Source organism: Tubulanus polymorphus, chromosome 5 (genome assembly GCF_964204645.1).
Source record: "Tubulanus polymorphus chromosome 5, tnTubPoly1.2, whole genome shotgun sequence".
NCBI lineage: Eukaryota > Metazoa > Nemertea > Palaeonemertea > Tubulaniformes > Tubulanidae > Tubulanus > Tubulanus polymorphus.
Genome location: NC_134029.1, coordinates 8562023 through 8634111, shown reverse-complemented (window position 1 = coordinate 8634111; position 72089 = coordinate 8562023). Strand labels below are relative to the sequence as shown.

Genomic DNA, 72089 nt, shown 5'->3' with positions numbered 1-72089 from the left:
TTCGATCGTATCCTTTATCAAATATCTTTTTATACTTAGAAATTCTAACATTTTGACCAACTTTAAATTTAGGTTCACCAAAATCATCTACAAGAAATGCTCCATATAAATTATTCCAAACAATTTCAGCATTTTCAGGTTTTCTAGCATCAATAGGTTTCATTCCAATAGAAGAATGATAAGAATTATTATATCCTTCTATCAATTTTGGTAAAACATCAATCGATTTAAAAGTATTATTTGCTGTAAAATATTTCCACATTCTTGTTCTTAATGTTCTATTAAATCGTTCAACAACTGCTGCTTTTTTATCCGATTTTGTTGAAAAATATTCAATATTATGATTATCTAAGAGTTCATGAACAAGTGAATTATCAAACTCTTTTCCATCATCAAATTGTATTTTTTCTGGTTTTAGTTTATCATCCGAAAGAAATTTTCTTAAAACATTTGATGTTTGTACAGCATCTTTTCTATAAAGTGGGAAGCTCCATACATAACGACTAAAAATTTCAATTATATTCAATAACCACCAATAATCATCATTATCTTTCTTAACATTTTTCATATCAATTAAATCTCCTTGCCACTGTTGATCTACATAACTTACCATAGTTTTACGAGTTTTATATTTTCTAACAATTTTTTTATGTGTTGCGTATGTTGGTTGTTCTAACATAAATTCATTTATATCTTTATATTTAACTAAATTTTGTGGGATTATCTTATCTAATTTATCTTGTTTTACTTGACGCCATATATTTTTGGTAGAAGAATAAGCAACCGAACTCTCAGGGTTGTAATATAAATTTATTAGATATTGTTCTTTAGTATTAGGAGTTTTTTTACCGCCCATTTATATATCGTTAATTTTAACTTTATATTTCTAATATTGAATACTACCTAATTGTAAATTTACAATATTTAATTGTGCGTCAGATATAATATATATGTGCATTTTAAAATTTAAGCTTCCTTTTTTCTTTTTCATGAATAATTGTATTCCATTTTTTGTGTTCTGTAGTTTTTTCCCAGAACCATGTAATGAATTATCCTCTGTTGTTCTAAAATCTAACCATAGTGCGTATTTATTGCCGGTATAATAATCAATTTGATTAATATTACAATTTTCAAATGATTTTACTTTTTCATTCATAAAATGTTTTCTAATTTCTGGCCATTGATCAATCATTCTCATTCCTTGACAAAATATTTTATTTGCTATTCCTTCGATAGTTATTTCTACTTTTGTTATTTCAGGATTATAATAATTATCAACCTTTATTGCGCCATTAGAATATGTTGCAATGGTAAAAAATATTAATATACCTTTAATAGATCTTCTTGGGAAGTTAATATTCTCATTAATTATTTCATCATTTGCATTGATAGTTACAGTTTTAAATTTATCAATATAATCATATAATAATGAAAATCCTTGATTGTATTGAGTTTGAATTGTGCTAGCAATATTTTCATTAGTTACTGTGTCATATTCTAAACATATATTTGATAATTTATAACCCATATCTTTAACAACGCTAGATAATACAATTTCATTTACAGGAGCAAATGTTATCTCAAATATAATACCTTCTTGAATTACATATTTATATAAAGGTGCATTATTATTTATCAATTCAAAGTCTAATGGAATTTTATATTTGCTTCCATAAATCTTTTTAATCAGATTATCTACAGCATTAGTTACTACTGCATTATTGGCTTCAGATCTTAATTTATTATGGTTTTCCGATTGAATACCCTGAAATATTATATTATTTCTATTTTCTTTAGTTAACCATAAATCTTTATAATGCATAAATAAATTATAATCATCTAATGAGAAAACTGTTTCTGGACCAATCTTTATAGTTAATTTTTTAATCAAATATCTCCCAACATTATCAACAACATAATTATTATCATGACCAATTACTTTTATATCAGCTGATAAATAAATACTATTTGGAACATAAAAAGTATTTTGTGTTAATCGAGGAATTCTAACATATAAAGTTTCATCGGGATTAATATTTGAAGGATTATGAGTAATTATATGATGTGATCTTTCTGCTTTAATAGCATTAGATATTCTAGAAATCTTAGAAGGACTTATATAACTCCCACTCATTTATTTAACAAAAAAATTAATTATTTATTTTTTATTATTTTTTCTTGATATCTTTTTGATATCATATTCACTAACCCAAAAATAATAGCACTTACAACTGTAATTAAAAATAAAATAATATGTTCAGCAGCAAAGTTAAGAATATTCCCAGCAGATTTCAATATAAAACCAACAATTGATGCAATAATTCCTGGTAATGCTGCAGCAGATTTTTTAGATAGTTCCAATAAATATTTTGCTAATTTCTTTAAACCATCTTTAACTTTATCTTGTATAGAATTATTATCTGGAGGTTTATCTGGTTTATTGGGAGTAGGAGTAGATTTTAAAGCATTTGATATTGCTAAACCAATTGTTGTAAATAACATAGTTACAGCTGTTAGAATTGAAAGAATTGTTATTCCTTCAAACTTAAATAATAATTTTATTCTATCTTTCAATGATATTTTAGAATCTGGTTTTATTAGATATCTTTTAAAAACATCTTTTAATCTATTAATATTATAATCATATGATTTTAATAATAATCTAATTTCTTCTTTTTGTAATTCTATGTTATATTCTAAATCATCTTTTTCTTTTTCTAAACGTAATTCTTTTTGCCTATATTCTATTTCATCAATTACTTGATGATCTAAATCAGACTTTATTTTTTCTATTTCTTTATTTTTATCAGTTAATTCTTTTTCTAAAGTTCTAATCTTAAAATCTCTTATACTTTTATCATGCGCAATTTTATCAGATGCAAGTCTTATACTAATAATTTCTCTAATTGCTTTATCAGAAAATATATCTAAATCTTCTAATTCTTGATCTGTTGCATCAAGTAATCCATTCGGTAAAAGTTTTTCAATTGGAACTTTATTTGATTTAAGTTTACTAGTTTTGGAAGTTATATTCTGTTCAGAAGTTGTTTCTGTTTCTGATTTCTTTTTGATTATTTCAAATAATTCATTAATTCTTTGTTTGAATACGTCTATATCATTATCAGTTAATTCTTGTTTTATAACATCAGTTATTACATTACTATTACTAATTCTTTTAATTCTATCTGGATCTAATTTTCTCAAAGTTAATTTTGTTATTATTTTTTTTTATAAGTGATATCAATATAATAATCATCTTTCAAACGATAATAACATTTACCATTATCTAGAAATTTTAATTGATCTGCTAAAAGTCCAACGTCTTCATCATTTATGTTAAGTTTAGATTTTTCAATTAAATCTTCTAATTTAGGTATTTTGTTTAAATTATCTAAATCTTGTTTTACTAAATCTGGGTTTCAATTTTCAGGATTTAATTGTGATTCTGCATTTTTAATATAATCAGGCATATTTAAATTATTATTATATCCTGGCTCATTACCGTCATTAAAACTTGTTTCACTAAAATCAGGTTGTTGTTCATCAGTTATGCCAGGTTCATCAAAAGGATCCATTCCAATATCTTCTCCACCTTCTACATCCATTTATATAATAAAAAAATTAAAATTCAAAATATAATATTCCTCCTATAACAATTCCTATACAAGTTAAAGCTAATTTAGTATTTTCATGTAATTTATTATCATTATCAGTTTTTATTATATCATGTTGAATATTATCAGTTTTAATATTTTCTGTAGTATTGTAATCTTTTATTTTGGAATCATTATCCAATTTAATATTCTTAGTTTTAGTTTCTGTTGATTGAATATGTTTTTTATTTTTTTCACCTTCCATTAATTTTGGAGCAGTAATAATCTTTTTATTTATATCATCTAATCCAATTGAATTATTTATTGTTGCAGTTTTAATTAGATTATTATAACCAATTATTTTTCCCATCTTTAATACTAAATCATTAGAAATAATTAATAGATTAGGGCCTATACAATAATTTAGTCTTACGTGAGATTTATCTAAATAATTTTGATATCTTACAATGTTTTCTGGAATCGATCTATTTTTATCATTATGAATGGAATCTTCAAATAAAACTTTGAATTGTTTTTGCGCATCAAATGAAGTACTATTATTTCCAACTATTGGTGATCTTGTTTCAACTTGCGCACCTAAAATACATATCAAATAAGTTCTAATTGATTGATTTATTCTTTGTATTCCAGGTTTTGTGAATCCTTCACTATAAGATTCAATAAAATAAACCCAACCATTATTATTATCAATTTTATAATTATGATAAGCTCTAATTCTATGCATATAATCAATTCTTTTTATTTCAAACTCTTCACCAACACCTTGCAATTTACCATGCGCTTTAAAATCGAAATTAATATTTATAAAATTCATTACATATTTTATAAAACTTAGATAGATTAATATTATTATCCAATTCTTTAAAATATTTTGATCCAGGTAAAGGGCATTCAAATTCATTTAATATAATTCTAATTTGAAAGTATACATGAAATCTAAATATTGTATGAATGAATTTTAAATCAGAATATTTCAAATTCTTATCTAAGTTATTCAAGTGATCATGCCAACTTACACCACAACCAGCTGTTGCACAATGAACAGCAACATTTAATTGATTCTGCCAATATTTCATATTAGATTTTACTTTATATATATTATATTCATCTCGAGTAAAAGTAACTTCATATGTATTAAATATATTTTCCATTTTAGAAATAAAATAGTTTGTTTCAGTAACATAAATTTCTAAATTAATCAATGAAGGTAAAACTAAATTTTTATATATTATCATGTTACTAAAATCTATTGCTGGAGTATTATATTTATAATATTCATGTGATTTATTATATCGGAAAGCTTTTGGAAACCCCATTTATATAATAAAAAAATTAATAATTAACTAATTCTTTTAATAATTTATCTTGTTCTTCAACTGTTATATGACCTTTTAAACTTATTATATAATCTAGTGTATTCTTTAATTTATTAATTTCTTTTATATTAGTTTTAATTTTTTCTTTATTACTTTTTATATTTAATTTTGAACTTATACCAGTTAAAACACTTGAACTTAATCCTGATACACCAATTGATATAGCTAAAGGTGTAAATGGACTGAATATTGCTAGAAATGTTATTACAGAACTAATTGTAACCGAACCACTTATAATCAAATAATATATAATTTTACTTTTTAAATATTTTTTCTTTTTTATCTTTAAGTCACTTTCAAATTCTAATATTTGTTTTTCTAAATATATTTATAATTTAGTTTTATTTATATCATGAGGAATAATATCAATACTATCAACTTTATCTTCCATTTATTTAGAAAAAAAATTACTAATTAGTAAATTTATATGCTACAAATATAACAATAACAGTTCCACCTAAAATCCATATTATTTCATATTTCTGTTGTTCTTTACTTGGGGTATAACAATCTGATAATTTAGGTTTGTATAGATGTAATTTTTCTTTATTTGTTACCGCGTTATATAAACTCATTGCATCATCAACTGATTGAAAATCTCTATGTGAAATCTTCTGATCATATAATTCCTTGTTAATATAATCCATATAGTTTTGTCTTTTTTCTCTATATTCTTCTGCTGCTTTATTGTATTTCTATAATGCTAAGTTATGTCTTTTTTGTTCTGTTAATGATCCATTTTTATCAATATGCTTAAATAAATATCCACCACCAGTAAATGCTAAAGCGTTAACAATTGCCGATCCTATAATAGTTATAATTGCAGAAGCCATTTATTTAACAAAAAAATTATGTATTTATATGGGAGGAATATATTTTTGTTTTTCTAAATAATCAATAGTTAAATTAGATAAAGTAACTGCAAATGTTAATTTTAAGATATCATTTATATCAAATCTATCAACATTAACACTTCCCATTTTAAATACTTTTTTAAATACCATTGAATAACCAACAGTTCCAACTGATAGTAAGGTGCCATTATATAATCCAGTTATTATCCACTTATTATCACTCATTTATTAATCAAAAAAATTACTATCTTCAAAATATTTAGTTAACTTATTTATGATTAAATCAACATTTATTTCATTACTAGTTTCATTTGTATATATTTCAATTATTATTCTTTTAATATCATCGATGATAAAATCTTCATCTAATTCATAAAATCTTAAAGATTCTCTAATTAAATTAGTAATCTTTTCTACATTAAAAGTTTCTTTATCTATTGTTTTTTCATACTTAAATGTTGTTTCATTAGAAAATGCAATATTTTTAATATGTGTAATTACATCATTAATGTTAAATTTCATTTCTTTCTCACGTTTAAAATCAAATCCAAAACATATACTCGGTCCAACAGTTATATTCATTTATATAATGAAAAAATTACTCTTTACATCTTATAACTAATTCATATATCACAGGAAAGTTATTCAAATCAATTAAATATCCATTATGATTTCTTATTTCTAATTTGAAATTATTGAAATGTGGAATACAAGGTTTAAAATCACATTCAGCTAAATTATAATTTATTTGCGTTCCAAATTGTTTAACATTCTTTAATGGTAAAATATTTAATATACTAGAATTACAAATTGTATCTTTAGTTGCCTCAAATGTTTTTGTAGGATCAATTAAATTGCAATAAATATAAAAATGTGTAAAAGGTATTATATTTGAATTACCGTTTACGTTTCCTGTAACAATTTTTGGTTTAATTCCTAACAGTTTAGCTAAAGGTTTCTCTACCATAAATGCGTGTTTACTTTCATCATTTAATTTTATTATAATTCTATCAGAACTATCCTTTTTTATAAATCTAATTGAAAATTTATATTCACTTTCACCTTCAAGATATAATCGTGCTTTCCGATTAATTTCTTGGGCTAATGTTTCTAAATTATATAAACCTGGGTTTAAATATAGAGGAAACAATTCATTTTTACTTTTTTCAAAAACTAAAAAGACTCTATGATCAAAACTTTTATCCGATATATTGTAAAATGAGTTACATAAACTTATATTAACTAATTTTAAATCAACACAATTCTTAAATTCTCTATCTAATTGAACTAGTAAATTATGTGATTTATAATTTGTAAGTTTTCTAGAATCAACAAATATTCTGTATTCTTTTAATTCTACCATTATTTATAACATAAAAAAATTACCACTCATCACCACAAGTAATTTTTTTCCCTAATAAATAATGGATGAGAAGATAGCATGTGAAATTTGTGGTGAACTTCTAAGAAAAAGTAATATGGCTCGACATATGAAAAAACATGAAGAAAATTATAAACCCCCTAAACTAAACTGCCCAAAATGTAATAAATTATTCTCAAGAAATTATGTTAAAAACATTCAGAGAAGTGTAAAATTAATGGCGCAACGGCTAATGTTGATAGTAATGAAAGTAATAGTAATTCTGTTGAAGTTGAACCTGAAATTATTTGGAAAAGACCTTTCTTATTCTATGATAAGGATAATATAAAAGATCATTTCTGTGAGCCTTGTCGAATAAGATATAACCCTGAAAATATAGAAGATTGGGAGAATCATCAATTTCGTAAAGCACATATAGATAAAATTTCTAATAAATTTGAAACTGAATTCAATGAAAGAAAAAATAATATATTAGAAAAAATAAAATATGAGAAAACGTTGCCAGATAATGAAGAAACAGTTGAAAAGTTAGAAAAACAATATAATCAATTAACAAGAAAAACATATTATTGTAAATATTGTAAATTGATTATTACAACAAGTAATTCAAATCTACATAATAGAACAATAAAACATAAAGAAAACGTAAGAAAATACCAAGAGCTTAATGAAGATCTATTACCAATAAATTATAAACGATAATGTCCACAATGTAATTACGCGACCTTAAGACAAGAAGGTACTGTGTTATTTTGTGTTGATTGTGGATGGCAAAAGAATTTATGGAGTGAAGAAAAAACTAGAAATTTTTTCATAGATCCAAAATTAAATTATCTAGATGAAATTTTTAAAATATTTTCTATAGAAGATCATACACCAGAATATATGCAATGGCATGAAAAAATGAAAATAATAGAAAATAAAAATGGTGAAATAACTAAAAAAGATATCATAAAAACAATTATTCCGTCAACATTTAACACAAAACAAAAGAAAATGTGTTTATATTTATTATTTAACGATTATTATGAAAAACCTAAATTAACAGAAGAAGATATGGAAAATATAAAAAAAATATTTAAACAAATATTAATGTATCATTTGGAAAATAGAATAACAGATTCAATAAATTATGAATTCTTTTTAAATAAGATTGTAAATTATTTAAACATCGATATTATAATTCCATTTGATGAATTAACGAACAAAAAGAAACAAAGAGAGCGAGATGAAATGTGGTACAAGATAGCACTATATTTAAATGAGAAAAATGAAATGGAAGAACCTAAACAAATTATACAAGAACAATTAAATGAAAATGAAGAAGCCAATAGTGATTTCGAGTATGATGATATTGATTTTATGTTTTAATGGCCATAAGGTAATGTTTTTATACCATCATCTAAAATATGCCTTTTATCATCAAATGGATTCAAACTAGTTTTTTTAACTTCATTAATGTACATCTCGTGATCTTCTGATCTTAAACAATTCATTTTGTGTTTCATTACAATTGATTTATATAAACACTTTATATAATCTTGAAATTCTATATGTTTATCAACCACATGTTTTGTTATTCCTTTTAACTTTTTAGCTTCATGATCTTTTGTTCTGTAACTATACATTTTACTTCTTATCCCAACAAATTCAATCATTTCATCACCCCCTAATTCATCTTTAAATTTACCAGGAATCTGTTTATTATCATTGCTAAATAGTTCATGATCTTTGGGATAAGTGCTAAAATCAAAATGATGTTTTAATGTTTTTAAGTCTTTTGTTATGTCATTTGTCTTGATTTTTAGTATGTAGGCGTCGGTATTTTTTTGGATTAATGGGAACCCAGAATTGAATGTTCCATCATCTGTTGATAAATCATAAACATAGTCAGTTGGGTTATATATTTCAAATAAATCTTTAACTTCTTCTGTTAACTCATTTTCTACATGTCTTAAATTAAAGCAATTTGGTTTAGATTTAATCAATCCAATATTCATATTAAATCCTAATGAACTGCATAATATATTCAATCCTGATATAGCAACTTTTCCTTTTTGAGCTAAAGATATTGTTTTGCGGTTTTTGAAACTTTTTGAACCATCTGCAGCATAGAATCCAATGAAGAACCATTTTCTTAAATTATTTTTTGCATTTAATAAATAATCTGGTACTATCTTATCTTTTGTTGAAGTATTACTTTTAACTATTGCATGAATATAGAATTCATCATTATATTTTATAGCAAAATCTTTAGGATTATTTACAAGTATTCTATAAACTGCTGTTGATTTCATAACATCCATGATTTTAAATGTTTTATTTGGATAAACTTCTTCACAGAATTTCTTTATTCTTTCTAATAATTTTAAGTCTTGATTGCATAAATACCAGCAATATTGAGTGCGATTAACATAATTATACACACCTGCTGAACCATCACCCATGAAAAATCCTTTGATAAAATATTCTTTTCTTTCTAATGTTTCGGGTTCTATGTTATAAATATTATCAATTATTTCATCAAATGACATATGATTCATTCTTTGGAAAAATCTTTTATGTAATAATTCATCTCCAATTTTTATATCAGTTGGTTTTATTTCATCGCCATTTCGTTTAATTAAACTATGATCTTCTGTAACATCTACAAACCCTAATTTAGTTCTAACTCTATAGATTTTCTTATTTGTTTTATGCCTAATAATATTCTTTAATTTTTTCCATCCATTTCTTGTCCAAACATCCATTAATCCATTTATTTGTATTAATTCTTTTTCACCATATGAAATATAACATTAATTTTGTTTTGGAATTATTTCTGAAATTCTTCTTACCAATATTTTATTATTACATTTTAATAATATTGGGGTGTCAGCTGTTACAGAATCAAAATATAATATTTCAATATGCTTTTCCCCAAAAAGTGGTTGTAAAACATTATAATAAAAATCATACATTAATAGTTTTGATACTTCTAAAACTGTTGAACCAATAAATATAGGTTTATTAAATTTCATTGACGTTCTTTTTAATTTAACTGCTGCTAAATAATCTTCAAATCTTTTATTTCCTAAATGTTTAGGACTTGATTGTAAATGTCTTAATCGTTCAGAATTATTTACTAATTCAATATCATTTCTATTTCTAATATTTTCACATGTTTTTCCATAAAAACTATTATTCATTAATTTGAAGAAATCTTTTTCAAAATCTGTTTTTGATATGGTTCTCTGTTGAGTATTAAAATCTATATATTTTTCTAACCACTTCGATTGATTAAATTCAATATATCTATGTACTTTCTTTAATTTCATTCCTTGTTTTAGATAAAATTTTAACATTCTATAATGAACAATATAATTGTATTTATTATTTTGAGTAAGTATTAATTTTTCTGTAAAAACATGATCTTTCGGTTTTATTTTCTTCTGGTATTCACTTAAATTACTATCATCTTCAGTTAAATGTTCTGGGCAATAAGGTAAGTTTCTTGTTTTAAACTTTATATTTTCAGGATATTCTAAATCAACTACAAAGAAATAACCAATTGGTGCTTCATCTTCTAAACTCATAGTTGCGCTTTCCCAATTAGTTTTATCATCATTTTCAACTTCTGTTAATATAAAATTTTTGTATGGTTGAGGCTGCATCATTGCCCAACCATATAAATTATTGGCGTCAATATATAATAATTTATATTCATCATTTGCTTTAAAATACCTATCTCCCATAACACCACTAATTCCACCTCTAATTGATTTTTCAAATAATAAAACCATATCTGGTTCTTTTAATAAATCTAATTCTACATTTGTATATTTTAAACCACATTGCCAGGTTAAACCAGGACTAGAGTAGCAATAACAAGGATCAACATTAAAATGATTCAAATTGACTTCTCTAAATTTTTCAAATATGTCAGCCAATATCATAACATCTGATTTTAAATATAAATCAACTAATTCACCATGATTTTTCATCCTTAAATGGTTCCAAATATTTAATGTTCTATTAAACACTTCGTCTTTCACATACTCCTCTTTTAATTGATCATAAAATTGATCTTTTAATAATTCTGTTACATTAAAATCATTGTGTGTTTTATAAAATGAATAAGGAATTGCACCTTTATATCTCAATAATTTAAAATCTTGGTCATTTGGATAATAATATCGAGTTATAACAAAATCATTATCAACTAAACTTTTTGATAAATTATCTAATGAACTTGCTAGAAATCTATAAGAATCTAAAAATCTAATGCAACCAAATTGAAATGAAATATAATTTTCAGATGTTTTAGCTAATAGTTTAAAATCATATTTTCTTACATTTACACCATTCATAGCATTATATTCTTCTATTTCTTGATTAATTGTGCCAAATTTCTTTGATAATTGTTTTATAAATAGATGGGTATCATAGCCTGATAAATTATGAAATAATATTGGTACGAAATTAACTTTCTTAGCTTGTAAATTGCAATCTTCATGAGCAGCTCCACGATATTTTGAATTTAAATGATCATGATCTCTAACTTTTTTATCAAATGAATAAAAAGGTTTTTCACAATAACAACAATGAGTTGCATAATTAAAATCAATTTCATTTTCTTTTGTCATAAATATTCTTTTATTTTTGTTTGATAATTTTGCAAAATCACTTTCTAATTCAATCATTTTGTTACAAAAATCATTAACTACATCTTCACCTCTAAAAGAAATATATTGACTTTCATATAAACCGGGATAATTTGATTTTATATAAATTCTATAAGCAGCAGCTCTTTGATGAACTTTTTTAATTGTATTTATAATTGGCGGATCTTGTGTTGTGTCTTCATTTAATTCATTTCCTTTATCCATTGATTTTAATAATTGCTTTTTGTTATATATTTCTTTTCTATCTTGATCAGTTAATTCTTTATTCAACGATTCAAAATCCCCATAAATTACAAATGGAACAATATTTTTAAATTTATGATTAGTAAATTTCAATTTATAATCTTTTTCTGTTGGCATTATTAATTTGCAAAAATCTTTATTATCACATAATTCTTTATGTTTTAATAATGTATTCTCAGTCATAAATTTAGATAAACATTTTCTACATAGATAAATTTTATTATGGTGATCACTTTCTGTTCTAAAGAATAAATCAATTTGTTTTAACCACATATAATGTTCATTTTCATCTTTTTTGTAATATAACAAATCTATAGCATTTTCATCATCATAATATTCTGTTAAATATAAAGCTTCCAATGTATAATCTTTAATATTTTCACCTTTTGTCTTTGGTAATTGCATTAATTCGAATACATTTATTTTTAAATTATTAACTTTTTCTATTTTAGGAATCATTTTTATAGTTACTGGATATTGATCAATTTTATATAATGTTTCATATTTCCGGTAATTTGTTATTCTAAAACTATGCGTCATATCTTCTGTTGGGTGTAAACAACTAATAATTGACCATAGAAAACATTTATTATCTTCATTTTGAACATTTTATTACTTTTTGATGTTTTATTTCTTTTTGTATTATAAACATTTAAATCTAAATATATAATTTCATTCAATGTTAAGCCAGAACCCTCAAAATATCTTTCTTCAATATGACGTTTAAATTCATTAAATATTTTTTCTAACTTCTCTTTATTTGTGTTTTTGAAATTATTTCTTCAGAGAGTGTTTGAATATTATAATTCATTTTTTCTTCTGACTTTATAAAACTTACTTTCCCAGAGATACTAATTTTTGGATATTCAACATCTGTTATCAAATCTAGTATTTTTTCTATTATTTCATTTAATTTACTATAATCTTCTATTGTTGTACCTTTAAAAAATCTAAATATAATAGCTGCAGGACCAATTTTACTATGTAATGTTTCTAAAATTTCAATTGTATCTTTTATTTCTAGTGAATCAATATAATTTCTAACATTTTCCATGTAAGGTTTATTTGAAATGGATTAAGTTTTTGAATTTGGTTTTTTTACTTTTTGAGGTTTATCATCAAAATAATCTTTTCCTAAAACATTATTACTCAAATTTTGATGGTGTTTTTGTGATTCGAGATGTCTATTATAATTCCTTTTTACTATAAATTCATTACAAACTTCACATTTTATTTCATCCACATTCATATTTTCTAATCTTTCTTTTCTTTCATTGGAATTTTCTGGAGTTTCAAAATCTATTACATTTTTTATATGATTTGCAGTTTTTTCATGTCGTGTTTTATTAGATGTATCAACGTATTTTTTACAACATGTGCAATAATATTGATTTTTATTAACATTATTGTTTTCTGGCTGGTGTTCATTCTCCCCCATTTATTAGGAAAAAAAATTACTTGTGGTGATGAGTGGTGTCTCGTCCTCTCGTCCTCTGGTATGAAAGCCTACTTTTCCTATTACTACTGTACAGCTTTAATGTTGTTTTTTGGCATCTGTAAGCTGTTAGAATTATTCGTACGAAGAAAAGTTATATCTACATAAATGTTTACTGACAATGTCGATTATTCAATACAAATATTTTACTCGTTGTTCCATTAATCAGTGCACTGGACACGAATGATGGACACGGACTTGGACTTTTATTAGGTAAAAAAAAAGAACAGTTGAAATAGTAGAGTTTGTTAGTCCTATAAAGTATAATCCCGACAGTGATTCTTGTAGCCATTCGATTGATTTTGACGTCGAGACGCGAACGAGCATCGAGAAAAACTATGTCTGCAAATACTCGCACTTCAAACAGCAACAGTGACCGTATAACTCAACACACCATTGATCTTGATATCATTGCCAGCATGTCTCTAAGAAGAATGTACGTACTTTTCTGATAGCAAGTCTCTTCAGAAAATGTTCATACTTTGTGGACCAGATATAAAAAATTTCGCGATATTCTGATGCAAAATATCATATTATAGTAATATCACCCCCTCTAAATATGCTACTTACTTGATTTTATATACAGTCTACCCCGATAAACCGCCCTCCCATTTGCCACCACCCCCGCCTACCGCCAGGTTTTCTCAATGTTCATCTCTAATACAAATACATAGTAAACCACCCCGATCTTGGAGTAATCATTTGACAAGCCCCGATATACCGCCATACTCGTCGATTTATACCGCCAAAATCGTTCTGCACCGATGTGGTCGGTAAACCAGCGGTAGACTGAAATGAGCATATCTCGGAGCGTTTTTCAATTAAAGGTAGCTCAACAATTTTAATGGCCAATTCGTAGGCCGAAGGGTCTTTCAAAATGTACCGTAGTACGGATGGGGGAGGGGTGGTCAGTATAATAGGCGCGCCAAAACAAAGAGGATTTCGTTTTGGCGCGGTTAAATCCATTTTGGCGCCCCGCCAAAAAAGGATTCAACCACAGTAAAATTATTTTTCAATTTGGCGCGTTGATCCTGTGTATAATTTGCATGAATTTTCATATATAGAATTATTTTACGTGGTTGAAAGTTCGTTTTAGCGGGAGCGCGTAAACGGAATTATTCTTTGTTTTGGCGCACAAAAACGAACTTTCAGAGAAAATTTGACGTTTTTTTCGTTTTGGCGTTCTTGCGTTCTGGAGCCCTGATTTGCATACCAGAAATTTTCGCTATGATCCTTATCAGCCACCGGTTCCGCAGCTTGCTCGCAACAAAGGAGCGAAAACCTTGAATGTGTCTTTTTCTTTTAATTGCAAGTGTGACATGGGCACACTATATAGAACTTTATTTGAGGTCGGTACAGATTTTCCAAGTATTCCATCGTCTATCGCTTTTTTCTAGCTCCGCTGTGACCAAAGGTGAGGTAGGGTATGGGGTGAGCCGTCCGTCCGGCGTCAATTTTTATTTGAGTCATATTTTCTCTGTATTCTAACAGTTTTTTATCAACTTTTTGGTGGTGCCACCAGGGGTGGGGGAAGGGGGGCGTTTTGTAAAAAGTGATATGCGAATTTGTGTCACGCCATACTCTGTAACTATCTAAGGTTTACGAGACTCAGGAGTTATTTTCTGGACATTCCCCAAGTATTTGCTATCTAAGGAATTTTCGTCCCGATTAACGGTGTCGCCACCAGGTATTCCCTCGAGAACAATCGTACAAACGCCATTGTAGTTTCAACTTTCATTCACGGATGAGTCGAGCCGTATTTTCTTCCTAATTTTGAATTTCTTTTAATCAGGGTGGCCACTTTCTACAAAATTGACAAATTCCCTGAGTTTTCCCGATTTGTTCATGTTAAGCATGAAACTCAAAATTCCGAGTGGATCCGAGGAATTTCATTGGTTAAATGTTACAGTTCATTCATTTTTCATGAATCAAATAGTGGTAAAAAACGCGTCAACCCCAGATGAAAGACGAAACACTTAATATACACAAAACTATACACGAGGTTTATTAGTTCCTCCAGAAGTTGAAAATAACCGAAAGTGGACTTTACAATAAAAACAAACTAGGATATGGTTTAAACGTTCTTGGTAAAGATTTCACAAGGTGTTACACGGACATATCGAAAATGAACGGATTTCTCGACTCAATAATTGCCAGAGTCAAACTTAAGCGGGAACTATGATGTCGGCAACTGGTAACATAAAAGGAGATCAGCAAACCGAGAGGTAACGTTACTAATAGCTGAATTAACCCTGTTGATCCCACAATAATTCCAATTCAGGTCATTCCTCGATTTAATCAACAACTCTGATCTTTTCCTTCACGGCTAGGGACTTTTCTATCAAATTCCGCATTTGCGGGCTTTATGAAATTGGTGGTGCTAGACGGAATGACGTGTTCTATATATATGCGCAGTACACCAGCGAAAATGATAAAGTATTGTGTAAAAGATTATCATCCAGACAAAAAAAAAACGCGAACGACACGAAAATTGATTTAAGCATGTTAAAAATATAATTGGCCGTGCGTCAATATTTACGACTGAAATTGAATATTCTTGCGAAATAGAGTGAATAATTCATTTAGTAAGTAAGAAATTTAGAATTCTACATCATTAATTGATTGGACTTGAAGATCCGTGGACAACGGGGCAGAATTTGAATCGTGAAGGAATTTCATTCATTGTATCGTGTTGTTTGCTATGGAGCAACAACTGGGAGCGCTTTTGATAGCGTCGCTGATCGTCTGTCAAGTTCGCATAGCACGCGCCGATCGCACAGACTCTATCAAGGAATCGTCTGTGATGGTAAGTTCACCTTGCAACAACACGTGGTACCCCGTCGATTCTACGTCCGGTTACATCGTTTCACCGAATTATCCCTCGTTAACGCGTGGTGTTGAATGTCGCTGGTTCATCAACAGCTCTTTACCGGGAACTATTCACGTCCACGTTTACTACGACATCGAGCCGTCAATATTCTGTAATGGTGACTACCTTCTCGTTTACGAGCCTGATAACAGACTCTGCGGTGATGGAAAACATGAGATCGGCCGTAACGATTCGATCTCGTTGATATTTAGGAGTTACGTCGATAGTGCGCGAGGTAGTCGGGTGTATATGATATATCGTTATGAACGAAGCCGATTCAGAATCAGTCACGACTGCAACGAAATAAGTTGTAGTTTAAATAAACTACAATCATCAACTGGGTATAAATTCCACATCAAAATACGTAAGTGCCAGTTGTTTGTGGAATGGATCGGAATATCACACGGTCATGCGATGAATCTCACATTTATTCGGGTAATATTAAAACCACATCCTGCAAGTCAGTCAGTGACCATTAAAATCTACGACGGGTGGAACACCAACAGTGAACCTATAGCAATTATACGAGAACAAACCGGACATCCACCTTCGTCGTTCTATACTAAAACAAATAAAGCAGTCATCTCTTCGCTTCATTGGAATCCGTTAATTCGCTTCAGACTATTAGCAGAAATCTACAAAATATCAGATTGGAACGTCTCTAATCCGTTGATTCAGATCTCTAATAACGAGTCGGGGGTGCTCATTCCCGATGAAAACAGTTTACACGTAATAACTCGATCAAACCACTTACACTGTTGGTCTATCGCAGTGCAGGTGTTACAGTACGTCGTCTTCAACTGGACACGTGATCTCGTCACGTCCGGTGACGTCATTGGTGTATATAAACTAGAAGGGCTGCGTTTTGTAAGGGCTGATATTTTACTCGGTTGCAACAACCTAGAATCACTGAGTGTCAAATCTGACGGCTTTCTCGCCGTAGTGTGCGTCTTAATGAATGGGGAACAATCAATGTCACGAATAGAAATTAACTTTGAATTGAAATCACTAACGATAGAAGATGTACACGTCACTAATCATCGGGTGAGTATTAAATTCTAAACTACCAATGAAGCTGACTAATCAAATCATATTCCAATAATATAAACTGATCCATAGACATTATTTTCATAGATGCGAGATGGAATATCATGGCTTCCTTTTCGCTGGATTTTCCCGTCATCAAAGAAGAAAGAATTGATCTACCAAATAAACACATTACTGTTCAAATGGAAAGTTGATATTCATGATGAGAATATGGACCTGACAGTTTTATCAGAGAACTGTGAGCGGGCTGGATTTTACATATTTGATGGTGGTAATTTCACGGCTAGACGCTACGGTCCGTATTGCCCTCGTTTACGGGTATACGACCGTAACGTCGTCAGTCTGATTACATCCGGTGGATATGTTACTGTAGTAGGATACGCTTATAACTGGGATGTTCTGTCGTCAACAGTCGATGAGAAACCAACTCTCGAATTTCGCTCTACTGACTGTGACTGGTATGATGTAAAGCAGGTAGAACGTCAGATCGTTATGACGTCACACTGTCTCGTGATAACACCCGAAAACCGACGCCTTCCTCCCAGAAAAATTCATATATTATCAGGACACGAATATCGAATTGACAGTTGTTTTCGTGATTTGTTACGACTTTGTCCTCGAAGATTAAGATTGATTAGTAAACTTTTAAATGAAAGCATCGTTTTAAGCACGGTATTCATGGGCAGTTGGAGTGCGTTTCGGTGGACACCACTCACTATCAAACTGCGTCATAAATGTTTAGGACCGAAAAAGCCTGTTGACACGTTACGGTCAACAATAGGGAGACAAGCTTACTCGTTGGACGACGAATGCGGACTGGTCGAATCGCCGAACTACCCGACATGGGCAGGACGTACGTCGGTATCTTTATACTATAGATTTACAAACGCCCGACAAAGGAACATATTTCGATATTACAGATTTATCATCAAATCTATAGAATCGATAAGCTGCACCGCAAACATCTTTGTGGAAACAAGCCCGATACTTTTCATTCAAGAGATATCCTGGGCGAACATTCGAACCCATCGTCGTATTGCAATATGTGGGAATATGGCAACGATAGGACTTGTATTTCATAGTTTAATTAGTAATCAGTTTTATTTCGAAATCAAAGACATAATAGCAACATTTCAGATACAATACGTTTTGCGCCATTCGTTTGCGATGGAGTATTCAAATAATGGTGCTCACTGTCAACAAGGATTTTTAGATTCGGGAATTTCCTGCGTGAAAAATATCAGAGATGAGCGTCTGAATTGGGAGAATGCTGAATTGTACTGTAGACAAAAGCATGCGGGACATCTACTCAGTATCAACTCAGAACAGGAAATGGTTTCCATTAAAACATTATTCGCTACAAAGCTTCTTAAACAAGCATATTCGCAGAAAGCGCTCATTGTAATGATTGGATTAAAACTCCAGGTAAATTTGTAAACAGTTTTTCTTTTTTTAAATGTTCCCAACGTTAATTTGCTATTATTTTATATTTCTAGCCTAGATCTGGTTATTACACGTGGACTGATGGGAAACCATTGAGCTACACAGAGTGGTATAAACCTACAAATAACGATACGATACCAGAGGTTATTCAAGGATTGATATCTCCTTTAAGAAAACAACCGATAAAAGACATCAATATGCCATGTACAGCGATGATACTAAATAATCCCCGAGGATCAGCGAACTGGGTTCGATTCCCTTGCGGAATTGAAGAGGTTCACACGAGTTTCATTTGTGAAACAGAAATAATCGACATAGTGAATTGGAAGAATGCAATTGGAAACACAGCAGTTGAAACATCGAATTCAACAAATAACAACACATTTTTGCTTCGTGAAAATACATTTCTCGATAATGTTTTCAATGACTCGAGCTGTACGATTGGTTGGGTAAGCATAAATCGACAATGCTATCAAATCCTGACAGACTGGAACAATCATCGAGGTTTAGATACGAAATCTGCGACAAAGATGTGTCATGGTATCCGTGGTGAAATAGGCACTGCCATAACCTCTCACACAGAAAACGTTACAATGAACTTGATAAGAACATTTCACATTCAACATCAGTATAGCTCTATACTAATGATGACTTCTAATGACAGACTGCTTGTTATAATCCCAGTAATGAATAGAGATGATATTACTCATATTCAATCAATTAAATGGATGACGAAAGAGTTTGATAATGCTACAGATACAGCGCATTCTGTTTTGTGTTCATATAATGTCACCGATGAAGAGTTAGCTTCTATAAGCGGTTGTAAATCGTGGCAGTTTAAATGTAACGATGAAAGATGTATCAGCGACCATCGCGTATGTGATACGAGAGACGACTGTCAACACGGCGAAGATGAACTCAATTGTTCAGATATAAATTTACACAGTCATTTTCAATGCTATGAAGGTCATGTGATATCAATCAGTGGTTTGTGTGATTTCATTCAAAATTGTCTGGATGGTTCAGATGAAAACTCGTGTTTCCATCCCCCATGTTTGCCCGGGCAATTTCGCTGTATCAGTGGTCAATGTGTTAATAGGTCTAACAGATGTGATGGTGTAGTTAACTGTAAAGATGGTTCCGATGAAACAAAATGCACCGCTTTACTGTGTCAGGGGTTCCTGTGTAATAGTGGAGACTGTATCAGTTCTCAGTTCTATCAGGATGGTGTCGTGGATTGTAGTGGAAGCCTTGAAGAAGACGAATTAGTAACAACTACTGACGTGACAGTGAATCCTACGATACATTGTAATGATGAGAACCACTGTTCGCTTAACTTCACAAATCTCTGTGCGGGATCTGATGAACAAAGATGTTCTTTCAATTCTCCTCATTGCTATTCGAGACGTCACAGATGTATTCTAGATAGAATGACAAATGGTTACCCAGTTTGTAGAAATCTAGAGCACGTATTGAGATGTGAAGAATTTGAATGTCCAGCTGGAACTGTAAAATGCCCAGCATCGTACTGCATACCAATCAGACAGGTGTGCGATGGTCAATCAGATTGTCCCAATTCAGAAGACGAACAAAACTGCAAGATATTTTCATGTCCGGGAATGTTTAAATGTGGCCAGGAACATCGGTGTATTCCACAATCTGAAGTTTGCGATGGCGTCGTAAATTGTCAATATACGACTGATGATGAGGACTTCTGTAGCGTCACGTGTCCGAGGGGCTGTAAATGTCAAGGTCATTTAATTGATTGCAGAAATACCGGTTTAACAGATATTACTGACCTCTTCTCGGCATCAGTTCGTGTTTTAATCTTGTCTATCAATCAAATTCATTTCAACCAGTCGACATTTCATATACTTTATTATCTCTACGTTCTCGACATTTCCTCAAATGAATTGTCTTATATCGTACCCCAGTCGTTCTCAAACCTGCATAACCTACACTCATTAGACCTTTCATACAATAACATAACATCATTATCCGCGAATACATTCACCGGTTTGTATAATTTGAAAGAGTTATCCATCACTGGAAATCCGCTGAGATATTTGGAAGGAGGCAGTTTTTTAGGTTTGAGTTCGCTTCGAGGACTCGATCTTCACGGACTTTCTCTGTTCGTTTTAGCTGAATACGTTTTCCAAGGTCTCTTCTCATTACAGACTTTGAATATCAGCGGTAACAAAATCTTGTATATTTCAATGTACGCTTTTTCTGAGTTGAATGAACTTGGAATCCTTGATATCACCTACAATTCGAAAACGATTTCTGTCGACAGAAATGTTTTCGACAATCTGACATCATTAGTTTCCTTAACGTCTGATGCTTACATGTTTTGCTGCATGGCTCCGAATGTTGATCACTGCCTTCCAGAAGCTGATCAATTTTCCACCTGTTCCGATCTGATGGGTAACACAGTCCTCCGAGCTATCATCTGGGTTATTTCTGCATTCACGTTCATTTTGAATAACATCGTTATCTTATTTCGTTTTCGATCAATTCGACTTTCATCCTCCGAAAATCGAAACACATCCTCTGACATCATTATTATCAACGTCGCGATTTGTGATTTTATGATGTCGATCTATCTGTTTTTGATCGCGGGAGCAGATTACGTTCACAAAGGAGTTTATTTCCTAAATTCAGAAACTTGGACGCACAGCTCATTGTGTAGTTTCGCTGGAGTTACGGTGACCCTATCCTGCGAAGGCTCGTTGACTTTTTTATGCATTCTTACGCGTCATAGATTCTCAAATATCGTTAATCCATTTTCTGGAAGTCCGATTACATCTCCGAGATATGTGTCCATTATTTGCTCGCTCATTTGGATAATCATAGGATCTTTTACATTAGTGCCACTTGTACTATCGTCTTATTTCGGGAACAATTTTTACGGTACTACGGGAGTTTGTTTGCCTGTGAATTTGATTTCCATTGATGTCGATGCCTGGCAATATTCATTCGCTATTTTTACCGTGTTTAACTCGGTCATACTGACTACGATAATGGCGACCTATGCGCAAATGTATAGACTCGTATCTGGAAGCAGGTCTGGTTCGGGAAGAGCTGATCCTACCGAATTGATTTTGGCACGCAGGAGTTTGGTGATAAATCTCTGTAATCTATTTTGCTGGCTGCCGATAATAACCGTTCAGATTTGCGTGGTATTACGGGTAAAAATACCGAATCAAGTGGCGGCTTGGCTGGCGGTTCTTTTCTTACCGATCAACTCGTCCCTCAATCCCCTTCTTTACACCATATTGACTATCGATATGAAATCGGTTCGAGCAAAAGCTAAACGCAAGCAAAATATTAGAAGATAGATAACATGCTGCAGGGGAAGGAGAGATGATCAAGCAACAATCCAAACAGCGGTAACGGGTTTTCTGCATTCATGATTCTGTTTCTCTGGAGCAAAAATCGGTTGTCCGAATCGTAGTCCTTAGTCCTATCCTATTATCAAGTTATAACTTTATTCTCCTGACTATATAATGCTGAAAATATAATGCAGAAAATCTTCAAAATAATATTGGCTTAAAAATCGATACTTCACTTTTCATCTAAAAATATAGTTATCCAAGTATACTTGCCTAGTTTTATACGTTGGCTTCTTTTCACGATTTAGCAATTTAACGTGATATCTGGACGTTTCTAGATAGAAATGGTGCGCTAATTCTTCCTAAATTCTAAGTGTTGTGGATATGGATTGCTAATATACCTGGATCGCCTAAGTTACATTTCTCACAAAATCGTTCGTTTCATGCAAGATTAAAATGTTCCTTTTCAACAGGAAGCTTGATTGTTGAGTTTTGTTCGTATTCGTCGTGATTAATTGGCAGCTCAGTAAGATACGTGATCTTCAGTTTAAAGTTTTTCCCAATCAATCTGTGTAGTTTTAAAATTTTTTTCTATTCCCATATTTTTCTACCCCAAGTTTGGATGAACTGATAATGGGGAGTCAGTCTGTTTGTCCTGGATTTAGGTTAAGCCAAATATAATGGCATAGCTATAAATGTACTGGCAAAATGAAATATCAAATTTACCCGCAAACTTACAATTTTACCCATCAAAACTGAACATCAAAATGACCCGTCAATTCTAAGATGCTCGTCAAAACATCATTTAAAGGACTACTGAACAATATGAAATCTGTAACAAAATCCCTCATGCTGATTACAAACCGTTTCACGTAAATCTGATCATTCATTTATCACTACGTCATTTTCAGCATTACTATCTTCGGTTTCGGCATAAATTCACTGTATTTTATATGTATTATCAAATGTTCAAACAACACCGGCATATTCATTTTCTCATGTTTGCCTGTTGCGGACATGTTTATCTGTGTGTGTCATACATAGATCGTATTTCACTTACAGCTTCGGCTGTACTGTCACACACTATCACTGGACGTAACTGCTGAAATAAACCACGCTGTAAGCGCTTGTACGCCAAGAACATTAGACTCCCAATTATCAGTGATTTGATAGCTACGCATATACGGTCAACCCCCGGCGGCGATCAGCGGGGGTGGCGGTATAAGGGAGGGCGGTAATTGGGGGTTGACTGTACAGCTTTAGTGTTGTTTGTTGGCATCTGAAAGCTGTTAGAATTATTCGTACGAAGAAAAGTTATATCTGCATAACTTTTTACTGACAATGTCGATGATTCAATACAAATATTTTACTCGTTGTTCCATTAATCAGTGCACTGGACACGAAAGATGGACACGGACTTGGACTTTTATTACGTAAAAAAAAGTTGAAATAGTAGAGTTTGTTAGTCCTATAAAATATAATCCCGACAGTGATTCTTGTAACCATTCGATTGATTTTGACGTCGAGACGCGAAGGAGCAGCGAGAAAAACTATGTCTGCAAATACTCGCACTTCAAACAGCAACAGTGACCGTATAACTCAACACACTATTGATCTTGAAATCAGTGCCAGCATGTCTCTAAGAAGAATGTACGTACTTTTCTGATAGCAGGTCTCTTCAGAAAATGTTTATACTTTGTGGACGGGATATCCAAATTTATGCCATACACTGATGCATAATATCATATTACAGTAATATCGACCCCTCTAAATATGCTACTTACTTTTATTTTATATACAGTCTACCCCGATATACTACCCTCCCCGCCTACCGCCAGGTTTTCTCAATGTACATCTCAAATACAAATACATAGTAAACCACCCCGATCTTGGAGTAATCATTTGACAAGCCCCGATATACCGCCATACTCGTCGATACATACCGCCAAAATCGTTCTGCACCGATGTGGTCGGTAAACCAGCGGTAGACTGAAATGAGCATATCTCGGAGCGTTTTTCAATTAAAGGTAGCTCAACAATTTTAATGGCCAATTCGTAGGCCGAAGGGTCTTTCAAAATGTACCGTAGTACAGATGGGGGAGGGGGTGGTCAGTAAAATAACAAGATGAGGGGTCTAAAGAATGGCAAAATTGACCGAAAGGGTGATTTGACAGCGTACCCAATCGACGTCCCCATATACAAATCCAGCAGCTTAAACTGTATATATCCATTGTAATGTGATCTGCAGTTTTTGCCTCGTGATTATAATCATCATCGTGAAGAGAATCAACAATCCGCTCTTAAACCAGCTAAAAAACTTCAACACAAAAACATAGGTTTTCGCAATTTTATTAACAGCAATTTTTTCATTCGATAAAATGTGATAAATCAATGAAGAACAAGATTTTACTTCTAAAGCCAGGATCGAGAGAACTATGCACATGCGCACGACTATTATACACATGTGACTAATACTAGTTGATATCGATTTTACGCGTGTGAGAACCATCAAATATAACTCGGTCCAGGGACACCATGCCCACTTGGGGAGTGGTTTCAAATGCTCAACAATCTAACAATTTCTATTTTTTATCTAGCCCCCATCAAATGACCTTGAAAAAAATCCAATGACCTTGAAACTCGGCATTATCATAGAACATGTCAGCAGCTACAACTTTGAAATTAATTGTAGTTACAAAATATGCCTAGTAACCGATATTATATGGAAATACTAAGTTATTATACTATTCAATGCTCCCTGGTGACCATATGCGAAGGCCAATGACCTTGAAACTCACCATTATCATAGAACATGTCATGAGCTACAACTTTGCAATGGATCATGGTAACAAAATATGCCTAGGTACCAATATAATAAGGAAAATGAGAACTTCTATGAAATTTAATAAACCAATTTCTACTAAGTTATTCTACTTTTCACAGCCCCCTAGTGACCATATACAATAACTTATGTCCTACTCACCACAATCATAGACTATATCATGAGCTACAACTTTCCAATTGATTGTGGTAACAAAATATGCATAGGTACAAATATAATATAGAAATACTAAGTTATTGTATTGTTCAACGCCCCCTGGTGGCCATATACAAAAACCAATTACCTTGAAACTCACCACAATTATAGACCATATCATGCGCTGCAACTTTCCAATTGATTGTGGTAACAAAATATGCTTAAGTATCAATATAAAGTGGAAAAACATTTCTCCACCTACGAATGAGTACTCATGACACCACGATGGCCACCAATTTCATCATAATTGCCTGATCATTTATACCTATGCAAAGAATACCATCATAAATTGCAATAAAAATGGCAAACCATTAGGAAGCTACAGGACATTTTTGGGCAAAATAAGGTCACAGGACAGCCATCTTGAGTCTGATCGACCCAATTTTTCTCAGGCTGATGGGCCGTGGGAGATACAAATATATACGAACAATCAAGGTAATTAATTGATAAAAGCGTCTTCAAAATTTCCCTTGAAAACTTCAAAAATATGTTAAAAGTGCTGATTTTGGCAAATAACAATGGCTGCCAGTTGGCCATCTTGAATCTGAGAGGGGCAGTTTTTGGGCTGAAGATATGTCTCGGGTAGATACATGTATAAACCAAATATCAAGACATTACCTTCAAAGCGTATTCAAAACTTCCTTAAATAACTGGATTCCGTCAACAGACGGACGAACGACTGACGAAAAGTGAACGCAATAGCCCGCTGGGACTAAAGTCCCAAGTGGGCTAAAAACAACAGACAATCTGCGAGCATTAAATGACCTGTGGTACACAACAAACAAACCAGAGCAGTTACTACTATAATACAGCTATCTATCTGCAGCAAGGAAACAGCCCCGCCCAACTTCAGTGGACACGATCACTATTCCAAAATTCGATTATTATTTGGCATTTGTAGCGAGTCCATATCAGTTGAAAAATCGAATGAAGTGCAGATCCTCACGCATAGTCACGGCAGTCCAAAAACAGTTGATGCGCGACCAACACAGCGGGTGGGTCCTCTGGCTGCAGATGCCGGCACACACGAGATGCGAGACAAATGATAATCTTCCGAAGATTCATACTTTCATCACTTTCTTAACATATGATTTTTTCGATTCCAACATGCAAGCCAAAACACGGTAAGAAAATATATCTACGTTTATAAGCGAGCAGGAGCACTGTCCAAACTCACGTGTGCTCATTAGTTATATACAGATTGATGTACACGAATAATCAGGTTTACTCTAGAGGAAGAGCCAGTGTTGACACGACAATGAATGTGCCCTACAGCTTAAAGTGGCTTCGTATCACTACACTACTACGAAGTGGCTTCCACTCCATTTCAATAAAGCGTCCAAGATGACGAGTCCGTCGATTACTTGTTCAAAAATTATGAGCCCAGTTCGATGGCAATTACTCTGCTAAAACATTCGAATCACAATTCTAATATATACAGTTATCTTGTTAAAGCAAGCCACAGAGCTAACACCCCCCTCTAATGACAAATTCATGATGTCTTACACGTAGTTATATTATACACAGATGAAAGTTGATGACTATATACATTAACACTAATAACAACGCGTTAAACACATAGGCAGCAGACAGGCTATTAAACGTCATCCCATCGTTTCAAAAAGTTTTACACCCCAATGACCCTTCTTAGACGTCAGCATTCGCAGCCGCCACGACTAAGTTCTTCAGCCCAGCCTCAAGAAGTCTAACGAATCGAAGCCTCCGAACGAACGACACAAAATCCGCAGGCCCCTTCGCGTTTAAAGCGTTGTTACTATTGCGATAATGACAAGAGATAAGATACACGTATGATGACGTTTATAAATTACAATAATATAGCGCGAATAAACTTAACAAATATCAGTATATATAAATTACTTAAATTCTGTTTCGGTGAGATGCGACGTGATTTAGAGCCGATTACAACAGAACGTCATTACTACGACAAACTTCAATCGAGGGACCGCGAATATCTATCATTAGCTATCGATAATCCGTATGTACGGTACAAAATTCGTCCTGTTTGCGTCATGAATTGTCGCATCTAAGTTCATTGAAGCGAAGTTCCATTGTACCAGCCGATAAAAATTTCGCACGTCCAATACCGATGATTTCTGAATGGTGGATAACAATCATTGACCTTTCTACCCAAAAGAGCCGTCAAATACGAATTTATAATTACGATCTACGGATCCAGAGTGGCTCTCAACACAGGCAACACCAATTTCAAGTCTGTGCATACGTGTTGAATCTAGTTATGACAGGTTATATGGTCCGGTTTCTCTCGTTTTCGATATCGTTCGTACATTAAGTGATAAAGCCGTTCTAATCCCTGCGTATAGATTTTCGTGTTGAATAGAGGACTCGTGATTCGAGCCGTGAACACCTTCGCTCGCATTTTCTTTAAACTGAAACGTGGAAATAATGCGAAACATTTACAAACCAGGTAATTTGTTAAGTTTCACGAAAATTTTGCTCGAATGACAACTAGTCTCAAGAAGGTGAATCCTCCAATTTTACCAGGGTGGCCATTTTCCGCCCATCCCCCAAGTATTCCTTTTTCATAAGAAAAGAAATTCCTAGGTTTAACATAGTACAATTCATTCACTTATCATAGAACTAGGTTTAACATGTTACTATTGATTCACTTAACGTAGGACTATGTACTGATAAGGAAACATGTGGTCAATAGCATTGTCTGAATCCCGAAGAGTTTTCCAGGTTTTTGGTGAAATTTGTCAAATTCCCCACAGTTTTTCCAGATTTTTTCTAAATTTTTCTGGTTTCAGGTCAATGGCCACCCAGTTTACAAACATCTTAAGATAGGAGTGACTTACTAATCCAAATCGGTGCCAAGTTTAACGGCAATATCTTCATATTGTTGTCTGTTTTCGGCGACTAATTCCGGACAGCCGAGCGTGTATAACTGAGAAGACGCCACCCGAGATGCCAATGTCTCATCTATCATTCAAAACGAAAAACAAAATAAGTCAGTAACAATATGGCAGTATGCTGAATATAAATGCAATTAACTCAAACATGCCGAAACTGGGTCCATTGATTATGACTTTTTAATTGGCTATAGAATTAAAGTTGTCTGGTCTTGAACCAAAGGCTAAACCGTCTCTGCAGATACGATAACATCAGCGCACATACCTGGCATAGTAACCATCGGAGTTCCAGCCCACAGTACGTCCATACCGGTCGTATGACCGTTACACAGAGGTGTATCGAGGCAGACATCGGCCAGTTGCCCGCGGCGAACATGCTCCTCCTAAAACGTTGCAAGAAAAAAGATTTTTAAGATAACACTAATACCTAGAGGAGACATGATTAAACAGTAGACTCAGCTCAAGTTGGATCTGATGAATGAATGAATGATTTATTTACTTATAATATGTACAAGATTGTTAACATAATTTCCTTGGAAATAATTTCATAGATGAATAGGTACATGTATATGAAGGACAACCTCTGATCAAGTCGCACGAATATTTCAACTTGGGACATTTGTGGAAGATATCAATCTGACACTACATGCGAAATACAGTAGACTCCGCATGGAGGCAGATCCGAATAACTGGATATAACCGTTCAACTCGGAAATATTTTTTTGAAATACTTTTTGTGACACTTTATATGAAATACATAATCTAACTCGGCCATCACTCGAGTCTAACGAAACTTCACCATCCAGAAAGATCCAACCCCGACGTAGTGCACCGTCACGAGAAGTAGGGAAATTAAAGGAGCTCGAACGCGCTGAAAAGGCGAAACGATGAGTGATCCGAGTATATTCTCTACGGAAGACAAACAAACCTACCTTCGGAGCAACCGGAGAGAAGATGATCTTCTTTGAGCTGAGACCGAACGACTGAGCGGCAGCAAGCACATTCGGTTCGCCAACTTGTGGAAAGCGCAGCAGCCACAGCACGCTGTTCGGCACGCGTTTCAGTATATTGCACCACATCTCCAACGTGGCCGGGTCAATTTTATACAACTGATTGAAGTTGCAGTAAACAACTGCGTTCTCGGGCAATGAGTACTGAGCTCTCGAGCTGATGATCAAGTTAGTCGGCACCTCTTCGCCGGTCGCCGATTTGTTGTTCGTCTAAAAAAAAGGTATAAAACAACGATTTAAAACACTCTCATGGGCCAATATTTCTTGAAGAACGTTGAGGCATTTGTTGCAGCTAGTGCTCCCTTTGAGTGTTAGTGCATTTAAACGTATGTAATACAGCTCTATGGCAGACATGCCAACATTGAGTTTGACTATGTCTGAATAATTCTGAATTTTGCCAGTAACATATAGGAGTTTCTCAACATCCCACAATAACACAGCTTGTGGTGTATTGTGCTTGACAAGAAATGATGTAAAAAGAGTTTCCAAACAAATCACATCGAAATTCTTGAGAGAAATTTTAAGGTATGAATAGCCGTCATTAGGCCCAAACGTATCAATTACGTCAGGACGTCCCAATTGACAATGACAGCGAAAGAGAATGCTCGATGGAATTCAAACCTTAAGCGACTAGACTTCACACTAACAGACACAGAAGGGACTTAATAAAATTTTATTACGCGCACTGCTTGCAATAATTATTACTGGTATCAAAAACAACCGTGCTAATACCCTGAACATTGTTAAGTCAACCAGCCGATGTTAAGAAAAGACCAGTGAGCATTGCAGTTGAAGCGGCTAGTTTACAACGCCAGCCGATAAGGAAGCATATCATTCCAATTGCCAGAACGCAAATAATCAAAACACAGATTAAGAATCTTCGGCTATCATGTAGTGGCAATGATGGAAGAACAGGAACCAGAACTACGAGATACCTTGTAGCAGGCAGCATACGTGTTTAATAATGAAAGCTGACACCAGTTGCTCAAAGCTGGGTTCGAGATAACTGGTGGATAAATACCATAGTAACAATGAACTTTTAATGGTCAACTATCCACTGGTTAACTGTAACTAACTTTTGAGCAACTGGCCCATGGGTTTTTTCTGGATCAGTTTAATTAAGACCACGATGAGCTAAAAACTAGTCTTAGTCGTTACCGGTCAATTGGGCTCGGGTAGTAGATCATAAGAGCTAGGCGTGCTGTATGATTAACTAATGCTTACCTGATTAGTAGTAAGTCCATTCTGAAGCAATAGTTCATCTATCTGTAATGTTGCCTGTCCGGTAGTGATCATGTTGTTCACCGATTCCATACTAGGCAACTCAATGACGGGCGTCACAACCTCGGGTGGATTACCGTCTTTGTCATTCTTCACAGTCGGACCAGTCAAACACGGCTGCCTGATCTCCTACAAATCGACACAGCATGAAAAGTTTAAATCAAAGTTCTAAACGTTGCAGAGATGAGATGCATGAATTGGAAAATCAGTTATCACCATCAGATTTTTTAAAGATGTAAAACAAAAATGTTTATTATTGATACCTAGTATATGCATTATTCAAAGGGTTCTGTCAGGATGCACTGTAGTTAGGTCATCCATATTGGCATGTCAGAAAAACAATTGACCCTGTGAATTTTGGCGTTGAATTCATAATTGAGTATAATTCTTTGTATCTAATAAGTTCTAATAATCATTTATAAGATGTGCACTACGTCATCAATATATCAAGGCTGGACTGGTTTCAAAATGGTTAAACTTTGTGCAAACTGTTTCCCTCAGAATCCTAATTTGCCACATCGTATTTTCAGGCATATGCTTGAAAAACATCATAGGGAATCATTTGTAAGTATTTAGCCAAATATGAAAATTAAGCTACTTAAAAATGACCTTGGGTCAGCCTGGTTCACATGAAAATATGGAGTGGAGTTATCAAAACATTTTTTTCCAAGTCCCTCAGAATCCTAGTTTGCCACATAATCTATTCAGGCATATGCTTGTAGACATCATAGGGAGACAGAACTGAGTGGAAAAAAATGGAATGATACAATAATACCTAATGAATTAAAATCCTTTTCAAGCGGTTGAAAAAAATATCCCTCAGAATCCTAGTTTGCCACATTATTTATTAAGGCATATGCTTGAAAGACATCATAGGGAATTCTCTAGATAAAATATCAATAATCCTAGCCAAACCAATAAATCAATAAGCAAAGTGGATCTGAAAAGATTCGCAAGAGTTTATAAAAAAATTTCTTTGTAAGATTTATGTCCCTCAGAATCCTAGTTCGCCACATTATCTATTCAGGCATATGCTTGTAAAACATCATAGAGACACAAATAACTGAGCAACAAAAGTAGAACTTCATGATGATTCCTACATGTATCAAATCTTTTTAGTGATTGAACAAGAGTCCCCAGGGGCACTATGGCCAGCCTGTCAGCTTTTCATAAATATGGCAAATGATGCATTCTGTGAGTTATATTTGTCAAAATACACTGGGCCCAGCTCAGAGTCAATACCCGCTATAATTTACACAATACAATCGTGTGATAAAAATAATCCTCCAAAAATCAAGTCAACTCAAGATTTCACTGAAATTGATCTTGAAATACAATTTTAGATCTTAAAATTAAACCAGGAAGTAAAACGGTAGACGATACCGCGGGTTCACGTGGACACCTGCTGATCTCTGCGGCATAGCCAATCACAGAGGAGTCTTTGCTTTCTGATTGGCTTTTTAAAACAGATATTTTTGCGTTCAGATTTTCGCGAAAAAGCTCATATAAATTCTATTGAGGCCCTTTTTCAAAATTCAGCTTCATAGGCGTTGGAGAATGGATAATGCTCTAATGAATGATTTGTATGAATATATGCTCAGTCAAAGAGCCTTTGCTCTGGAAACCATGTCATTTAAATTCGCTCTATTTGTATAGTAATAGGCTCAGCCTACGGCTGGCCTAAAAATGTTCCTCAGAATCCTAGTTTGCCACATTATCTATTCAGGCATATGCTTGTAGACATCATAGGAGATACAAATAACAGAGCGAAAAAAAGTTGAACTTCACAATGATTCCTAAATGTATCAAATCTTTTATGTCATTGAAATATGTCCCTCAGAATCCTAGTTTGCCACATTAATCTATTCAGGCATATGCTTGTAAACATCATAGAGACACAAATAACTGTCCAGTCAGCGCTTAATTATCTGCCGCTGGAGGTTGTTGTACGACTGAACATTATTTTAATCGACAATGAACTAACTTCTGTAGCAAAAGGGCAATACAGTGGAACAATGAACTCGGATAAAGTGATTCATCGGATATAACGAATATTGAATTTCGTCCCAAGTAAGACTATTTGATTAATTTCATACTGGATATAACTAACTATCCGTTATAACGAACAGATTTTCTGGTCCCGTGAAGTTCGCCGTTACGTTCCACCGTATTACGTCGAAACTTCGGCTGAAAACTGACCTTCACTAATTTCGTTTTGGAAAGAAGTCCCTTCATATCAACGGTGTTGACGACGTAGATGTTGTCCTGGTCGGGGCTGTGCCCGGCGCTCTCCTTCTTGATGACCGCCTTCGTCAACATGTGCGGGAACATGTGCATGTGATCGCCGATGAAGAACGTGTGCGCCATGTAGGCGAGTTTCTCCGAGTATTGACTGGCGAGCTCGATCGGCGACGTCACGCGATCGGTGACGATGTAGTCCATGAACGACGCGCCGCTCGTGCCCGGGTAGCCGAGCCACATCACCTGTATTGGCGCCGGTCTCAACGCGAACAGCTCGTTGCGCGCGCCCTTCGTGTAGCCGTTCATGTTGACGAGAATGTCGATTCCGTCGGCAAATATGCGGTCAGCAGCTTTACCATTGCACGGTATCTGGAATTAGAGGAAAAACGTTATCGAACCGTGTGAACAATTTAATTTCCTCGATAGGGGATAAGTAATCCAGATCCGGGTTCCTCAAAAAAATAGTTACTATTTCAATCACTGATACACACGCTACAAAACATTTTTGTTATTACATAACTTGTGATTGACGTTTTCTAAATAATTTACAAGCCAGCGATAAACAGGAGCCATAAAGTTTTGATTCACACACGCATGACAATTGCCTCAGAAAGCGTAATGTTGGCATCATTATAAACTCAATAGAACTGGCGCTTAGAATTCATCATAGGCACTCTTAAGAATTGCAATCCGACACCCATCAACCTAATACATCTCAATATTTGCCTCCAGTGAAAAAGACGCTACGCCCCCTGGAAAATGAGACTCTACTTACTCTCGACAAATCGACAAAATGTTCTGCTTCCGAAGAAATCTTAGCTCGGAATGACGTATTATCATCAGCGCTCAATCCATAACAGAAGATCTGAAAGCAACGGTCCATTTAAATATAGAATCTTAACACGGATTGTAGCCTTCAGGGCAACTAGAATTCCAGCAGCTCTCGAGGAGAAAAAAATTTCATGTCAAGCGAAATTGAATAAATTCAAACAAACCACCCCTACATATAATCGGAAATATTTACAAACATTTTCAAACCTACCTCAACGTTGGCTTTATCGTGCATTCCTGGAATGCTCTGCATAAGGTGTGAAGTCGGATGATTGCCGAAATCCGAACTGATGTAGCCGATTCTCAAACGTCGAGTCAATGGTTTCTCATCGAGAGGGTGCTGGTACGCAGGTTTATGTAATACGCTTATCTACGATAAACAGAATGAATATATTGATCAGCGCGAGCAGGGCAGATGAAATCATTTTTAGGATTTTCTTCTATTTTAATTATCAGATACTACAGTAGAACTCACTTATCCGGATTTTCATTAAAATCGAAGGAAATATTTGGTTCGATTAACCGGGAACTATGTAAACCTATATTCATAATTCGGATTTTCCTTAATTTGGAGAAATCTGGGCAGTCTCTAGTCATCCCAATTAAGTGAGTTCTACACTGCATCGCAATTTTGCCTTGAAGAGACACTTAATTTGGAATATCCGATAAAACTAATCATTTTTCATTTAAACTTCGACCTCAAACGAGTTTTAGCAATAAAACTGTATACCTGGTATACAGTTTGGTCCAAAGTAGATTTTGTGTAACAAAGTTAGATAATCATGGTTTCGTTGACTAAATCAAATGCCAAGTATGATATCAATATGATTATGTTTTTTTTTTAAATATCTGTTAATGGTATGGAAAATCTCACACCAATTCACACAGTTTCTTATCAGTTTTTCATCAGAAAATTGCCTCAGAAAGCGTAATGTTGGCATCATTATCTACTCAATAGAACTGGCGCTTGGAAATCATCATAGGCATTCAGTAAAATCTAGGCAATGATGCCAATATGAAATGTGTTGTTTTTTATCCGTTAGGTATAGAAAGTCTTGCACCGGGTCACAAAGTTTCTTTGCATAAAGTTCATCGCAAAAATTGCCTCAGAAAGCGTAATGTTGGCATCATTATCTACTCAATAGAACTGGCGCTTAGAACTCATCATAGGCACTCGGCGTAACTTAAGCAACGTTCTGCGGAATTTTACCTACCTTTTCGAGGCACAGGTTAGCGTGACGTTCGGCGATGGCTTTGCGTTGCGCGTGCGACAACGGGTACAGCATGCTGTGATGTGGATGAACAGACGGCAGACGATTCTTATCGAGTTGATCTTGAACGATTCGCACGAGACGTTTCAACCGACGATCGTATTCCGTCCAATCGCAAACAATCTACGAATAGAAATTCCGTTTCAATTTTCTTTTTCAAATCAAGAGGAGGCACATTAACTAATCGTTGGTTCTACGTTGACTAAAATTTGATTTTGGGACTGGATCTCCAGGCTCTCAACTAAGAATATCGCCATTGATATTAGCCTTGCAAAAGATTAAGATTTGACTTCTAGTCGCTTGGTGGAATACACAAGCAAAATCTTCTAATCGCTAATCATGAAATAGGGACATTTTTCTCCTATTTTCGACAGATGGATTCATCTTGACCTATAATCATACAATTCAATCGCATTCCCGATTACTCATTCTCGCGTACGCAAGCTTCCCTCAGAATCCGGTAAAGTTTGGCCACATGGCGTTTCAGATGCGAATAAGAATTTCCTCATAGGGAGCTTTTACGTACAGTCACACGCAAATATTTTGAAGTTAAGTATTCCACCAAACTAAGTTTGAGTAACAGCTTTTACCGGCCAGTTTTAAATGACCGCAATAAGATGAACAAATTAAGATGCTAACGATTTTTGTTTGCTTAGCGCATGATTTCCGCGTATTTAGTGCTGCCCTTACAAACCCGAAACAAAACAGCGGGTGTGAAATTATTCTAACATATACCAGTGAGATCAGAGCGAAAATCTATAAAATCTCGCCATCTTCCCTCAGAATCCGGTAAAGTTTGTCCGCACAACATTTTGGATGCGAATTACAATTTCCTCACAGGGAACTTCGGTGATTATCAGAAATTTTCGTAAACGTAAATCGATACAAAAATACTGCCGTGCATTAAAATTAATAATTTCCCTCAGAATCCGGTAAATTTTGTCCACACAACATTTTGGATGCGAATTACAATATGTCTTCACAGGGAACTTCGGTGATAAATAGAAATTTTCGTAAATGTAAATCGATACAAAAATACTGTCGTGCATTAAAATTAATAATTTCCCTCAGAATCCGGTAAATTTTGTCTGCATTACTTTTCAGATGCGAATAAGATTTTCTTCATAAGGAACTTTTTAACTCCGCACAAAAACCAAAATTCTGCTGCTGCTTTATATTTTACCTGTTGACAATGAGCCAAATTGCAATAGGCATCCGGGAAATCGGGCTTCAATTTCAGCGCTGTCCGGTACGAGGCTATAGCCTCTGGAAGATTGCCAGAATCCTGAAAGAAATCATCGAAATGTCATTTCGTCGCAATCCAAATACCAAACAATCATTTACAATGATTAACTCAGTTCAATTAAGCAATGTGAAATCTAAATAATCAACTACATGACTAGTAGTTAACTTTAGTTAACTATAAGGTACTTTGAGCCACGATCAAAAATGTATGCAATATTCAGCTTTGTTTCTCATTTCCAAGGAAGTAGCCAATTTCATTTCAAGGTTCATAGAATTAAGGCTGAGGCATAAGCACTGACCTTTTGATAGTAAAGCACTCACATACTAAAGCGCAAGTGACACTCCTTATCATTTAAGGCCCCGGCCTCGTCCTACGCAATAATATTGGCATAACACATGGTCCAAAAAAATAATTTGGGACACTTAAAGTCATAAATTAGCACTTTGAAAGCAATTTTGTGAAAAGTAAGCTTTTTTCTATTAGCTGTTCTACGTAATCTATGAACCCTGATATGTTACATCGTTCCCCTAATGGATGCATTGCATGAAGTACTTTACAAATGGTCAATAATAAGATTTTTGTTGCGCACACAAGTATTTTACCTTATGAATTGAAGCCAGATTGCTGTGGGCGTCGGCGAACGCCGGGTTGATTTGAATAGCGCGCGTGTAACACTGCAGCGCGCCTTGAATATCCTGCATCTCTTTCAACGTGTTGCCCATATTCGAATACGCGTCCGCGAACGTCGGCGAAATACGAATAGCCTCTTTATAATGCAACAACGCGTCGTTCAGTTTTCCCTGCTGTTGCAGAACGCTCGCCAAGTTCGAGTGCGCCACGGCAAATTCCGGATACACCTTAAAAATAACCGATTTAATCTTAAAATACATCCGCGTATTGTTCGCGTTAACAAGCATTGTGAGTTGTGTGAGTGTCCGAGTGTATATAAGCCGTATAATGATATGAAAAGTAATCAGAAATTTCCCTCAGAAAATCCTTTATACCAACATAGCACATTCAGTCTTATGCTCATCATCACTGGGAAGAAACGGTTTCAGGACATTATCAAATCGTGCGAAACAATGATCATTACAGGGGACAAAACATCCTAACCTCGAGCGCTTTCATGTAAAGCCTTACAGCCTCTTCGGTGTAGCCTTGTTCGCGTTTGATATTGGCGAGGTTGTTCAACGAATCAGCGTGTGTCGGACACAAAGACAAAGCCGTATTGTAACAATCTTCGGCTTCTTGAACCTGAAATAGCATCATAAAAATACTAATTGTACAATAGAGTCCATTACTGGCTACATTGGCTACAAAGAAAATCATAATTGACGCCCTTGATCATATAACGGTAGGCTCCCCTTGCCTCAAAGATTTCATGGGACCAATAGCTTTTCGCCCGATGTTATGATAGATTTGTTAATTGCATGAATCGGAGAGAGAGGGGGACAATATGCTCCATTGCAAGTGGAAACTATAGAATCATTCACAGGGTGGCCACTTAAGTTTGAATGACATGCATGTTATTTTCCCTGACATGATCTGCTAAGAATCCGATCAGTAAAGAATAAGAAATATCCACGAGAAACAGCTGTCGAGACTTACTTTGACTTTCTCTTTCAGGGCATTAGCCAGATTACAATACGCATCGGGGAAATTAGGCTGTAATTCAATGGCTCGTCGATATGTATCAATAGCTAAATCAATCAATCTGAAAACATACCACAATAGATTGAATACAAAACATTTTTCGTAAGATGAAAAATCGACGGAAAAAATATTTCAACCATTTACGAATTACAAATGCTAGATTTGAATCTCACGCTACGGTGGAATCTCACGATGACGAACTCAGATACAACGATTCATCGAATATGACAACTATAGAATTTCGTCCAAAGAAAATAATTATTTTCATACTGGATATAACGAACTATTGGTTATAACGAACATAGTTTCTGGTCCTGTGAAGTTTGCTGTAACGAGGTTCCACTGCGTATTTGATCGGGACATAATACTAGCGCTACCTCAAAACAGCTAGTTTCATGTGATGAATCGCTGGTTTACCCATGATATCACGTACAAGACTTGTCGTCGTGTTACAGAAAACACTCACCCCTGTTCATAGTAAACGCAGGCCAGATTACCATGTACAACCGCATGATTTTGACTCAAGTTTAACGCACGCAAGTAAGCCGCAACAGCCCTAGAGAAAAAGAGGTTTTTTAGACGACGATACATTAGCAAGCTCGTTGCAACATCATACTCAAAAACAATAAATCTAAACAGAATAATTAGATATCTTCTGGCGAGACCCTGCCCTCAAGACATTTGATACTTTTTTTTATCATAATTCGTCCATTTTTTTCATTTTGTATGCCTACCAGAGACACTTTTATCGAAAATTAACTTCAACTTAACAAATGGACCGCAAACATCAAATGGATATTTCAATGCATTAAGCAGCTACTTAAAGGCTAGCTTGGCCCACACAGAACGCTACTTTTCTTTCTTCATTTTATCCTTCTTGTTGAAAATTGTAAATTTCTATGTTTGGCTTTTTTCTCTCCTTTTATCTCTGTATATAGCCTGTCATGCTTTCCATGAAAAAAATTTGAACTTGAGAACATTCACAATTGTGAGTGCCTCCAGGGTAGGTTGATTGTAGGGCGGGCTGCCGATAGATACTGCCGTAGGTTTTATCTATTAACGACAATCCTTCCCTATAACGACGAAAGAAACATTTACCTATCGAAGATGCGCGCTTCTTTCAGAACATTTCCAAGATTGATATAAGCGTCCAAGAAGTTCGGATCCAGCGCGACCGCTTTTTCGAAGTGATGAATAGCCAGCCAGATCTCGCCTTGACTGTTGAACACGCATCCGAGGTTGCTCCACGCGACGGCGAAGTTCGGCTGCGTCTCAATCGCTTTCAAATAACACGCCTACAGATGATGACGACGACAACAACGCACATTCCGAACGCGGGTACGAACGAATGACATTAGAACAAAAGGAAGAAGAGAAAAGAAAAAGAGAAAAAGACACAGGTGAATATTCCCGCAAAAAAAAAAAACTGCTGTCGATTAAGAGATCATCATCGCTGGCATGCAAGCTGCGCTAACGCTGCGACCGCGCTTTGATTCGGGCCAAGATTACTTCATCATTCCCCAACAGGCAAACTTTTGAAAATCTTGGAAAATCCATAAGAAATGTGACACTAGAAGTTGTTTTTTCGTCTTTTTTTTTGTGTACACTCGATCGCGGAGTACTTTGCATAGCTCGAATCGACGACTACAATCCATTAAGTTCGAACCAAAAGGATTCAAATCAAATTTCAAAAATAACCTCCAACACTAACGTCTAAGCTAGGCAAAGTAAAGGAACATGCGCACAAAACAAACCCAGACCCATCGTAAAACCCCCCCAAAAGAAAGAGAATCAATTTTCGCAACTTTTTCAACTCCTAGCGTAAAATTTCTTCGGACATTTCCACGACAAAAAGCATTTCTTGAACGCAGATTCATATCAAACGCATTGTGTGTATGCTAAATAGAGAAATGTAAACCAAAACTAACAAAACAGAAACTTCTGAAAAACGATAACTGAACAGTGGTTCAAAAGTAGCTTAATGATGACGGCTTGCTTGTGGGGAAACGCTGCGACCGCGCTGCGAACTAGGTATTGCGCTGCAAGAAAACGCTGCAAAGGCATCAATGTTTTTTTTTTGCTTAACCTACGATGTTACTGAAATGCGAAACTTAAAATTTCGAATACATATTCGTGATTATTCTTCCAAAAATTGTCCATCTATAATGTTAATAATCGAAATAATTTTCATTTTCATTCAATCGTTAGATTTAGGACACAATTAAATAATACTACTACGACTTATTACTGCAAGCGAGACTTATTCGCCATCTTTTACTCGAAAACAGAACTAATCACAGAATATTATACGATGATTGTTACCCTTTTGTTTAATATCAGGGGAGCTAGCCAAACGAACATCCGCAACTGCAACTGGCCTTTACCTGACGGCGGCGCCAGCTTTAAATTCCCGGAACGTAGGACCACGAGGCCGGCAGGCAAGGAGAGCACATATTGACATACAATTAAGAGGTCAAGGTCATTACCAGATTACTACGGAGCGGTCGATCTCGTCGAGTGAGGCTCTTCACGACGCAGGAACACAACAATGGTCGTCACTGTGGCGACTCGGCTATTGTAAGTGATACGGAGAAAAAAATAGAGAAATGATTAGCGATCGTCTGTAGATATATAAATACGTAGCAGTCAACAACACGAACAGAAAACGAGCTGGGAAAAAATATCAGTTCCATCTAAAAGGAAAGTCTGCACGGAAGAACATCAGGAGTAGATCCACGAAATTTCAATACAGACCGTAACTTTTAGACATATAATAATATATCGCCCGCAGATGAGAGTAAACAATAACATCATCACCATCGTCGTGAAAAAGCGAGCCGTGTGCAAAATGTATTTCGTTTATGATACAGCTGTTCGCCATTGAATATACTTTCGATTCATTGCTACAAATTATCAGTCGTTATTCATTTAGCTTTCGCATGAACTCTATAGTAAATTGCATTATGTACCAATACTTTTACTTTTTCCAAACTCATTTCAAATACCTTGACAATTCCGAACAGGGTGGCCACTATCCCCAATTTATAAACATTCATGAGTTTCCCCTGATTTTTACATGTTGTAATGGAAAATTTCTTGATCAAAATAACATAGAAACATAGATCAAATTCCCAGATCTTTCGGCAAAATTTATCAAATTCCCTACAGGTCTATGCGGCCACCATGCTGAAACTAATGAAGAAACTTGTTTCGGTAGCATTGCCGTAGAAAGCATATTTAAAAGCGTTCCTGTGGTTTTCATATGGCAGCCGCCGAGTCAAGTCGCGTAGATATCGTCACGTTTTTAACAAGACGCGCGCGCAGTTCTGGACAACGAGAAATGGTCTGGACGAGTTATGAAAGTAACCAACAACGCGTGCGCATAACGCCTCCATGTCAGACAGCCAACGAAACAAGATAAATGGCGTGAGACTGAACTTCATAGTCATCCATAATTTAGCTTAATACCAATCACCAAAATATCCCTATAATAACTAAGATAACGAACAGGCAGCTAATTATGGAAACAGTAAGGAAATTATCGCGATTATCTTGTCCTCGTCAAGCGGTCATACATCGAGGCGAATATCCGAGGAATTTCCTTGAGGCGAAGAAAATTCGTCGTCAGCGAGAAAAAAGAGAGCTAGCTAGCGCGAGGGAGAGGAACAAGTCCTGGAAAACAGAACTCGAGTTAAAAATTGTTTATTATATTATCGTAATAATAATAAGTTCCACCGTCTGACGATGAGTATCTGCAATTTATAAAATATATCAGCGACGATACCTCCGCGACTGGTCACCGCGTAATATCCATACACAACCCGGGTTTGGAGGCCCAAAAAAATTAACATCGTTACCACAAAAAAAATACGAGATACAAAATCCTGCACGGAAGCAACCTTTCTCACGGAAAACTCATCATCATCCTCATCATACATACCATCTGTTAATCAATTGTAAACGCCTCGAAATAATCAGCCCAGTTTTTTTTTTAACAACTAGTAAAGCAATCAGGAAATTTGTTATTTCAATAATCAGGAAAAAATTGATATGAATAGTTTTGATCATAATTATTTATCTTTCGTTCAGAATTCAATCACACTTGAGGGGGGAGTCACGCAGGGTATTTTTACCTTCGCCTCGTCAAGCCTGCCCAGCGCCTTCAACAAATTGCCCAGGTCACTTCTGACGCAGTACAAATCCTGGAAATAAACAAGAACCATAAAAATTCAGCATTCTTAGATTAAAAGAACACTGTGGAAAAGCCACAGATATGGAATCGGTGGCTCAAAAGTTGTTTGTCAGTGGCTCAAAAAGAGTGAACTGGTGGATAAATGCCATAGTGACATTTGAAATTGCATTCTAACCATGTTGCCAACCAATTACTTTTGGAAACTTTTGAAAAACTGATTATTCAATATATTAATGCTTTTCGCACGTGGCTAACATTTAGCCCAGCACGCACAATACTTGTTTCAGGCTTGTTTCATGAGTAATGAGCTGTACTCGGAAAGGCAGGTTTCAAAACAACATGTTGATTTCGTGTAAGCTGAAACAGTAGTTACGGTCACTTGCAATGGTCTAAGTAGCTACATACTAAACTTTAGTACCGATTCCCCGAGTTTTTCAGGTCAGTGGCTACCGTGTCTGTACTAAGACAGTAAACGCATTAGGGCTTTAGATTTCGATAGAAGCTCGGATTCACGACACTTATAACTATTGACCAAAACATCACGTCGCCATATAAAAAACTTACAGGATTATATTGCAACGCAGTCACATAAGCTTGTACGGCCTGTTCCATGTCGCCAGCGGCCACTAACGCGGCAGCCAAATTGATATACCCGTCGATGAAATCAGGCTTTAAACGCACGGCGTGTCTGTAATTCTCCAACGCTTCTTGCAGTTGATTGCGTTCTTTGTAAACGTTGCCGAGGTTCGAATACGCTTCGGCCAACATCGGATTCTGTTTGATAGCAAGTTGACTAAAATATGCCGACCTAAACAATAAAAATCGAAACAGGATTTATTTCAATTCAAAGGATTTATGGTGAAAGCCAGCCATATGAATGTTATATCTAATAATCCTATTATTGATCAATGATTAATTAGATATGGATTACAGATATAGAAGTATCAGGCACGAAATCCTGCATTCATGACTACTTGGCTATCTGGCGATCACTTCCAACTGCACCAGTGATTATATTACGACGCTTTGCCAATTGTATCGTACTTTATTATTGTGGGTGGCACTAAAATTCATTTAAGTCAATACCAGTATATCCCTTTTATACTAGTATAGAACTGCATGTTATATGTTAAGTATATCAAAATTAATCGCCTCATTTTATCATCATTGTAGTACAGTAGCAGTTATATGGTCATTGCATCTAAATAATATTCCAGCTCACTTGGGACATGGCCCAGGGGAAAATGCATTCTCTTTTCATCCAGACAGAATCAGGTAATTTTTCGGAAAATATTTAAAATACTTCAATAGTCTCCTGATATTTAGTTAACGACTGATTTAGTTCTACCCTAGAGATATCTGCAGCCCGACGTTATTCGCCAAATTCCATACATACAGACTCAGTTTATTTTTTTAAGATTTTCAGGGCAATATCAAATATACTGTCATCAATTTTTATGTTTTATATCCAGGTGTGCACACCCCACCACCACGAGAACAATTGGATCGATAGGGACATATTGTCAAGCATTTCACCAAGTGAAAATTTATCAACGCACCTGTCTAAGCGACGGCATTGAAAGTGTATCGAGCTCAATAATAATAAAACGCCCGTGTTCTCCGGTTCTTGTCTCCACAATTGCATGCAATGTTGTTCAGCTCGTTCATAATCTCCGGCCTGGTATTCTCTATGCGCTAGTTCCGCTAATCCTGAAAATTAATAAGCAATAGCTTAATAAACAATATAAAGAGACTATAAAGACACGAAAGTCCACCCCGGATAGTCAAACACTCCCTCCATTAAGAACATAGGTGTCTGACCTGTAAAGCAAATTGCTAGACCGAAACAAGCACTTAAGGTTCAAATGGAGACCTAGCCTAAATTCTTTTAAGGCCTGGAGACACGGGTACATGGGTAGTGTTAAGACATTTTTACTGAAAATGTTAATACATTTAGAACTCAACGACCCGAAGAGCTTTTGACTATCGAGTGCCGTGTTAAAAGGAACTTATGTGACAAAGAACCAGCTGAACTTTGTCCTAATTAATTCCCAACCAGAGGCAACCCAGGAACAGAAAGTGTCGTATACATACATTTATCGGAGAGGTGGGGGCAAGAGGGGCCGCATACGTTATTTTCAGTTCAGCCGAGGGGAGGAATGCAGGTTCATCAATAATTACTGCTCGGCAGTGTCACCCAGATTTGTACACTGCATTGCTTTTACCAATCGAGTGTACACCTAAGATGTCGAGATTGAGCCCGATCTATTCTACCAGTGTCTATTTTGAAGAATCTCTCAGTCTATATATTCTATCACTATCAAGTGAATAAAGATGTTAACTTTGTTGTTTCATCAAACACAAGTTATCACCTGCAGCACTCACCAGGCCCTAGCCTAACAACTCTTTTACAATTACACACGGTCAGAGGCACGGCAGTTCCCCTCCAAGCCTTCTGATTTATTACTTGGTTCTGATGGAGCCCGACCATTTCAAAATGATTGAAAGGCCACATATAGTAATTAGAACCCAAAATTACAGCTGCATGATGCAGCCTTGATTTTTAATGATGCCGGCGCCGCAGAACTAAGTAAAGCCAACAACGAACGGCAAAGGCACGCCATTTTCCACTCACGCGATCTCACAATAAAACTATTCTCCCGATCAACAACAACACGAACTCTCATTCCAAAACCAAATCGACGTAGAATTTCGGATTCGTACATACCTGTCGTGTCGACGATTCGAGCCATTTTCAAATCGTTTTCGTTGTTTCCTCCGACCAAAGCGCTGCTGCTAGATAAAGTGGTGCCGTACGGCCCCGTCATTGCCATTCCAGAGTAGAGAGTGATTTCGAGCACCGAGCTCCTTCCTCGATCGTATGCTAATTACAATGCAAATCAACCTCAGCTCGCCGCAAGGTGCCCGTCGAGTGCGCTCAGCCAAATAGTTCATTTCAAAAGCGCTAACCCATACGCTCGAAACGGGTTCGAACATGGATTTTCTAAGAATGCGTCCAATTGCACACGTAAATCGCACGTTTTTCCTCGATTGGTGGATGGAATTGTTTGTATGAAAATTTACCCGGCGGACGGGTAGTAATATGTGTACGTCACGAAATGCGTAAAATGTCTACGGTTAGCCGAGTGTAAGGAAGTAACGCGCAAGTGACGACTCCATTAACTGGAGTAACGTGCCAGAGATGGCTTTATTGACTGGTTCCGTGCGTTGCCGCGGGCGTAGGCGGTTAATTCAGAATGAGACAAGCGCTTTCTTACACGTTTTATCATGATAAAAGTTGCGGAGTCCACTCAGAAGTTACATAATTTATTGCTTACTTAACGGGTTATATCTAATATAGGTCTAACGTCGATTACTTTTAAGAATTGAGTCAATCAACAAGTGTGCCTAGAAAACGGCCCCTTTTCACTCGCGGCTTTCCTAAGTACTGGGTTAAAAAAGTTAAGCAAAAAGACAAGCGTATTCAGTGTATTCGTAGAGAGGCTTGACTATGGAACGTTTGGTCACAACGAAAGTAACAAAGGTGATTTTTATAAATCTGGTGGTATGAGCAAGTCAAAGGATATAAATTGATGCGAGGAGCTGGGCTAATGAATTGTTAGCATCAACCAAAATCGAAAAAAAATCCTCACATGTATAGATTTGTTGAAACAATCAACAAAGAGCTTCAGGAATAAGCCAAGGTGATGATTCCACTAAACTCTTAAACCATTGTTAGTACAAAAAATCTAAGACAAAACAATTTGGTTTCCATATAAGATAATATATGTATTTTAATGCATCAATTGAGTACATGATTCCGAATAAAGATAATTCTTATTACACAATAGGCCAGTGATACAAACTTCCAGATTAGTCGGAATGCCCCTAGTTTCCCAATCCATCCATCCATCCCATTCACTGAATACTGGAATGGTACCGGTAGCCAGTTCAAGCCAAGAAATGTGAAATTGCCGATAAGAATTTCATTCAGTTTTACACTCGGAAAATTAGGAATGCTGGTTTTGAAAGGATGTAAATTTTTACACTTTTATATTTAACATGCAACTGGTGGGACTAAAAAGATAATAAAACACAATCATCCTCATTTATATCCAAGTACCGAGAGCACACTTCAAACAATTTGGATTTACGGTAAGCACCAATATGGAAATGAGCACAGATTTTTGCCTAGTAAAAACTTCTAAAGGTTCTAAACATTGTACTACATAATTGCGGATTGCATAGGAGAAAGGTTCACTAGAAATCCAAGGTATAGTATACCAGGGTATAAAGCTCATTGTATACAATGTATCTTTCATCACCGAGAGCTTAGAGAATGGGGATACAATGGTCTTCCTAAAGGCACTACAGTAGACTCCACTTGCCTTGGATCTTGCGCAACCAATTCTCAGCGAATCTTGGGGCAGGCAGTTTAGGGATGGGTCATCATGTTGAATTGAAAATTTGTAATATATTTTCCGCGGTAGGTGATAACCAAGACAATCCAGACTCTTGAGGTAAATGGAGTCTACTGTGTCGGGCATTACCAGTACTATTTTCTAAACCACTTTTGTCTCTACGGTAACCTGGCCTAGAAAAAAATTTGCAATTTCGTAATTGACGAAGATGTGTTGAAAATACTTCTTCGCAACTACTTTTACAGTTGGGCGATAGACATCCATGGTTGACTGGTAGCTGGACTGATGGAATAGGGGGATATCTTCCATGAATTCTCCGGTAGGAAATACGAGATGCATTTAATTCCTTTGTTTTTGAAGCAACGATGGGGAATTTACAATGAATGCACTAATATAATGCTGCAATAGATCAGGATATTCAGTAGGTGACAATCAAGAGACATTTTTTTCTAATAAACTAACTCAGAAGTGTAGGGCTATGAGACATTATCAGTATCATTAAAATCTAATAAAAAAGAGAAGAGACAGGCAATATAAAATCTAAAATCATTCACAAGTACGTAGCTATGATTTAGTTTTGAATGTACGAGTCTCATCTACATTAGAGCATAAACCTCTGTTAGAACTGGATTTTGCAAGCTTAGCATTTTCATTTTTAAGTAGTGCCAAATTTCTATTCAAAGTTGCTCAACTCAGCTTTTATCATGGGCATTAGTAAAACATAACCCATAATTGGAATACCCCAGTTTTGTCTGTCTTTGTGAGGAACTAGCTTTTACTAGTAGCTTAGTAGGGTTTCAATTCTCTAATGTAAATGAGGCTAGATCCCTGCACCACCGAGATGATTGCCATCGGTTTACGAATAATTATCTAGTCGGCTTATTAGCAGAAATTCTACAAATATCCTGATCAGCAACGACGAGTCTACAGAATAGTAAATCATGACGATTCCATTCACGCTTACTACTACACAAGTTATAAAATTGACAAAATAATGCGATGACCGATTCGAACGGTCCGAATGATTCAAGCACCAAAACACAGGGGGAAAGATCTCCATTTTTTTTTTCGTTTTCGTCGAGAATACGATTTCGTAACAAGGCACATTCAAATAAAATCGGCAAAACATATATCCATAATAGCACTGGTACTGCATACATTCATAACGGAATGATCAAATTGAGTAGTTAGTTATGAAAGAAATATTCATACAGACAAGAACCATAATTTCTCGTATACATTTTGTATCCAACTGATACTTACGTACGGGTACTTACGTAGTAAATTCAATTACAAAACAATATATCTTGATTATGGAAATTATACAAATTTGAATATTCTACGTACGATCTAAATAAAATATCGGATAGGTATCGTTTCCCTTATTCTGCATTTATTCATCGTTTTCGAAAAAGAGATCCGCGGTCATAAGGCACCTAAAGCGAGTAAGCAAATTCTAGTCGGCCGATTGGGGATGAATACCAGCAATAGCGAATTCAAACACAATGATCGCATTATCTGAACAGTGAATATCTTGTTATAAGCTGGCATTAATTACTTTATATCCTAGATTCCTCAAAGCAATATCCAAGAAAGTTACGCTTTCCAAACATTATGATTACGATAATAAAAACCCAACGCATCCATCAACTGCAGAATTTGGTCTCGTTAAATGCCCTTGACCTCTCTATTTCTCCTCTTCTGAAGAATGAAATTGACATAATAAGTTCAGCACCTTAGGATTTCTTCTCCTCGTCGATATCTGAAATGAAAAAATAGTTTCGGTCTTTAAAAACTATTTTCAACAAAAAGTATAACACATGTCATCGCTACAAATTTCTATGGGATAAGGCAGATTCTCTTGTCACCCAAGGTGGTTGAGGAGGAGTTTATTTGCGCTATTTTAGAATATGCGGCACACATATCCGACAAGAGATATCCGAAATTACGGCAAACAGTCTGATACAAAATATTAGATTACATCACAGAGTATCCTGATATCATCCCATTTTGTCTTTCAAAATGTACGTACGCTAGGGGGGGGATCAATTAACTAAAGTACAAAGGTCGTACAGAGGGGTCTAAAAAACGGTACAATTTGAATGCTCCCTTTTGCATATGCACTAAATGGATGGTCCCTAAAATCAACAAATTCTATGACGACATGTGAGGCCTCATTCAAACATACCAGCTTTTGTTGGTAGGACATTTTTCTCTTCTGTAGTAGTGTGTTTAAGGGCGTGAGGTTTTCCTATTTCAGCCAGGATCGGAGCTTGTGCCTGTTGCGCTTTTTCTGCATTGATTGCTAAAAAATACAATCGAAACGATAGAATAATTAATATAGTAGTAAACTTATAAGTGACATATGTACCCGTAATCAAAATTTCGCTTGTCACTTCTAAGTTCGAACAAACTTAAGATGCTGATACCGCAATGAAAGTCTTGAGTAAATTGATTACTGAAATTGAATACAATATTGTATACATGGATACAGGAGTACCCATTTTCATTCCTGGTGCAATGAATACCCCAATACAACTTTAATCTTTACATACTTTTGCCCCAGGTCATAGAATATCTGATAATAATTGTACACAAAACTATCCATTGACAGTCAATAAAAATCTAACATCATCTGGAATAAATGTGTCACCCTGCAAGCAAAGCTCATGTTAATACGCTTAACTTTTGCCAGTGAAATACATTGTAGAAAACCCGATTTAAAAGAAAGTCCAGCAATATCAAATGCCATGATTAATAAAGCTAGTCATAAATATCTATGAGGATCTATTTTGACAGGCAATGACCTTCACATAGACAATCATGTCCGATAGTAAATCGATAGCTAGTAGTCAGATAAGCAGGAATACAGCTTACTCATAAAACGTACAACAGTTAGAGAATGAATCACACAGAATGCTCATGCTCGTCCACCAAGCATGAAATTTATACTAAATTAAATGCCCCCCATATAGATGCCGAAACTATTGTGTACAATATTGTGACTTGATGAACAGCATAACTCTCAAGCTCATACTATTCACCAAATTCATGATACCAATTTCGATGAAAACTTGGCTCAAGCAAGATTTAAGGATATGCCCCTGTCAAATTAACCTTGCTTGCTGATATTCTATCAATGTGCTCTTTGCTTTTCAAAAGTTTTTCTAATAATAAGTTGTTTATGGAGATTCTATCAATTTTGAAATATTTTACATGCACTTTTTCTGTATCACAGTGCTGTTTACGGCATCTATATGGGCCACAAAAAGTTTATAACCAACAATACCGGTTTACCACTACACAACTTACCTTGACTAGGACGTTAAGAACGTTTGTATCAATACTAAAACTTACTTTCCTTACGTTCCACTAACTAGACTGACATCACGCATGAGAAAACTTCATGAGACATTTGATGTACTTAAAAGAGGATTCTTAACAATCGAGACAAGATCCTGTCCTCGTATTATCATAAACATCGGGCGAAAATCATCTATCGCGAAAAGAAACTATAGTGCACCCCTCCTTACTCGGCGGACCTACCCATGATGAATTCTACTTTCTCCAGTTCTTACAACTCAGGACATATTTATGGTCCCAATACTACCGAGTTAGGCAGAGTCTACTGTACATAAATTTTGACAACACTTAGATCAGGAACAGGATCTAGTCTCTTTTGTTAATGAGTAATAAACCTGAAAACACGAAGCTATCACGAAATTCGACGGACAAAGGCCATCCAGCAGAAATTCAAATCCTTTATCGCCGAGAACCTACCACAGCATCGAAACTTTCAGTAAACCCAGGTCAGCAGAAATTTGATATTACTAATAGGCAATCATAAATAATGCACAGCAATGCAATGGGGTCTAAACAATCCATTGGTTGGCGCTGCATGAATTATTCCTTAACTGGTCTAGTAGGACAGGTTCCGGCCGGGTCTTGATGCCGTACTTTTTGAATTTCGCATAAGCTTCGAGGTCAGTTAGACATCACTCTAAGTTGATGATAGTAACATTGTTAAGAGAAAGGTCAATCATATATAACCATAATGCGTTAAAGAGTTAGAGGTATGATGAAGATGACAATGAGAGAGGATGAGTAATATGTTAAAAGTGACACGATGAACTGAACTGATGAAATGGTATGTACGTACTATCGCCAGTCGGTAAGGGATTGCTCTCTTTCGGCGTGACATGTTTCATCGCGGTTTTGTCGAATTTTTCGACGCCTTGTAAACGTTCGACATGCTGTTTTTCTTTTTCGATGTCTAAACGAAAGCAACGAGACAAACACAGCATGCAAATTAACGATTGATTAGCGTTAGAAAATCAAAAACGAACTTTCGGTCCAAAAGAAATTCTTTCATTTTCGAAAGCAAAATTCGTGCGCTGTAAGCGTATTGGCAATTATATCACTATAATGGTGACTGGATTTTCGTCATCGCGCATTGCAATGCCCGCATCTGAAAATGAAGTAGCTGAAACAATAGACACCGTTTCGATTAATAATCACAGACGAATTTGAAACCTGTTGAGACAAGGTCGATTTTGAGGAGGGAGCAAGCTAAGGCAGCGCAGAGTCTACAGAATGAATGGCAACCAACTGTCGTCATCAATGCTGTTTTATCAGTTGCCATAGAAACAAAATTTTGGCCTCATGATCTGCATAATAGTAAGCTGATGGGCCAACCTCCAAAGGGAGTGCGTACAGCTTTTCGTGAGCACGTTGTTCAAAGAGCAACTTTCGAGACCAAGATAATGTCTTCAAGATGATGCAAACAGAGACCAAGATAATGTCTTCAAGATGATGCCAACATGTTCACATGTTTGCATCATACAATGAGGGGAAAATCATAATAAAATTATGCTTTTAGGATTTAAATGAGAAAACAATGATTGATATAGTAATTTACTAGGAAAAATTTCATCTACGAGCAATCATCTCAACATTTTGAGATGATTGCTCGTACGGCACATGCTGCATCAACTAAGCTACATTGGAATCATTGGAATAATCGGAATAATACATATTTCCTGAAATCTCTGTTTAATCAATAGCCGCGATCACATGGAGAAGATTAGGCCCGGGCCAAATTGGCACCGATCAGGCTCGGGCCAAATTTGGCCCGTGCCTAATTAGAGAGCGCGTTCACACGCAAACCATTCATTCGATACTCAAAAATGCTCAAACAAAGCGAAGTGAATCATTTCCGGTGCCAGTTGCAATTCAAACGCAATCATTTGTCTGGTGCTAAAATTAGACTCGGGCCTGGTGCGACATTTTTGGTCAGGCCAAACAGGCTCGGGCCCATTTGGCACCCGTGTGAACAGTTGTTCCGGGCCAAATTTGGCACGGGCCAAATATGGCCCGGGCCAAAAATGCTCATGTGATCGCGGCTTATGTTGATTTGCGGCAACGCAAAAAAGATACTAATGCCAATTTCTGATATGCAGGACTCTGTTGAGACATTCCCAGCATTTTAATAGATATAATAGATTTTACAATTGAATCAGAGTTGTATAAGAGATAAAGGCGGTATCAGAGATAAAGCCGCAGTATAGCATTACAACTGAAACTCCTGGAAGATCAAAGGCACCAGGTGTTCTATAATTAAGATGTTTTCATTGGCAGGAAATGTTTATTCACTTGCCGCCTGTGAAGCATGCACTTATAGGTTTCTAAATTTCTTCTAAACACCATGCATGATTTGGACCTGTTCAAAAGTAAAAAACCCCGAATACTGTGGTCCCTATATGCAAGGTCTCGATGACATCACTTGAAACATTCGGGCTACTTCTTGGTAGTATTTTCAAACAAAAGGGCATGATACATAGAGAAGGGTTGTTTGATTAGTTTCGATTAGTCGGGATAAAGAAAAGTGTCGAAAATAGTAGACTCCTCCTAAATCAGTAGTGATTTAATTGGGAAAACAAATTTACTATACTATACAAGATTTCCTTTTTCGGAAACTTTTCAATTTCCCTGATTCTTAATTCGACGACAATACTGAATAAGATGGGAGTCTACTATCGAAGGAACTTCAAGTAGGAGGAAGGGGGTCATCACGCTCGGTACATACTCTCCGGATTTGGGAGCGGATTTTTCTCTTCCGTTTGCACGTGGTTCATCTGGTTCACGTCATATTTTTCGATATTCGACGTGAATTCTTGGTGCTGTTTTTCCTCGTTGATACCTGGTCAAAGCAAGCAAACAAACAAACTTCATTCATAGTACGTATAAGCGATTCCGAATACGTTCCCATGGAAACTAGAAGTCAACGATTAGTCTACCGAGACACGTTACGTATATCGAGAAATTCGTCGACGATTGATGAAGATTTTTGGGAAGAACCGATGAAAAGGTTAGCACCGTCTAGCTGCTCGGGCTATTTTTGGAAACAAGGATATAATATTGTAAACGGTAACCACCCAACTCGTAGTACCAGGACCCATTTTTAAAATACTTATTGATCCAATCCAGGTTGAAAATTGGTGCGACATAGTGACGTAATTTCATCCGCGTATAGAAATACGATGAAATCCCCCTCGCTACATTTAGTCAGACAAGGTTAAGATAATCTTTGAAATCATTCAAAACTGCTAGCGACTGTTGGGAAAATAACAAAGTCGTTAAAAGGCACTTCCTGCATTCCAGCAATGGAATTTTCTTGATCGAGTTTTGCGGGGAAAGTTCGTAATATCCTCGTAGAATTATGAGATGGACAATAATTTCGCGGAAAGTTGATTTATACTGGTTTTTAATTCATTCAGTAAAAAGGATATTGAAGTTTAATTTTAACGCTAAATAGCACAGCTTTGCAGGTTGTTATCGGTGAACGCAGATAACCTATATGATGATATAGAAATGTAGGCAGAAAACATTGTTGTCGGGTAGATAATGATTTCGATAACAACTAAATAAGGGCAATTCAATTCACTTTGCAAGGATACTTTTCACTGGTATATAATTTTCTGGCCAAATACCAGGATGTAGATTCTACATTATTCCTTTTTGATGAATTTATGTATCAAGAGTATTTGTTCGACAAATTATATTAGCAACTCAATGTTAGTTGTTCAGTGCATTGGCAAATTCCTGTCGATATATATCAAAGGCATGCTGCGAATGAATATGATGAATAATACTACGTTCTCCAAACTGAAAACTAATGGGTAAACGCTATAAATCAACTAATTAACATTCCTGATACATAAACATTTATAGTTAGTAGGAACTCGTAACAATGCAAACACAACAGACATTAATAATACAATAACACATTATGTTCATTGGTGTCGGGGCATTCAGACCTTTGGCATCTACCTTCGTAGTAATTTTCACTGCATTAAATTTGGCATCTTAAATAGTAGTTATAATTCGAAATGTACTAGAAATTTTTCCATTTTGAGAGTATTTTGACCAAATCTCTAGGAGTAATCGAGCTTTTGAAAGAGTAGAAACTACTCTCAAATGGTAGTGGTAGCCAGGTCTGGGTATTGGAAATGAGACGGCAACAGGAAATCAAAACGCGAGATGGTTTCCCATAAACCTGGAAATATCATAGATGTGTATACCTTTGTATCGATCCAAAGATAAGTCAGGGAGATGCTATCTTCCTGGATAGAAGGCAATCCATACAGCCTTTCCGCTGAGATGTTACCCCTTGCACTTATAGCTACGAGTTTATTGATACAGCTAATAATACTGAGTATTTAAGAAATAAAAGGCTTATGTTTGAACTGAAAACAAGTTTATCATACTCGAAAACAGCTGTTCGTCGCGTTTATAATCATTCATTGTGTTATGTTTTTATTAATACTATTTTTGGAGGTTGACGCGCGCCACAATGAGACCCTAGTTTAAAACCATACATAAGGAGAGAGGTTTAAAATTGGCTCAATGTTTTTGAATGTAGAAAGTTTAACATATAGCAGATGCATATCCATATGCATGTAGTACCTAAGCACCTAGTCGATATTGAATTATTGGTTTTAAGAGATATATACGAGATGAGGGGTTAAAGATCCAATTTCCAGGGTCCGAAGGGATTTCTAAGCCAGCTGCGATAAATACAGAGCATAACAGCACTGTTACTCCGCGAATTCAACACACAGCCACTGACTGACTCATTGCAAATAAATGTGGGCACAATAAGCAATGAAAATCGTTGTCAATGACTAAAGCAGACAGGAAGGTTGAGTCTACGGTCACCAGACATGTCGTACTTCGTACAGATATATCTAAATCCTATCACAAACTAAAGACTCAGGAGCCAACCGTAGAACTGCGTTCAGTTCCGACTCCTAGATATGGTTCAGCATCGAGCTGCGATGCGACGAAACCAATTTCTTGATCGAAAAATATTGTCGACGTCATTCAAAATGAAAAGATGGCCCCAATACCGATGCACCCTCCCCCCAGGCGTCATAGTCCACTAAGATATTCGCCTTAGACAATATTCTCACTATATGCATCGCAATCATATCTCAACAGATTCAGAGACTTACATATCGCGTGGAGACAGATGGAACTAGTTCCAGGCTACTAAAAATGATATCGAGATGAATAAAGCGGTTATGTAGGGCGACAGTCTTTCATGAATTTTCATACAAATTTCCTCCTAAACGCCATTAACACAGACTAAACACACAGACACTTTCACCTAATTAGGATCCGGAAATAATTTTTTGACGTTCGTCGCCGCGACCAACCGATACAATATAGGTCATTTCTCTATGGTTGGTAATGCACAAACAAGCGCGTGAGTGTATGATTAACCGGTACGTGTACTGCTGGTACCACATTCACTTCAAAATTAATGAGACGATCCATTTTTCAGCCGAGATACAACCATATGGCGTCGTCACAAAATGGTACTCAGTTGGGTGGAACAAAGTTGGTTGTTGGGCATTAAGTATGAGGACAATCCGCCGGAATATTTTGAAAAAGAAACAAAAGCGGAGATGCCTGTTTTCTGGTGTCTGTAAGTTCGTTCCATAAGTTATCTATCGAACAAGACATTTCTGTATCTCATGCCTGGATACATATCATACATTTTATTAACAGATATACGAGTGGAACTCTGAATTCTGAGGGGGAGGATCGTTGCAGGTATTCCCCATGTGCGTCTGAGTTAAGTTACATTTCTTATACGTAGTAATTAGATATATCGCTGGGCATAGTTAGTTAGATACGAAGGTAACGCAATTTGTGTCATGTAGGTCATAGCGGCTTAAGTGTACGAACCCAGCAACAGGCCCGAACAAAGATTTACAACCTTTGTCAAGTTTATTTCGATGGAGATCTATTTTTTATAGGGGCACTGTCGCGGGGCCGAGGTATACAAAGATCATTCACTTAGAGCTTTCATACAAAGCATTTGCTTTATATCGGAAAATATGACGAAAGTCAACTGACAACAATTATGTACGTTTTATAGGTGCGTATTACGCGCGAGAATAGTTAATCTTCTGGTTTATTTATGTATCGTAAATTCATTTTCTGAAAATGAAACATTCTATAGCGAGATGACATATAACACGATGCACTGGTTGTTAATGCTGAAAACAGAATTAAGAAATGATTAGTAGTCCAACTATAATAACTACAGATGTGCCGTGGAATAACGAAGTGGCATGAAGATCTGCATAACAGGTTTCAGTGGCCGACCCTTTAATTTTTGTATAAAATATCTGCTGCCCCTATCAGAATGGATGTCGATATTCTGTCAATAATGATTTAATGGATTTGAAGAGCTAATATGAAAATTAGAGGGTTACACCAAAATTCTGATTGATTTTCTGTATTTTTCGGAGGGTGGGGGACTTGAAGCTTGGGATCGAAAGCCTAGCTACGGTGTCATACACCAAACAATAAATGCAGCCCCTTCAAAATTCCAGCATGGAGAACACAGTCTGTAGTTTAAAACGATTGCTGTTAGAATTCACACTGAAAACTGGGGATGCGATTTGTTGACGTCCAATATTCTAAGATTCACCTCATCAGTCAAGCCATATAAAATCGAGAGAAAATAAGCGACTATTTCAAACGTAAGAACGACAAGAATAAGGCATTTCTCGGAAGCGCGATATTTCGCTCTCTCCGTTTTTATACGACTTCGACGAAGTAACGAGAATATGCTTATTTAGTGAGTGAGTCTCAGAAATACTCTCAATTTCAACGGGGAACCTTCAACACTCCTGCGGCAAGCAAGTATCCACCAGGTGCGCTAGTAGTTACTCGGTCATTCGTATTGAATTTCCTCTACATAACAATAGATCAATTATTCATGAAAACGATCTCCGAGTGGAAAAATGAATTTTAAGTATATTTGGCCCGTATTGTGATAATGTATGGATTCGAAGGCCAGTTCCACAGTCAAGAGTGGGCTCAAGTCTTAAGATTGGTCTTAAGTTATTAGATTGGCTATATAACTAATATCGTCTCAGACTTAAGTCAAACCCATGACTATGGAACTGACCCCAGGAGCATAGAAATACAGTTTGAAGTTCAATGAACTAATTTCGACGACAAAAGACCAAGTGTTCGTCACGCCATCTGGTGGGATAACTGGTGTTGCAGCTCCCCATTGTCGGGCTTTGGAGGAGGCACGAATTTCATGGCCCAAAAAACAACACACAAGATGCAGGACATACTCTCTTTATTGGGGAGAATCAATCGCTCTTGCGTATCGGTCGGATTCATCTTCGAACGATCGAAGTTCACGATGTTCTGCTGAAAGACGAGGTGCTCTTTTTCGAATTTTATGTCTGAAAGAAATTGTCGTCGATTATCAAAAAAAAAAACAACAACAAAACAACTGCAGCTTCGAAACCTAATAACATCCCTTGTTTAACTCAACCACATTGAAATACGATAGACTAAAGCCAAACTTAGGTTGCATAAGATCCAAACAGTTCATCAGAACGTAGAGAATCAGCAACCAGTCAGGGAATTTTGTGCCATAAGTGTCCCTTAAGATTAAAACGGATCGCAGATCTGGGGCCAGTTGCACAGTCATGACTTAAGTTGAAAAGTGGTCTAAAGCCAAGCGCACATCGACAAAGCGACTGGAGACAACTAGTTGCTAGTGAGCGAGTACCCCGCGCACATCGAAAATTTAGTAAAAACCAGCAACTGTGTGGCTCATGCCGGTCGCTAGGTCCATAGCGCACACATCGACAGCAACTGAGATGTGGTTTAGCAAATATTCTTGAGGGCATCACAAGTCACGTGACAAATAGCTTTGTTTTAGTCAGTTACAACCATGTGTTGTTGATTATGGAGCGCTCACATCGATGGATATGAGAGCAACTGAGTACAACTAGTTGCTCAAAAGTAGAACATGAGCAACTGGGTGGAACTGGAGATAGATGGACGCTAACCAGTCGTAAGCTCGCTCACATCGACAAATTCGAGCAACTGATTGTATCCAGCCAGTTGCTCTCATGCGCCGAAAACTGCCTGGCAACTAGTTGTCTCCAATCGCAGTGTCGATGTGCGCTAGGCTTTAGATTTTAAGACTGATCTTAAGTTGTTAGATTAGCTATAGAACTAAGTTGGTCCTAGACCAGTCTTTAGTCTAAGCCATGACTATGCAACTGGCCCCAGTCATTTAAGCGCAATCATAAGGATTGGACATGATCTATTTCTTACGACGATCAGATCTTATGTGACCTGAGTGAACCTGCAATCGTAAGGTCATAGCCAATTAACAGTAAAGTACACATCAAATGACTTAATCTTTGGCTTCAAAATGATCGTGGATCTCAGATGACCTGATTGTTGCTAAGATCCGAGTCTTGGCCGAATCGGCAACTCGACCTCGCGATGTGACACGAGTGTTCTTATGATGTTAAAACCGGATCGGAACTTAGTGCGACCTGATTAATTAGGCTTTAGAGAAAATTTCTACTTAAAACATAAGTTGAAAAATAATTTCGATCGAGCTAAACAAGGTTTGAGAGAAAGCAATGGGTCAGTTCGGTATTCGATGGCCTTTTGCGACGTGGCATTAAATCACCAGCGCAGCATATGACGAACTTCAGTAAATCAGGAGTTAGTCGACTATAGTCAGACTAATTGAAACCGTCAGTTGAAAGTATATCCGGAATCAGTTGACCACGGGATTGAGAACGATTACTGTAGGCCTGACTTATTTGCAAGATGGCCGACACTGTGAAATGCGACTGAACTAAGTGCGTTCGGTTATTAGTTCCAACCACTAGTCGACTAACTATGAAACCGGAAGTTTGCCCAGGTCGACAGAATTTCTGAAAGGATCGAAAACCAACACGTATACGATATGAGGGCCGACCTATAAAAGATATGATTATTCACAAAATGGACAAATGAAACATGTATCATTTTTACACACATGTACATGTATGCGCATTCAGGTTAAAAAAATAAAGGCTCATTTGTTTGTTGTACAAACATAACACGGGCTCAGTTTATGAGGGTATAGTTAATGATAATAGTTCATACTTCCTGATGGTGAATCATTCGCCGGGCTCAGATTTTAGATACGACGACGACGGCAGGTAGGACATGACGTTCGACAACTAACCTAATGCAGCTTAGTTGGAAATGCCCAAAAAAAGTCGCATTCGCAAAAATGTACTAGATGAAATGAATGAATGAATGAATGGAAATGAACGATAGAAATGGAATACTTACTTTCGACTCCGGGAAGCGGGTTTTTTTCGGTTGTTTCGACGTGTTTCAGATTCTGTTTGGGATTCTCCGAGGTCAGCTCGTCCTTGCACTTCTGATGCTTATTGATATCGATACCTGTATCAATAACGATTACTCGAATATAAATAGATATATGCAGCAAACCGTCTAAAAAAAACCATCTTTCCTTGCGCATATACAACACTGGCTTCCCCTAGTGACTGTAGCGGGAAAACACACAACAACATGCATACCCTAATATCGCATCAAACCTGTTACAAATTCCTCAGCCATCTCTACTCGCGATATAAGGAGCAAATAATGAAATGGGAAATTATCTCGGATATTCACATATATATATAATACATGATTTTAGGCTCCTATATTTCTTGGCAGGAAGCTTCATATCATGCGCCGATAATAGTCAAAGCCCCAATCATGTGGATTTTACATTATACAATAGAGCAACACACATATATATATATATATATATAAAGGCGTGAGCAACACAAATCCATCGAAAGCAGCTTTTCTATAAATTCAATTACCCAGATATAGAACGTCGCTGTTTGAAATTCGATTTTACCAATAAAAAGCAAAAATTGTCCGATATTGTACTGTGTACCTGACCCCCTAACCGTACACCGATTACAAACCATAGAATATGGAGTGCACCTGCATCATCATTTGCACAAATGAGTCGATGAATACAAAATCTGCATGACAAATAGCATTTCGAAAATCTAACTGAACTTTTCACTGAAATTCAAAGTCTCTTAATCTTAGTTGTTCTCTATCATAATCGCATAAATTGAATTATTTTCTTCCTAATATCAAACGGTTTTGATAACATAACAGGCATATACACGATAAGATACTACGGTTAAACCATCAATTCATTTTTCTCAAATCAGGCTAATCATAATTTCATCAAAAGCTTTTTGAATCTTCGATTAAAGCAAAGTTTTCAGGATCTTGTTGGGGTATAATGACAGTAAGGCGTTAATAACGAGATCCTAAGAAACTAAAACTTTCCTTTGAAACAGCCTATGTTAATTTCTCTTCTATCAATCATATAGAAAAGCAACGTTTAGACTAGGCCCTATGTGAGAAACGAAGAAAAAAATATTCCGTGGGATTCCTTCAAATAATAAGTATTTCCATAAACAGCAACATCCATAATATCAATACTGAATCATATCTCTCAAACCTAGAAATTCAAGCTGTCAGTTTAACAAATACAGCCACAGATATATTTACCTAATGCACTAAGTTAAATATTGACAATCACGACGAAAAAATTAGCCGTTGAATAACAACAGCATTGAATTAGGATCACCGACTCATAGCATAGATCGTATATAGTTGGCTACCCGATATCTTGATGTCAGTTCATTTCTCCACGGCATATGGTTATATAAGTAGGGTGGAGCCTCAATATAATTGCAGTCGTAATGCCGGTATAAGTGAAGTTCAAAAAAGAAATTCAATATACAAGCTACAGGCACGTATACTGTATTCATTCATAGACCTTTTTTCTCCAGCTATTGTTCTAAAATCGTTTCCGAAACCTACATGGTATAAGAGGCAGTGTTTGCCTGTCCTTTTGGATGACAACTTAAGTTTTTATGTACATGTACGTAATAGCTTGCTGGCGAGATGCACCTGAAATTGGCTAAAAATACTGGATCTCGGGATTTGAACCTGATGGCATCACTAGACTCAGCCACGGCATAATACCCTGCTACACTAGACCAGATGAGCAGGTTTGCTGCAAATAAATTTGTGGCAAATCAGATTGTCTGTTGCATAATGAGTAGGGGCAAATCACATGGATAAACTATAAATAGAAAAACCGGGGCTAAAATAGAAGAAGGATTTCTGATCGGCTAAAATGACGCCTTAGATCGGCTAATCTAAGCTGCGCACACGGTCTATAGTGTAGCAGGGTTTTGTACCTTGGCAATCTCGACACAGTCAGTTTCGAATGTCTGCCAGGAGAGGATGCCACTGAACTAAGACCTCAGTAGCCATTAAAACAGCAATTAGGTCAAACAACAATGCTGCTGGTGCAAAATCTGATAATCAGTCAGCCACATTTGTTCAGCACTATATAAATAAACATCATTCATCAAATATTTAACCAAGGGCAATGTGGAACTGAACACAATTTTGTGTGAAGGATGAAGTTTTCAACATATAAACGATAACTGAAGTGGAACCAGTGCAGTAACTGGAAACATTCACAAGTAGCTACCCTTTGCAATACCGATGACGTCTCTATAGACTGAATTAGAAAACAAATAACAGTTTGAAAAGAGGTCGGAAAAATATCAAAATGTAGCCTACAAAAATGAGAATGTAGCCGTTGGCATATGTAGTTTTACAGGGTACTTATGAATATTGCCAACTTCAGTTGATTCAGAAAACTTGAACTCAAAACAACTTGTTTTTGTTATGCTGTCATTATCGGACTTGCCCATTACTCACTGCCATGTCGATTTATTGCATAAATCTAAATTACCCCATCAGTAAGTTCCTAAGAATTTTACCCCATCAGTTCTGTTATTTCCTATTAAATTTGTAACCTTCACTTATTAAGAAATTTCCATTGCATCCAGTTTATGAGAATCTTACTTATCTATGCATCACTGAGTTACCAAACTGAACTAATCATACGTTTGAGTCCGGACATACAAACTATAAAACTGGAGGACAGTTATGTTCATGGTTTTAGAAGAGAATCATGTACATCAAATGAAGACACATAATAAGTCTAGCAAATGATAATTCCCTCGGAGAGATGGACAGAGAGTGCGATATCTTTGAGTGGAGGATTTAAGGCTCAAATTAACGGCATACGATTACTCAACCGGTCGATATACACATGAAAAGGGAGTTCTATGTTTTAATCTACAGGGTAATAATGCAGTACACCGACGTATCTCGTAAAATAGTACTTCTATAAATCTGCTCATTAATTGTTAGAAATAATCCCTTGGTTTCAGGCTTGAATATTGAGCGCCTTCAAAACATCGAAGAAACAGGTGAACTTTTTGCAGGATTTCTTTAAACCGATACACATCGTGAAAATGCAGCTCTATGTTTCAATGTACAGGGTAACAATGCAGAACTGACATATCTAGTAAGATAGTACTTTTCATTAATCGTTAGAAATTGGCCCTCGCTTTCAGGCTTAAACATTGAGCACCTTCAAAACTACAAAGAAACATGTGGACTTGAATGAAAATAAATTATTTCAAACCTAAATTATCAATATCATACAATGTATGATATCGTGATTGCACATTAGTTTTAACGTAGCCTTACAACGAATTCTTTAAAAATAATCAGTCACTGATAAATCTTCATAATAAAGACTCGCGTCTAACAAGTTCGAGGATGGAACCTATGATATCATAACCTAAACAGAAGACTATAAGCTTATTTCGAACCTTAGATTTAACTAACTTAGACTTAATTTCAGATGGCATCTCTCGGTCCGGAATCAGACCAAATCGGTTATCAAATCGAATCATTTTCTCAAAAAAATTCCGACAGGAAAATTACCATCATCGGCTAAAATAAACTTACAAGTACAATCTGGAAGCGAGTTCTTCTCTGCTGTTTCCGTCTTTTTCAGGTTGGTTTTGTCGAATTTGGTCACTTCGCTGATATCTGGCTTGGTCGACATGATGATGGCGTTTAACGTGCAGTTATATCACAAATGAAAAAATCCTGAAAAAAAAAACAACAAATAAAAACGGCTCGATCAAAATATATCGAACATATCGGATGAAGATAATTTATGAAAAAGTAAACCACGTAGACGAATAAGATGATATTTTACGTTCACGTGACACGGCGAAAAACCAATCTCTAAATTGAAAAAAATTTCTTTGTTCGGGTAAAGCATTATACACATTCCCTGCGAGATATTTATAATGAAACCAAGGCTGTCGGTTCCAGTCCTTGAAATGTTTAAGATAATAAAAAAAACAGACCAAGCTTATTTTAGTCCTATTTGTTCATAACTGATCAAACTTACAGACAGACCGAGGTCTTTTGAGATTTACACGCTTTATGGCGCTAGCAAATTTGGACTGTGAATATTTTTCTCCCAAACTAATACAACACTTCTCGCTTACACTTAAACCGACTCGTCACTTGTGATAAACAAAACCAAGATCAGGGTTTGCAATAACCAGTCAGTCACTCGGGGAAAAAAAAACACCCGCCCACATCCGGCTCAGAGTCTGACCACAGCTCAATGTGACCACAATCCAGACACCGGCTGGTACTGAGAAAACCTGATCCAGGAATGAACTTGACTCAAGCCAGGATCAGGTCATCGGATGCAACAGAACTGAAGGGGCCTCAGATGTCACCCTACACCCTGACTGAACCACAAACGTGGAGAACGCTCGCAGGTCACCAACGACTGAAGATAACAGCAACGTATTGGTGATCAGTTGCTCTGCGTGAATACATGAATTCGGTGTAATCTACGCTATAAACAACATTCCCACCTTTTAAACTCTGGATATTTGTTTTATCAATATGGCTTGTCTGCTCACTAGTCAGTATAAGTGTCACCCCAGGCTAAGGCGGGAAATCGCATACATTTCGTGAATGCAGTCAATGATGTCGTCTTGACAAAAGTTTTCGATAAAATTACGCTCAAACATGTTTCCGAAATTTCGAAAAAGTCCCCGAAAATGTATTGTTCATTTTGACTTTTGGATCAAAATAACAAAACCTATTGACATCTACCGAAAAATGGGTATTGTTTAATATCATGTCAATGTATTCCCCTATAGAGGAAATCAATGTCCATCACATCACTGTATTATCCTTCTGATCATCTTTTTAACAAGAAAATTTCAATAGAGCTTGCTAAGCAAATTACAAATACATGACAATATATAACGTATTTCCGATAGAAAAAATATCTTGTCATATTCTATCCTGCCATCAAGCGAATCGATAATAATCTACTTAGCTATTTAATGGGCTTTTATTGACGCAATGCCGAGGTGAAATTATTCATGGCAATTTGGTCAAAATTAATGCCTGATCCACAATAATCAACGACAACATAACCTAATTACACTGCACACCAGCTATACCACTAAAATGCCAGACTCTCTCTATCAAAAATAGAAATAAAAAAGGTAATTGAAACAACTGAAATGTTGTTGTATGAGGCTAACCCCTCGTCGAATCATTGATTGGATTTTTTAATCTCGATGATTTACGAATCATTCACCTGATGAAGCTACAATGCAAATAGCAGCGAAAGCTTTACTTCAAATAAACAAGTTTAGAGTTTACATTGTTCACGGCCGCGCTCTCATTTAACGACTTTCATTTACTTTTTTTGCTCTGTCAGATTCCTGGACTTAGGAATCCTGAAATCAACAATCTCCAGGCATTCTTATAAGCGGTAGTTTTTAAGCCCAGTAATAGTGAACTTGTATCTCTTGGATCTGCAGGTAATACTTAGAGCCCACTCGATGATATTCAACGCCTTTGATTGAATTATTGCCATAACAAAATTGTTGCTACGAATATGAAGTGAGACTATATAGGCTAAAGCATCCCTCTCGTTAGACTTACTCTACACCAGGGGCTAGTTGCTCAAAAGTTGATTAAAGATAACCAGTGGATGTATACCATAGCCAGTGGATGTATACCATAGCAACAATGAACTTTTAATTGTCACTATGTCAACTATCCACTGCTTAACTCTTACTGACATTTGAGCAACTGGACGAGTTTAACACAAACGTCACTACAAATCCAATGATTTCCTGAAAATCAAACTGTATACGTACGCTACCCTTTGCACCTCTACCCTTTGCACCTCGCTGTCTGCTAAAGCATCGAGCAGCTAGACAACCAGACAGCTTTGTTACGCGCTAAATCAGGATCTATCTTTGTTTATGAGATGTCAATCAGCGAACGGATTGAATCAGAAACGAAGCAGATGTGAGAGGCGTGACTAAACCCTCGCTTCTTTTGTCATATAGCACTCGAACAACATCCAAAAAAGTCTCAAAGGGGAAATATACAGTATGAAGAAATGCTAAAAAATCGCTGTCACTAAATATTATTTCTGCAACAGTGCTAAATCTTCCTTTTTCTCTCAATTTGTTGCTATCTCCAGTTTTCCTACTTCACAGTCAGCGGGTCATGCAACAAAAATCAGAGGGCTAATTAAACTCATATGAATACATTTGGGCCAAAAACTTGATAACATGTTTCTCATTTCTGCTGGACCAGGCCAGCCGCCTTTATCCTGTACATTATCTATTTTCACTTCAATCATGATCAAGCTAACCATAAAAGACCCTGGCTGAAATGAACTGATTACAAATTTTATCACTGTTTACAAAAGTGACCCAGCGCATCAGGAGATTTATCATTATGTTTTAGCCTTCGTAGAAAGTATATAAGTCTGGACAACTAATAAATTTAGGTCTTTACCACTGTGACAGTTGATAAACTGAATATAACAGAATGTGTGATAAATTCAGACATGCATTAAGGTCTATCGAGGCCTACTGGTGATAACATGAGAAATGATAATAACCACATCCAAGCCTTGTATCTATTCTAAACAATTTTTCTCATGAAGTAGTAGTCACTTCCGTGATGAGGAGGCATATCTGAAGGATGTTTTGGAAGTTGCACCGCTTCCTACTCGTCATAATAGAATTCTTGCACCATTACTCATACAACCCAGACTGCCTGTATGACTAATAGATGATAGCCTACTCTGGAATGATATTGACGACCAATAACGAACAAAAATTCTTAATGATTTTCTGGACCGTGTAAACAAAATTCATTTCAATCTTAGTTTCAATGAACTAATTTAACGTTTAACTATTCAGCTTATTGCGAGTCTGACAACTTTAGAACCAGGTCCAGGAGCTGCCAATTTACATAGACACACTCTCAATTATTGCAAATCATCTTAATTTGACATGAAAAGTCAAGTACCAACAACCAAGGCATAGAATCATCAACACAGCCAAAATCCTCTATATTTGTCATTAGTCCCAGCAGAATAAATATAGGCCTAATGCAAATCCTTATCAATCGCTTATTCAATTTTGCTAGCTACAGAATGATGCACACAGGGTCAAATACTAATTGCTGCCATTGACAACTTGAACAGTAATGAGTAGGCCTGTGCCAGTGAGAACAATCATATATGTCATCAATGGCTTGGATCTTTGACCTACAACTGGGGTGTAAGGGCCCTGTTTGAACACAAACTGCATGGTAATAAAATCACTAATTTTCAATATAGGGCCCCGATACAACTGATTAAATGTTTTTTTAACACTTCCATCCTAACCAAGGCTCCGGATATAAAAAGTCTAGATCTAGACCCAAATGCAAAAGTTGCAAAATAAGCATTAGCCTACTGTAGGCCTGCGTACTCTTGTTGACTTTATTATATTCCCAAGCACCTCTTTTCTTGTTGAATTTTGTCGGCAATTTTTTGGCAAACTTGTCACATTCAAAAAAAAGATGAGCATCGTTGTAATTTTGAAAGGTATGCCCTTTTTTAAATCGGCCTACTACCTATACTCTCAACTTTTAAAACCTAGTCCCTCGGTCCAGTCAAACAAAAGTTAGTAAATAGTTCACTTCTTTGCTCTACATTGTCAATGATTGTGGAAACTTGAACTTTTTAATTTTAGGACAGCAGAATCAAAATTAGAAAACATTCTCACGGTGCACCACAGACCCTTACCGATGACAACCGACAACTACTGTACTATATAAGCGAGTATCTACTGACAGACAAATTAACAACAAACTTTTAGAAAATCGGTTGAAAATAATGAAAAGCTTCGATAAAAGCGAATATTCTTACCTTCTTTCAAGCCTAGAAGCCTCTAGCGTCTGAGTATGAACCCGGAAACAAAGTTAACGGGGGCGTGGTTGAACGCGTAGACCAATCAAATTTAACGTGATATCTAACGTCAAAACGTGTAACCGAAATAAATAAAAGATAACTATAAAATATTTATGTACAATCATCAGACTTCATAAATATTATTTCAAAAGATACGAATTACAATTAATCTAGATGATTTGTATTTTTAATAGATAGATAATTTGTGTAAATTGAAAGTAAATCTATGCGACGTTTCGTTGATGTGGTTTAGTAAATAGAATTTTGTGGCAAGCCAAACGCGATATAGACTGGTTCCGAATCGTTTCATCCTTGCTTGCCACAGTTTGTTGAGCCAATATTTAATCCTTGCTTGCCACATCTTAACCCGTCAAGGGATTCGAACCCACTACGCTAAAGCTGTTCCCCGAACCCCTTGACCTCACGAGTCGTTGGAGTCGTTACTAGCCGACCAGAATCCGGTCGTACCAATCACAGCGCTCGTAACAAACCGTCAGTAGACTTCTGTTGGTTTTCCCGTTAAATTGACCAAGCAGCGAACGTTTTACTGAACAAGGAAGTATTTCGTAAATCGATATATGACGTCACGCGCAACAGCGCCGGTAATGAAATCGCGCGTCGTGAGGCCAGGGGGCTGGTGGTAGCGAGTTCGGGAGTGATACCGGACCCCTGGCAAGCGAGGATGTGCTTGCCACAGAGTTACGTTGAACTGTCGATGCCATTGAACCCAAAACCAGATAAATTACAAAGAAATTCATGGAAATGTTTTGGTGCAAAATTGTTTATTCTTTTTTCCTCGAATACAAATGCATGATATACTTTTTTGAATTACACTTTGAAAAAAGAAAACTAGTGTCCAGCGACAACATGCCCACTCGGTGAAAGCTGGACAATCTGACAATTTTATTATGCAATGTCCCAAGTGACTAATCGTTGACCTTGCAACAATTGACAGTGTTTACAAAATATGCATCTAGGTACAAATATATAGTGGAAGTACCCTATACTAATACCACTTTTCAATGCACCACCTGGTGACAACCCCTATGACCAACTCACCACAATGATAAGCTACAATTTTTAAATTGATTGTGGTTATGCATAGGATAGCCTACCAATATAAATAGAGAAAGTGAACATTACTCCCACTGGTGCAACTTATAATTCCAACTTGAGATGTACTATCCTTTGACAATGCCAACAATTCTCAAATATCAAGACTGTAAATTTAAACCTGTTGATATTTTATCCCAAAAACTTTTTTCCATCTACAATTGACTGGACCGATGAGACTAAGACAGCCACTGATTTCATACAAATTGAATGATCAAAATACCAATCAGACATGTTAAAGATGCTTTTTCAAAGTGTATCAATCACAAATTTCGATGAAATATGTCACCGAATGTGGATTCATCAACGGATGGATGAATGGACGAAAAGTGAATGCAATAGCCCTGTAGCTACGCCCCAAGTGGGATAACAATATAGGAAACACGGTTAGTTAGTAACCAATGTGATGATAAGTCGATCCCAAATTACATCAGCATCGTCATTGGTCACTTACTTGCCCTTGCTAAATCAAATATACTACCGTGGTAGTGTGTTTATCTCTAGGCTGTATGGAATATTAATTATCTAATATGATTTTACCTAGCTCATTATACGTACAACAAACAATAGACAGTTACAATTTTTGTGGGCCAAATCAGCCAGTGGAAAAGTCATTGTAAGCATTGCCTTACAAAAAAGGATTAATAATGATGGAACTTGAAATAAACAGTCAACATATAAATTATAGCTCTTCAGTTCACTCTCTCTCTCTCTCAAAAAAGCAAAAAACCTCAGCATCATCTGATACTTTTGTTTACTTTGCTAGTTTTACTCTTCGCAGGTTTCTTGCCACCGCCAAAAAGTGACGTGACCATTTCTGACATGTCTGGCAACTGCTGCTTTGTATTGAGAATATTCATTTGGTTTGCCATCTCCTGAAAAGAAAAAATAAAAAGAATTAGACTATGTGCCCTTCATGTATCTGATGAATACCATGGTAACAATGCAGTTTTAAACACCACAATGTCGGTTATCTACTGGTTTAAAATGTTTAACCAACTTCTGAACCACTGGCCCCAGTTAAAGTACTCACTCGCTGCGTTTCCGGATCATTGGTATTGACTAGTTTTGGTACAACCATAATCAACAGTAGAGGTAAAACCATCATTAACACCTGAAAAGAAGAGCAGAAGAGCTGAACGTTTGTAAGCACCACTCGGCACACCTCCACCAAGAAATTCCTGCCACAGCAGGGATGCGTGAAAGAACCCCCAATTCATTCATTAAGATGCATGATTGATCCAGCCAAGCTAAAACACAAACCAGGCTTCAAAAACTGTCTTTTTGCCTATGAAATTGAAGGGGTTTTGGGCATTTTGCTCAAATAAGGAGTGAGTTTCAAGCGCCCCTAAAAGTGTTTTCTGTTTTGAAGGGTTTTTGTTTAAGGAATCAAGGAGTCGTACAGACCATCATATTAGTACCCAAAAATGGAAATACAGTAGCTGGTGAAAACAGCTTACCATTGGGTTGAAAAGTAAATCTGTGATCCTCCATTGTTCTCGAATTTGAAAATAATTCGCTTTCCCTCTCGGTTTAAATCGTAACGGATAAGCCATTGTTTGTACGGATGATGTTTGAATGTTGTTCACTTTACGAGAACGAATCTTTCCCTTCGAAGTTATGTCGACTCGGCTGGCTTCGAATAAGTACGTCGGATTGGCCACTTCAACAAGATATGAACCAGACGGCAAATTGTTCACTACGAAATGACCATCACTCCTGAAATTGAGGGAAATAATATAATATGAAGAAAATATAGCAGCAAAGCAGCGATAAAAGGTTTTCTGCAGCCATGCACATTTTAATGTATCCCGTATACTGGTAAATATTACTATTCTAGAAATAAAGAGATCAAGAAAACATGTTGGTTCATTTAATGTTGTAAAATTTTCAATTCTTAATTTCAGACACCGACTTTTGGGGAGATGATTTATAACAATCCAGCAGGTGCAATCTCGATGGATTATTCTATAGGCCTAGTGAATATCATTATTGCAGAGTTTTTGTCTGGAATTGTATCGGATTGATAATAATATAGGTTCACGAGTATAATTGAAAAGGCAGATGAACACCGTTGTTAATTCCTGATTAAAAGTTACTTTAAGCAGCCGACTACTAGCATTAAAAACGGTCCTCAAGGTCTTTCCTATGGAAAAGTAAGAAATCGAACGAGAAGAACATCAGCATTCAATGCGACATCGATCAACCACACAACTAGTCAGTAACCTGTCTGTGGTTTAGTTTCACGATCGGATATTTTCACAAACCACAGTCAGGAATGGGAAGGTCATTTTTGTATGAAATCTTCGTCAGCCAATTTGACTGACGAGTAATTTGCCTGGCATTTCATTGTCTCTTAAGATATCCGTCTAATTTTTGTTGTAATCGACGCACAACAGATTCGTAGTTTGTCTGATACCTATAACACCTCACCTGACGATCTTAATCCATGTGCAAATCGGCCGTAAAGTGAGAGTAAATTTCCGTAGAGTCAACAGCTGCCATTTTGAAAATTACTGGAGGTGCTGGCACCTGTGGACTGAGGCCAGGACAACAGCACAAACTAACAAAGCGAAACGACGAAATTGAAAAATATTAAGAAATCAACACTTATTCACATTTTTCTTTTACCAGAATTTATTATTTAAATATTAATTAAGGAAAACACGAAGATTTGAAATATAGGTTGGAAAACCATCAAAAATAAAAATTGTCGTTTCGTCTTGGAAGTTTTATATAAATCCTTGTAGGTCCCCTTGTCTTATCATGCCACATGTGCAATACAGAGAAATGGCGGCCAATGGCGAAATTTGTGGAGAAATTAATTAATTTCTCAAAATAATGTTGATTAATCACTCGAAACATGCATAAAATTGGATTATTTCGAAAGGTACCTGTGTAAGTTTGTGAAATAAGCCATTAATTGTGGACTGAAGTGGATAGAAAGTATATTTTTGAAGTGTTACTTTTTTCAACCGTGTTTTGGCCCTTGTCATCCCTAACGTTGGTATAAGCCCATCCGATTATAAAAGCTTACCACCAACGATTAGGTAACTAACTACCACACAACCATACGATTTGACGACACGTCAAGAACGCACCTTAAAAACCCGATGTATTCGCCACCATTTACGAGGATCCGGGTGAACGAGATCCAATTCTGATCGCTGGCATGATTTAAGCTGACTTTACCCTCAATTTTAAACTTCTGAGCACCGGTTACTTCTTCGCCAAATGATGGTATATACGGGGCAGAAACGAAGCAGAAAAAAACGAAAAATATGGCCTTCGACTCCATTTTGTTTGATCCACGCGACCTTGGAATTTCGCGAACCGAACTAGTGACGATTCATCAAAGTTATAACCTAAATGAGTAGCTTTAAAGTTAAGATAGCAAGCAAACAACACTGTTCGAGTAACTTGCTATCGCACGGGAGTGATGATCTTTTTGAATATAGACATCAATTTCTCAGAAAACATGATTTGATATTTATAAAGTAATTTGATCCAATGGCGAGCGCAATATCCCGCATGGTCTAGTGGTTAGGATACCTGGCTCTCACCCAGGAGGCCCGGGTTCGATTCCCGGTGCGGGAAGATCTTTTGCTAGATTTTCACGTTCGACAAAAATTGACACAGCTTTTCTGAGGGTTGGTCAGTGTCCCCCGGTCTCCCTTTGCTGCGAAAAACACTCCCGGGAGAGATGATGCACTTTTAAGTTCAAGTGGGTGTGGACCACAATCCTCCCGAGTGTCCAAACTTGATTTCCCATTTTTGTCAAGAGAATGGGAATCTCTTCATAATTTGAAACTTTATCAACGACCCCGTCGCCCATGTCGTTTTCGGACTAGTCTACCATATTGTTCGTATTTCAGTTAATCTGCAAATTTGTGAATAATTTTTGTGTCAAGTGATGCAAAATGTTGAGTCAAAATGCATGCTTAGCTTAGTGATTTGAAATCATCAT

At 35.9% G+C, this 72089-nt stretch overlaps 3 protein-coding genes and 1 non-coding gene across 6 annotated transcripts; 1 reads left to right on the top strand and 3 right to left on the bottom strand.

Annotated features, from left to right (window-relative positions):
• Nucleotides 1–24651: 24651 nt before the first annotated feature.
• On the bottom strand, nucleotides 24652–44848 carry LOC141906197 (UDP-N-acetylglucosamine--peptide N-acetylglucosaminyltransferase 110 kDa subunit-like). The gene is made up of 19 exons (XM_074795437.1): nucleotides 44700–44848; nucleotides 43531–43681; nucleotides 42536–42779; nucleotides 41913–41981; nucleotides 38878–39074; nucleotides 38246–38335; nucleotides 37735–37840; nucleotides 37240–37380; nucleotides 36729–36983; nucleotides 36064–36165; nucleotides 34824–35003; nucleotides 33821–33979; nucleotides 33554–33643; nucleotides 32737–33147; nucleotides 30481–30666; nucleotides 29179–29466; nucleotides 28512–28629; nucleotides 28193–28316; nucleotides 24652–27763 (listed from the first exon to the last, which is right to left on the bottom strand). Exons 1-19 carry the CDS (start codon nucleotides 44803–44805, stop codon nucleotides 27607–27609), a joined length of 3174 nt encoding a protein of 1057 aa, XP_074651538.1. The 5' UTR covers nucleotides 44806–44848; the 3' UTR covers nucleotides 24652–27606.
• Nucleotides 44849–47352: 2504 nt separating this feature from the next.
• LOC141904923 (uncharacterized) lies at nucleotides 47353–67110 on the bottom strand. Of its 3 annotated transcripts, XM_074793546.1 has the most exons (7): nucleotides 66968–67110; nucleotides 62668–62811; nucleotides 59077–59190; nucleotides 52478–52591; nucleotides 50552–50665; nucleotides 48581–48697; nucleotides 47353–48154 (listed from the first exon to the last, which is right to left on the bottom strand). In XM_074793546.1, the coding sequence occupies exons 2-7, from the start codon at nucleotides 62765–62767 to the stop codon at nucleotides 48129–48131; spliced, it is 585 nt and encodes a 194-aa protein (XP_074649647.1). In that variant the 5' UTR covers nucleotides 62768–62811; nucleotides 66968–67110; the 3' UTR covers nucleotides 47353–48128. The 3 variants fall into 3 exon arrangements, with proteins under 3 accessions (XP_074649647.1, XP_074649649.1, XP_074649648.1); XM_074793548.1 differs by lacking the exon at nucleotides 50552–50665; XM_074793547.1 differs by lacking the exon at nucleotides 52478–52591.
• A 675-nt stretch (nucleotides 67111–67785) lies between these two features.
• LOC141905189 (endoplasmic reticulum membrane protein complex subunit 7-like) lies at nucleotides 67786–71420 on the bottom strand. Its single transcript, XM_074793983.1, has 4 exons — nucleotides 71224–71420; nucleotides 69583–69841; nucleotides 69156–69236; nucleotides 67786–68997 (listed from the first exon to the last, which is right to left on the bottom strand). Exons 1-4 carry the CDS (start codon nucleotides 71418–71420, stop codon nucleotides 68860–68862), a joined length of 675 nt encoding a protein of 224 aa, XP_074650084.1. The 3' UTR covers nucleotides 67786–68859.
• Nucleotides 71421–71647: 227 nt separating this feature from the next.
• Nucleotides 71648–71719, top strand: Trnae-cuc (transfer RNA glutamic acid (anticodon CUC)). The gene has a single exon. It is a non-coding gene; the product is annotated as a tRNA-Glu (tRNA).
• The last annotated feature ends 370 nt before the right edge of the window (nucleotides 71720–72089 follow it).

Bases quoted from the DNA above. Each gene is read 5' to 3' on its own strand.
- LOC141904923 (XM_074793546.1), bottom strand. From the start codon at position 62,767: ATGTCGACCAAGCCAGATATCAGCGAAGTGACCAAATTCGACAAAACC. The intron at 50,666-52,477 runs GTATGTACCGAG...GCTTTCGTTTAG, and splicing joins TCCGCTCCCAAATCCGGAGA to ACATCGAAAAAGAAAAACAG. The intron at 48,698-50,551 runs GTACGTACATAC...TGTATTTTTTAG, and splicing joins TCCCTTACCGACTGGCGATA to CAATCAATGCAGAAAAAGCG.
- LOC141906197 (XM_074795437.1), bottom strand. From the start codon at position 44,805: ATGGCAATGACGGGGCCGTACGGCACCACTTTATCTAGCAGCAGCGCT. The intron at 30,667-32,736 runs GTCAGTTTTCAG...GTCGATTTGTAG, and splicing joins CCAAAACGAAATTAGTGAAG to GAGATCAGGCAGCCGTGTTT. The intron at 28,630-29,178 runs GTAGGTTTGTTT...GCAACGTTTTAG, and splicing joins TCTCTCCGGTTGCTCCGAAG to GAGGAGCATGTTCGCCGCGG.
- LOC141905189 (XM_074793983.1), bottom strand. From the start codon at position 71,420: ATGGAGTCGAAGGCCATATTTTTCGTTTTTTTCTGCTTCGTTTCTGCC. The intron at 69,842-71,223 runs GTGCGTTCTTGA...CCTCAATTTCAG, and splicing joins GAATACATCGGGTTTTTAAG to GAGTGATGGTCATTTCGTAG. The intron at 69,237-69,582 runs GTAAGCTGTTTT...TCTTCTTTTCAG, and splicing joins ATTTACTTTTCAACCCAATG to GTGTTAATGATGGTTTTACC.